The following is a 72,089-nucleotide window of genomic DNA, read 5'->3' on the forward strand; positions in this document are numbered from 1 at the left end:
GAGTACAATGGGTATGTTTCAAATGCAGATCCTTAAACTGCCAGAAACAACAATTCATCACATGGACAGCATCCAAAGGCGTTACTGGTGGAATAATTTTACCAACGATCATCCACGACATCTTATTGGATGGAAAAAGGTATGTGTACCTAAAAGATTTGGAGGTCTATGTCTTAAAAATTTAACCAATTACAATTCAGCTCTTCTTGCGAAATTGGCCTGGCAATTATTACATAATCAAGATGCTATTTGGGAAAAATTGTTGAAAGGTAAATACCTTCCTCATAATGATCTGCAATTCTTCCCCACACCGGAAACTAACAATTCAAGTTGGGTATGGCAGAGTATATGTGTTGGCCTTGAAATTGTTCTTAGAAATGCAAAATGGCAAGTAGGTAATGGTACTCGCATCAATATCTGGACTGCCAATTGGATTCCTTCCATGCAGACTGCAATTCAAGATTGGAGTGATCTGAATACAAGTAATATTCAATGGGTTTCGGAACTATTGGATCCTCTCGCTCAGCAATGGAATATTCCGCTTCTTCGCCATTTATTTTCTGCAGACCAGGTGAATTCTATTCTCACTATTCCTTTACAATTAGATCAGGAAGATAAATTGGTCTGGCCTTTTACTAGTACTGGCATGTTTACAACTGCTTCAGCGTAAAAGATGCTTTGTGAAAAGGAATTGCATATGGATATTTCAATGGGTTTATCTCAGCAATTTTGGTTGGCATTCTGGAAATTGAAACTACCGTATAAGTTTCAAATTTTTATGTGGAAAGGAATACATGATGCTATACCCGTGAAAGCTCGCATTTTTAGGCATCTGAATGCTGATGATCAAATATGCGTTCTGTGTAGTATGAATCAAACTGAAGATCTGGACCATTTGCTACTTCATTGCTCCTTCTCTCAAGCTATATGGAAGAATTTTTTTCCAAATCAGTTCGTTTCCATTGTTCAGCATCCCTCGGTTCTCTCTTGGATTCAAGCCTGGCAGCTTAAGGTTTCGAACATAAATATCAAACACACACCTCTAGTTGTGTACTTAGCTCTCTGTATAATGCACTTCATTTGGAAACATAGATGTAGCGTTGTTTTCAGCAATATAACACCCAATCATCGAACTGTCATACATCAGTTAGACACCGCATTTGTTGCTCATAATCATTACCATTTACAGAACTACATCTTACATTTGCCTTGGGTTCCTCCTCCTCTGCAGTTCTTAAAGATAAATATTGATGCTTCATATAATTCTGAATCTTTGTTAGTTGGTATTGGTATTATAACTAGAAATTCTGCAGGGGCCTTTGTCATGGGAAGAGGAACATTGAAAAGAGCTATAAATGTTGAGCAAGCTGAAGCCTGGGCTATGATAGAAGCTATGCAAATAGCAGATTCAAATGGCTGGTCTAATGTCATTTTTGAGACAGACAATCGGAGTATCGGTAACTTTTTACAGCATCAAACTAATCTTTGTCAGTGGCAGTGTTTACCTCTTCTGAGAAATTGTGTTAATATGTGTAATAGCTACCCTATGTGGTCTTGTGAGTTTTTTTATAGGTCTTGTAATAAAGTTGCAGATGCTTTAGCAAAGGCAGCTCGAAAACAGAATTTATGTGGGAATTGGTGGAGTTATCCACCTGACTTAGTAGTTCCTTACATAAATCATGATGTAACTACTATGTTTATGTAATATAAAGTTTGCCTTTGTTAAAAAAAAAAACTACTAATTATAAAGCTCCTAAGGCAGGACTTCAGTGGCGACAGCAGCGCAAACGTCTGCAAGGACAACAATATATTCTTTATTTCCCCATAATTAATAAGAAGGTGTTTCGTCCATAGACTACGTAAACAATGTGCATCTATTAACCCTCTGGGTAAACACCATATATGTTTTCATTTATCAGATTATATATATGCTTCCATGCCTAGTTAGCAATTCGGGATATGGGAAACGTTCGGAACGGGATACATATGAGTATTATACGGATTTTGAAAAAGTGAGGGTCTAACAACCTCACCCAATAATTCGCTTAGCAATCTGTATATGGAATAACTCCAATATAACTTTAAGAGAATCAACTAGACAAACGGACTCAATCTTAATAAAAAGTATATCAATGAGTTATATCTCAATTTCTCGATTCAATACTTACTCAAGCAAAGAGAAATCTGCGAGTCTAATTGAACACAAGAGAAATTAATTTGAACGGTACCAAAGACCAATGTTCAAGTATCAATCAATTTCAATCAACAACCAAAGGTTGGATTTACCAATTGATCGATTCAGCGCACAACCTGTGATATTTTAATTATATAACAAAATATAATGCGGAAAAGAAATAACACAGACACCAGAATTTTGTTAACGAGGAAACCGCAAATGCAGAAAAACCCCGGGACCTAGTCCAGATTGAACACACATTGTATCTACAGACAATAGCCTACTACTAACTAACTTCGGTCTGGACTGTAGTTGAACCCCAATCAATCTCACACCGATCCAAGGTACAGTTGCGCTCCTTACGTCTCTGATCCCAGCAGGATACTACACACTTGATTCCCTTAGATGATCACACCCACAACTAAGAGTTGCTACGACCCAAAGTCGAAGACTTGAATAAACAAATCTATATCAAACAGAAAAGTCTACAAAAATAGATAAATCTGTCTCCCACAGAAATACCTACAAGTTTTGTTCCGTCTTTTGATAAATCAAGGTGAACAGGAACCAATCGATAACCCGGACTTATATTTCCTAAGAATAGCCTAGAATTATCAATCACCTCACAATAATCTTAATCGACTAGCGAAACAACATATTGCGGAATCACAAACGATGAGACGAAGATGTTTGTGACTACTTTTCTATCTTGCCTATCGGAGAAATTAATCTCGATCCAATTTTACAATTGTACTCAATACGATAGAAACAAAAAGATCATATCACGCAACTACAGAGAAAATAGTTGGGTCTGGCTTCACAATCCCAATGAAGTCTTCAAGTCGTTAACCTACAAGGTCTCGATATAAACCTAAGGTTAAAGGAGAATCGACTCTAGCTTATACAACTAGTATCACACAGGAGGTGTAGGGATTAGGTTTCCCAGTTGTTAGAGTTCTCCTTTATATAGTCTTCAAATCAGGGTTTGCAATCAACGCTACCTTGGTAAAAAAGCATTCAATATTCACTGTTAGATGAAAACCTGATTAGATTCAAGCTAATATCTTTCAACCGTTAGATCGAATCTTAGCTTGTTATACACAAATGAAATGCACGTTCATTTAGGTTTGTGTAACCGTACCTAAACGTGTACACCTAGTTGGTTCAGCAGCAGTTAACCAAATTGTTAGCCATATAAGCACTTTCATATCAACCATAATCTTATTTACCACAACTAGTTCAAATGACTCAAAAAAAATAGTTAGAGAGTTGTTCAATTGCTTATATCTTATAGAAGTATACAAGACACAATCGAAGCAAAATCGGTTTTGATTCACTCGAATCGATTCATGAACATTATAGCCACGGTTTGCAAATTGCATTATTTATTATATAAATGTCTTAGTTCATGAACAAACCAATTTTAGAAAGTAACACACTTAAGTATGCGTACGGGTATGCATACTTAAGTAACCGGATTTTAGTTTGTTTTGATTTCCAAACTCAGCAGAAATTCACGGACGTGAACTATCCGCTAGTATCCGTACGTGTACGCATACTTTGATAACCAGATTGAGTTGGTTTTGAATTCCAAACTCAGCAGAAATTCACGGTCGTGAACTTCCGCCAGTATGCGTACGGGTACACATACTGACCCAGTCTCCATCAACCATTTAGCACACACACAAGTATGCATACATTTGGTTCCCGGTTTTGGACTTACACACTAATGTGCGAATACACTATATGCTTATATCCAAAGATGGTTACATATTCTAAACTCTCTATTTCAATCATTGAAACATTCTTAGAGGATGTTATATAGTGGTTATTCACACACTATTTTTCATCAAAGTGACTTTCAAAAGATTGAAACAATCAACATGACTTTCGTCACTTGTAAAGATGAACTTGGCCAAAGAGAAAGCTTACCAACACATATTTCGAGAAATAGATAAGCGAGATAAACTCGGATCGAAATAGCAAATGTGTATAATCGAAGTCTATATAGAAAATACGACTTTTGTCTCGAGATAGGAATAGAGTAGATCGACTTTTGAGTGATAGATAAGTTCAAATCTCCACATACCTTTTGGTCGATGAAGTTCCACCAGTTCCTTGAGTAGTGCTTCATCTTTGTATGATGAACTCGAGGAGTCTATAGCTTAATTATACTTTCTATCCTAGTCCGAGACTTAGATATAAGTAGACTAGAAATCAAGACTTATAGTTTTGGCAACTAAACTTGACAAACAAGCCTGAGATAGCAACGCTTGCGAGTTCGACCGATCAGTGCTCTAACAATCTCCTCATTTATCAATTTTAGTGACAAAACTATCAATACATATGTAATACAAAATAAATAAACTTTGCAGTTTCTCTTCCATATGCATGATCTCCTTGGTTCTTCAACATTACTCGAAATCTTCGTCACTTCCAAGTACTCCAATGATTCCAAAGATATTCAATGCAGCATCATCGTTGTTGAAGATTCGTAGCCATAACAATGAGAAAACAAAATCTCTCAATCATTGTTACACAGTGTCATAGTATCATTACACAACATCAAAGTTCAATTGTACCACAACTTCGATAACAATACTATGGTGATATGTATCACTCCCCTTAGTCAATACTCCATCTCACATTGAAACCACTCCCCCTTACATCATGATCCTAAAACCATATGTATTTGTAGTGTGAACTACACATTAATTCTCCTCCTTTTTGTCAATAAAATTGGCAAAGGTACGAAAACTAATGGGATCTTAATGAAATTTCCATAGAGACATTTCATGACCAAAAGAAAGCACATATCAACTTTTTATATGCAATCATATAGCCGAACCTAAATGCATTCATCAAGGAGTTTATAAAGATACAAGATAACCCCTAAAATATTCCACAGCCACAGTCCCCACAAAGATTTGGAAATTAAGCACAAGTTCAATTAAGAACCCTCCCCCGTAAAATGTCATTCCCGAAAGAACAGCAAGAGTGACCTTACTTTCACAAGAAAAAAAGGATTTCTTTGGAAAATACACTAAGAAACCTGAAAAAAAATCAACTTACTGAAACAAATGCAGACTTGAAGTAAACACTTACTGGAGTTACAAACTCAATTGCCCAAAAGATCGAGATAAGCACATGGGCAAGAGTTTTAGGAATAACTAATGAACCAAAACAACACCAATAGACTGTCGTAAGTGTTGAAATGTAGCAGTGTCTAATGGTTTGGTAAGAATATCAGCCAACTGTTGTTCGGAAGGCACAAATTCCATATTTATGATACCGTTTTTATAGAGATCTCGAATAAAATTGTACCTTATATAAATGTGCTTTGTTCTTGAGTGCTCAACGGGATTCTCAATGATTCAAATCGCGATGGAGTTATCACAAAAGATCTTCATTATTTCAGTATCAATTCCATAATCAGCCAACATTTGTTTCATCCATAGAAGTTGAGTAAAACATGAGCCGGCAGCAATATATTCTGCTTCACATGTGGACAGGGATTGTGAATTTTGTTTCTTACTATGCCAAGCCAAAAGATTTAGTCCTACATAGTATAAACCCCCTGATGTAATTTTTCTGTCTTCTACACATCCTGCCTAATCAGCATCTGAATAATCAGAAAGATCAGTTTTAGTATCAAAAGTGTAAGATAGACCATACCCGACCGTGTGGTTCACATATCATATGATCCTTTTTGCAGATGCAAGATGAGATTCCTTTGGGTTAGCCTGAAATCTAGCACAACAACCAACACTAAAAGAAATATCAGGTCAAGTAGCTGTAAGATATAAAAGGCTACCAATAATAGATCGATACAGTTTTTGATCCACATTTACTCCTTTCTCATCTCTGTGTAGTTTACCAGAAATGGGCATGGGTGTCAGTTTTGGAGTTGACTTATCCATACTGAATCTTGAGACAAGATCCTTAGCATATTTTTCTTGAGATAAGTAAATTCCATCCTTATGTTGTTGAATTTGTAATCCTAAGAAGAACTTTAATTCACCACACTTCTCATTTCAAATTCTTTGCCAAGAGAGACTTGGAAATCTTTTGCAAGTTTCTCAGAAGTTGAACCATAGATGATATCATCTACATATACTTGAGCAATGACAACACCTTTCCCACTCCATTTGGTAAACAAGGTTTTATCAGCTCCACCTCTCGAAAAACCTTTCCTAAGAAGAGAGGTAGTAAGTTTTTCGAACCAGGCACGAGGCGCTTGTTTTAACCCATATAATGCATTTTTAAGCTTAATAACACAATCTGTGAAATCAGGGTTTTCAAAACCCTTAGGTTGAGCGACATAGACCTCTTCCTTTAAATTTCCTTTTAGGAACATAGATTTTATGTCCATTTGAAACAGCTTAACCTTAAGAAAACAAGCATGAGATAATAACAAACGAATGGACTCAAGGCATGCCACATGAGCAAAGGTTTCTTCAAAGTCGATACCTTCAATCTGTGAATATCCATGAGCGACAAGTCTAGCTTTATTTCTGATAATTGTGCTAAATTCATCAGACTTATTCTTGAATATCCATTTGGTACCAATAATATTGTAATTGGAGGGACAAGGTACTAGTTCCCATACGTCTTGTCTTTGAAATTGATTTAACTCTTCATACATTGCATTCACCCAAAAAGGATCCCTAAGAGCTTCATCAATATTTCTCGGTTCTACCTGTGAAAAAGTTGTCCTCTTGTCTTAGCAGTAGAATCTTTACCTCCAATAATACTATTGGGATCATGATTCCTTTGAACTCAGAGGTGTCGAGGAGGGACACGCTCTTGTTCAACAGGTGTAGCCTGATCAGTGCTCTTCTCCTCGTCACTAGAAATATCAGGATCATTAACAGTTGGGATGAGTTCAACTGATTCTGGAATTTCTTTGACTTTCTCAGTCGTATCAGTTTGAGGCAATTCAGCAGGAGGATTATCATGATGGAAATTACTAATATCATCGATAATAGCATTATCAGACTCCATCATAACTTGGTTTATGAGATTAAACACCATAAAACCACGATTATCAGAGGCATGGCCAAGGAAGATACCTTCATCACTTTTAGTATCAAATTTCCCTCTATGTTTTCGATCTTTTAGAATGTAACACTTGCTTCCGAACACTCTGAGATAGTGCAAGTTGGATTTTCTACCGTACCACAACTCATAAGGATATTTAGGCTTCTAAACCGTAGGTAGACACGGTTGATCAAATAACATGCTGTGAAGACAGCTTCTCCCCAAAACCTTAACGGTAAGTTTTTGCTATGGAGCATTACCCTGGTCATTCCTGAATGTTCCTATTTTTTCTTTCTGCAACTCCATTATCTTGAGGAGTACTAGGTGGGTGAGTATTGTTGAATGATCCCTAGTTTGTCACAAAATTCGAACACCTTAGTGTCCTTGAATTCAGTTCCACGGTCGATTCTAATTTTCTTTAGTTTGCGACCTTGTTCATTCTGGATTCTCTTAACAATAATCTTGAATTCATCAAGGGGTTCCATTCTTATGAGATATAAATGCAATCCAGGTGAATCTAGTGTAATCATCTACCATAACTAAAGCATACTTCTTACCAGCAACCGTGGGTTGTTGAATGGGTCCGAAGAGGTCCATATGAATTAAACCAAGTGGAGATTTAGTGAGGATATCTCGAGATGATTTATGGTGAACTTTCGTTTGTTTACCCTTTTGACAGGCACCACATACACCATCAATCTTTGCATTGATTTTGGGAACGCCTTTAACAAGTTATTTATTAATGATCTTAGTTATAAGATGATAATTGATGTGACCAAAACGCTCATGCCAAAGATGTGTAGATTCCACCTTAGTCAAATTGCAACAATTATTGAACTGAGTATCCAGAAGATAACAGTTGTTTTTTACCACGAGTTCTCTGAAATATTACTTTCCCAGTTTTGTCTACAATATCACATCCATTTGCATTGAAGACAATTCCATGGACTTTGTCACAAATTTGACTAACAGAAAGAAGGTTTGCAGTCATACCTTTTACGTATATGACATCATGAATTTCAGGTACGCCGGGAAGTTTGATTGTCCCCTTCTTGCTTATATAATAGAAACTCCCATCTCCAAATGTCACGGGACCTCCTTCACATGAGATCACCTATCATATGTCGAATACATACACTATTAAGAAACCATTGAAAGGGCAATGTTGATCTTAAGGCAAAAGATCCCATACTAACACTACTATCATGTTTAGGATTTCTTGTTAGTTTTGTACATCCTTTTAGGGAAGCAAACAATTGTTCAGCTTTCTTATGAAGATTACTTGCAACGTTTAGGATTTTCCGGAAGTACATACAAGTATGTTGAAAGTGATTGTAAGAGTCCCAGAACATACATGGACCAACATCTTTAATCTTGTTTGAGTAGTTCTGAGTCCTATCAGGTTTCACAAAGCCTAGACCTTGTTTATCATCTGACTTATGACCATTCTTCAGAGAAGAAAAATAAACAGAGTTATTCACATCCATTGAAGGAGTTTTGAAAGATTTCAAATCCTTATACAGTGCAATTTTTGCAACTAGATCAGAGTTGATCCGGATTTGTTCATCCAACTTTTTCTGGAGAATAACTAGTTTTTCAGAATTTTCTCTATGATCAGAATTTATCCCTGGTGAAGCGTTTATAGAGACTTTACTGTCCATAGAGTCAGATCGTGTTTGCATGCTCTGATACCAATTGAAAAAGTGGGGGTCTAACAACCTCACCCAATAATTCGCTTAGAAATCTGTATGGACTAACTCCAATATACTTTTAAGAGAATCAACTAGACAGTCAGACTCAATCTTAATAAAAAGTATATCAAGGAGTTATATCTCAATTTTTCGGTTCAATACTTACTCAAGAAAATAGAAATCTACGAGTCTAATTGAACATAAGAGAAATTAACTTGAACGGTACCAAAGACAAATGTTCAAGTATCAATCAATTTCAATCAACAACCAAAGGTTGGATTTACCAATTGACCGATTCAGCGCACAACCTGTGGTATTTCAATTATATAACAAAATATAATGCGAAAAAGAAATAACACAGACACCAGAAGTTTTGTTAACGAGGAAACCGCAAATGCAGAAAAAACCCGGGACCCAGTCCAAATTGAACACACACTGTATTAAGCCGCTACAGACACTAACCTACTACAAACTAACTTCGGGATGGACTATAGTTGAACCCCAATCAATCTCACACTGATCTAAGGTACAGTTACTGATGTAATTTTCAATTGAGTTGTAGTAAAAAGTTCGTTGAGACTTCTGAAAGCAAAAGATTTTATATTTAATGAAATTTAAAGACAAACAAAACTTAATTCAAGATTATTAGGAATAACCAAGACACTGATTCCACTATCACACATGAATAAATTATGGCAAATAATTCAAAACTCTAATTATCTTTTAAGTCCCTTATTTCTTAATTCAAAAATAATCAAACATATTCTCAAATATTAATTGTATTCCCCAAGCATAGACTATCAATTGATTAAACAAAGTATAATCTATCAAATTGAATCACAAGTAATTAAGAAAATTATGTAAACATTTAAGAACTCTGCAAAAGCAGTGATTCAGTGAATTATAATTAAAAATTAGAGAAAATGAAATAGTTACCCATTATTCATGCGTGAATAGTTTCCCCATTGCCTTGGCTGTAGGAGAATTCATCATCATGTTGGAAACACACTCAAAATTCATTTTTATTGCTCAAAGGGTGTTTACAAATATGAAATGGAGAAAAACTATTAAACCGGGTTTTGTAACAGTTATATTTGTTACAAACTGAAAAGAACGATAGAAAAGTATTGTCGCTCATTCTGTAGCTCTCGACCCACGCACGTGTGTCGTTTCCACTGTTGAGAAACGACTGCTGTTGCGCGCCATATGTTCTTGGTGTTCTTCACAGCAGCAGAAATGGTGATTCTTCTGCAACTCGACTTTCACAGCTCTGTAATCTCCCCAAACTCTCCGTAAACCTTCTATTATATCCCAGCACCTATTTATAACCCAGCAACAACAAAATCTCACGTAATAACTTCATATAATTTTTCATTATTCTTCACGGCCAGTTTAGGAAATAATTCAGATTTTTGATCTCTACACGCGTTCCGAAGCTTCCAAATTGCCATATTTAACTCCTTCACACTCCAAATAGTTGTTAGGGTCTTCCAAACGCGTGCAAACTCCTCTGCTGCTCGCGCAAATCCCGTGATAACCTCTTCCGAGAATAAACTCCCATGTTTTCTTCTCGCGAGTTATCTAGCCAAATTTAGACGATTCCAAAGCCCATGCCAATCCTGTCTCGACCAAAGGAACATTCCCTAACAGTTCTAGCCATTGAATCTCAAGAAATCACGCCCAAACCACTAACCCTAATTTTGTTCTTCCGCTGCAAAACTTTCCCGCCAAAACTTGGAATTTGAATGAATAAGATGACCTGCCCCTTATCCACGACAGGGATGCGAATAGCAGGTGGTGCCCTGGGATGCCCCTTAGTAACTGAGTGCCCCTAATCCAATCTGAGAGTCTGCATAGCAAATATCCTCCGGGAGGTGTTCCGCATAATTTTTCGAGCCGATTTTTCCAAAAATGTTTATTGGCCAAAAATACCTACAAACACATAAAACACCATAATTAGTAGAAAAATCGAGCACTAACAATAGAGACACTGAGGACATTTCAGACACAAAAATGTGTCTATCAGTTAGGCTCCTTACGTCTCTGATCCCAGCAGTATACTACGCACTTGATTCCCTTAGCTGATATCAAGCACAACTAAGAGTTGCTACGATCCAATGTCGAAGACTTTAATAAACAAATCAGTATCACACAGAGAAGTCCACAAAAATAGATAAATTTGTTTCCCACAGAAATACCTACAAGTTTTGTTCCGTATTTTGATAAATCAAGGTGAACAGGAACCAATTGATAACCCTGACTTATATTCCCTAAGAACATCCTAGAATTATCAAACACCTCACAATAATCTTAATCGACTAGCGAAACAAGATATTGGGGAATCACAAACGATGAGACGAAGATGTTTGTGACTACTTTTCTATATTTTCTATCAGATAAATTAATCTCGAGCAAATTTTACAATTGTACTCAATACAATAGAAACAACAAGATCAGATCACGCAACTACAGTGAAAATAGTTGGGTCTGGCTGCATAATCCCTATGAAGTCTTCAAGTCGTTAACCTACAGGGTCTCGATAGAAACCTAAGGTTAGACGAGAATCGACTCTAGCTTATGCAACTAGTATCACGCAGGAGGTGTGGGGATTAGGTTTCCAAGTTGATAGAGTTCTCCTTTATATAGTCTTCAAATCAGGGTTTGCAATCAATGCTACCTTGGTAACAAAGCATTCAATATTCACCGTAGATGAAAACCTGATTATATTCAAGATAATATCTTCCAACCGTTCGATCGAATCTTAGCTTGTTATACACAAATGAAATGCACGTTCATTTAGGTTTATGTAATCGAACCTAAATGTGTATACTAGTTGGTTCAACAATAGTTAAACAAATGGTTAGCCGTATGAGCACTTTCATATCAACCATATTCATCTTCACCATAACTAGTTCAAATGACTCAAAAGAAATAGTTAGAGAGTTGTTTCTTAGATCTTATAGAAGTATACAAGACACAATCGAAGCAAAATCGGTTTTGATTCACTCGCATCGATTCATGAACATTATAGCCACGGTTTGCAAATTGCATTCCTTATTATATAAATATTTTAGTTCATGAACAAACCAATTTTAGAAAGTAACACACTTAAGTATGCGTACGGGTATGCGTACTTAAGTAACCGGATTTGAGTTTGTTTTATTTTTCAAACTCAGCAGAAATTCACGGACGTGAACTTTCCTCTAGTATGCGTATGTGTATGCATACTTTGATAACTGGATTGAGTTGTATTTGAATTCCAAACTCAGCAGAAATTCACGGTCGTGAACTTCTGCCAGTATGCATACGGGTACGCATACTGACCCAGTCTCCATCAACCATTTAGTAAACACACAAGTATGCATACATTTGGTTCCCGGTTTTGGACTTATACACTAACGTGCGAACACACTATATCCTTCTCTTTCTTTTCTTCTTCTTCTTCTTCTACTCTTCTTCGTTTGAGACGATTAATCGTCGGTTCAAAAAAAAATTCATCGGCGATTAAATTGATTATATAAAACCATGGGAACAAAAAGGAAAGGGCAGGGAACATCGAATCCACCTCCTCCTGAATTGGAGTTTGTTGGATCGAACCAGGTAAAAATATTTATGGCAAGTAAGCCGGTGGTAAACTATTTTTCGGGCTTATAACAACTCGTACTATATGTGACTATCCTTTTTTTGGGCATGCAAATAGAAGACTAGTGGGGCCCATAAAAACTAAATATATATGTCAGACTTATTTTGTTATATAATGGTTCGTTATTAAATGACTAACCTAGTAAATTATCACGTTTCAGAACGACGGTTTTTCTGTGTTAAATGATGGACCCCACCAGTATGACAGAATTTAATTGTGAAACCCTATTAACATAATTAATCTGTCATTTAAAAACGTGATTAATATCCCTTTCTGGACTAGTGGAACCTGATAAATCAAGTTCTGAAAGTGAAGATGAAACTGGAAATCAACAAGAAGTGAACCAAGGAGATGAACCAGCCGCCGAATCTCCCGATATAACTGCAATAAGGTATGAATCGAAAAACCCACTCTTTATTTAAGTGTTTGGTTGATTATTCAGTTAGTTTCGAAAAAAAATAGGTTTGAAAAAACAGTTTCTGAAACTGCTTACGGCCGGGAGATCTTTGTTTCACAGCCGTAACCACTGTATACAGTTGGGAATACTAAGAACTCCTAGCCGTAACATGGGTGATACAGACGATAACTTAGAAAACCTAACTGCAACCTATAGTTTACGGCTAGGTTATTCCTAGTCGTATATTACACCGCGTTTCAAATTCAACTTAGTGGTACTTTTTACGGCTGGTTTATTCCTATCCGTAATAGGAAAAACCAAGACATAAGTTTTGTTTCCTAGACGTTTTATGTGTCACGAATAGGTCGATTGGTCATCGTACCATCCGTAAAATGGAAACTGTTGGGATGTCAACCGTTCCTGGCAGTTATTGTTTTCCACGGATAGGAACTTAGAAAACCTAACCACAACCTATTGTTTAGGCTAGGAATAACCTAGCCGTAAATTACACTGTGTTCACAGTAAACTCAGCGATACTATTTACAGCTGAGTTTTTCCTATCCGTAATATGAAAACCCAAGACGTAATCAATGTTTCCTGAACGTTTGATGTGTCACAGTTAGGCCGATTAGTCACCTTTCCATCTGTAATCTATTTATGGCTGGGTCTTTCCTGACCGTTTAGTTCTCGACGGCTGGGATTGTGTTCAGTACCTAACCGTATTTACTTTTAATCAACTTTAGTTAGTGATAAATTTTGAACATTGTTGTTTATAAATTGTTTTTAATCAACTTTGAACATAGAAAATGAGAAGATGAAGAAAAGAACACAAGAAGTAACACCTTATAATGTCCCGACTCCGCAACCTCATCACACTAAACCATTGGGGGCAAACACAAGGAATGCCACTTTTGGAGGAAATGGAGGTGGAGAAACGGAAAGTGGAGGAAATGAAGGTGGAGTAAATGAAAGTGGAGGAATTGAAAGTGGAGTTGCCACTGATGGTGGAAAAGAATTTGGAGGAACTGAAGTTGCCACTGATGGTGGAAAAGAAGGTGGAGGAATTGAAAGTGGAGTTTCCACTGAAGCTAGAGGAATTGCAAATGTGGTTGTTGAAAAACCAAATGAAGAGATTGAAGAAGCAAACTTGGATGAAACAAGTAGTGCTGATAAAGGTAAAGCCGTAGTGGGGGAATAAAAAAGGATACGAAGAAGTATCCACCAAAAGAAACGACAAGACAAATCATTGATGCTATGGTGCCTTGACCTACCAATAAGAATGGGGGACCTTGGGGTGAGCCAAGAGATCGTTCCGTCTTGTTTGGTTACCCGTCTTCACGGGCTTCTAGGGTTTGTGGCACAAAGGTAATAAATCAAATTACATGTATGTTATTTTCATTTTATTATGGATTATTAATTATAATAACCATTTTTTATATTTTCTTTTTGTAGTTTCCGGATAAAGCGGTCCCTAAACTAAAGCACCAATAAGGAAAATTTTGGCCGTTGGATAGAGAGCATCCAGATGTGCAAGCTTTGGTAAAAGCTTCGAGGTTATGGTCTGGAATCGAGGATTTGCACAAGACCTATGATGTTGTCATTGTTTGTGGGTTTAGAGAAAGATTCTGTCCCGAAACCATGACTTTTCTACTCCCCTTCGGCGAGATGTCTATGACTCTGGATGATGCAAAGAAAATTACCGGTCTGGCTTTGGAAGGAAAAGATGTGTTCGATGGTTTCAACAATTCTATTCCTTTTGACGAGCCTTTAATCTTGGTGAAAGACTGTCTTGGGTAGAGAAAATTAAAGATGAAGCTGAAGAAGAGTTTGAGATAGGTGGCGGAGCTTCGCCTAGAGTTAAAAGGGAATTTAGTCTACCGGGTGAACGTCGTGAAACAGTTAATATGACAAGGAAGATTAGAGGGAGAAGTTTGAGGATTCTCAAAGGATGGTTGCTAGTGGATAAGTGGTGATGAACGGAGCAAGAGCTAGACAGATAGATATAGCTTACTTGTTGCACTCTCTTGAGACCGTCGTTTTTCCTGATTTCTCAAGAAATAAGGTAAATGCTTATTACTCGCGGTGGTTGAATACTCCCACTCTCGATCCGCAAACAAACGGGTACCTAGGTACTCGTGGGGCACCGCCCTCCTTGCTAGTGTGATGGAAAATCTTTGCAAATATTCTAGGTGAAAAGAAACACAAATTACGGGATATGTTGCTCTTATCCAGGTATTTTATTTGTTTTAATAGGACAAATGTTTCCATTAGGATATATAAATGAATGTAAGTAAGTTTCGATTGGTTTGTGTGTTGTATCTTATTCATAATTCTTTTTTTTTTCCATAATGTTGGTATGACGACCATTTTAAATGTTTGAGGCCTTCTCAAGATAAGAATTGGGCTCTTGAGGAACCTATAGGAGGACGATACTCCTTTTGAGGCACCCAACACAAGTCAAAAGAGACAGAAATGGTCGAAATGAGGAAAAAGTTGGATGCTTTGACAATCGAGGATGTTATTTTTAATCCATATTTGAAACTTTATGAGGATTGAGAAGATGAAGTTGGTGAAAGAGTATTTTCTGATGTGGCGACCTGCGTGGGACCTTTTTTTTCATCCAATTGGGTTCGTCAGAACGCCCCGTCAAATTGGTATTGTTCATAAAAGAGTACTTGATGCCCCTCGCTATAAACTGAGCATATCCAACTCCCATTTTAAATAAAAAGATGTCAAATTGACCTATGAACCAGCACCGTCGATCCATCATTGGAATGATCGTTCCGAGCAACAAAAACAAATGAGCAGAAGAGGGCTTGAAGCTTCTCATGGAACTTCCGATGCGGATCCGGGGTTCATGGAATGGTATTATGATTGGTCTCATCTTTATGTTGAAAATTTGGATCCGGAAGCGAGGAAATTCTTCAAGAAGGGAGAGAGTTCAACATCTAGGAAATCAAGGGATGATGAAAGTGATTGGAGGGAGATGGTGCTACGTATATATTACTAATCTTATGTTTCTATATGTTTTTTTTTTTAATTATTTACGAATAATTGTAGTTTCTATATTTGATACTCCCTCCGTTCCACTTTAGATGATGTTTTTGGAGTTTTCACCCAGATTAAGAAATGGAGAGAGATATAAAAAAGTTCTAATTATGCCATTGAAAAAAGTCTTCAAACATTAATTGCTATTTGTGTGTTTAAAAATAAACTTATGGTTCCAAGACAAAATGTGAGGGTATTGATGGTACTTTTTTGGGAAAAATATGAAAACTATCAAGTAATGTGGAACAAAAAATAACCCTAAACGCTCATCTAAAATGGAACGGAGGGAGTATGAAAAAATAGATTGAACGAGTTAATTGGGTGGCCGATGACATGTCCAGTAAGATTACTGCGGGTTACAAGGTTCAACTCAGGTTATCAGGGTCAACTCTACTCAGTCAGCTAAACAATACTGAATCAGACTGAATAAGCTCAGTCAGACAGGCCAAGGGTCTTTCTCACACATCTGTAACTCTCTAACTCTCTAACTCTACAACTCTAACTTTACAATTCTAACTCAAGAACAACTTCAATCTACTCAAAGCATCGATTCAAATCATTTAAATTATAACTCAAAATTGATTTACAAGATAACAAGGTCTACCTGCAAATGCAGTTTCCAAGCCTCAACCACACACACCACTACTACTAGCTTTTCCTCCATATTTCCAACTCAAACATGTGTACGAAACCCTTAGCATTAAAATACATCTTACTTCACCTGCATTACGCAACACATACATTCAAGTAACTCTGTCTCACAGCTCAACACACCACCACTAAAACACTAACCATGTCATCTTAGACTCGAGCCACTTTTGCCAAACAAACTCCAAAGAAACTCACTTCCTGGATATAGTATTTCAGAGTCACAACACTTCACCTCCAAACTCATCTTCACCAATTCAACATCCACTTGCACATTCATCACTGCATGACAGATATACAAGAACATCACCACAACAACATCAGTACCAGTTGTGACTCAATTCCAATCCCATAGCACTATCTAGCAACTCTGTCCGAACTGAACTTTGAATCCCAACTACAACACCCACAGTATTAACACCATCACCATTACCCATTTACTCCAACATAGTTAACCTTGCATATTCAAACTGAATCCCTATCAACACCTTTAACAGAAACACACATTCTCCACCATACTTTCCATACTCAATTACAACCAGAACATCACCAACTCATTATCCATATTTGAAATTCCCCCATCCCTGTAATATTCGTTCTTATTTACCACAACTTTATAACCATATATACATTCATTTGAAAGTCTACAATCAATCTTATGAATATCCTTCTCAATCTTAATTCATTAACAACTTCCTAAACTCACGGTGAAAATGAATAACTCAACTAAGATTATATAGAAAGATAATTACCTCAAACACAACCCAACAATAGTCTTCCCTGAATTGATGTTCCACCACCCACTGATGCTGAAAACAAATTCCCATCTCCCCTAAATTTGAAACAACCTTTGAATCAACACATCATCATCAATTATACTCTGATATTAGTCTTCTCTTCTCAGTTTGATATAAAAACCCTAAGTTTCCATCATCACCATCAACCCTCAGATGAACCCTAGATCGATTCTTACTCCACAATTCGAGTTCATAACATCTATTCAACCCCTCAACTCAACCCGAATCACTTATCAATTCCAACATGCACTCAACATAAATCTCCAAAACCCTAAGTTCTTCAATTCATCATCAGAACCACTTCAAAACATCAATTAAACTGCAACCCGTTCGTCCGTCATCTACTAGAAACTCTTCAACCCAACTAATTTACTTCGAACTCAAAGTATAACTACAAACCCTAGTTCTGCTTCTCTTTGATTCATCTTTCTTTTAATCTTCTTCAAGATCTAATCGAATAACACCACCATCAACCACTACATGATATTCTCACACTTCCTAACGATCACACAACCTCCTCTTGATCTCAGAATCTCTCGCAGAACAGAATTAACAGAAGAAAGATAGAGAAGAAGAGATAATAACGAAGAAGAAAGAAAGAAGAAGAAGGATGGAGAGAAAAGAAATAGAAAAGAGAGTTATCTTCTCGATCGGGTCAGGACAATACCAAGGATAACACTGTTTCACCCATTTGATTTTCTAAGGGGAATCCCAGGGGGGTATAATTGTGAAAAGACTATTTTTCCCTTCAAATCAATCGGATGATAACCTCTTCGTCCGATGTCCGAATGACATGTTCGAGTAGTCCATTTCTCCTAAATTTTCGAGATCTATCTAATGATACTAGTTTCCTATCTAAAAATCTTTGTTAGATTAATTCCTATTAATTAACGTTCGTATTAAACTAATCGAGTTATTATCGACTAACTCGTCTCTTGACTAGTCTAATAGCGTTGACGAGCTTAAGGGTCTTTACATTCTCCCCACCTTATACATTTTCGTCCTCGAAAATCAAATCATCCTTCTGGTCTTCAAAACTACCCACCTTATAGAATAATTTCATCTTTTGTCTAAGCGCAAACATAAAACAAAGCACAAACTTATATGGCTTTCTACAACTAAAATTTGTGGCTCTAGGTTCAACCATACTAATTTTAGTAACTATAAAATTAGGAAGTCTATTTTTTTTCCTTAAACTAATTTCTATTTTATAAGATATATGTCTCTAACTTCAAGGAAGAATCCTACGAATCTTTCTAAGCGAACTTACATCTATTGGTTTTCTAAATTAATTTACAGTATTTTCTATGATCGGTCATCTCTGAATGCAGTTGCCCTGTCAAGGTTGGCAAATCCCTACAATGCCTTCCTACGAACAGAGAAAACACAACCTTCACTATTCCCCGGTGCTGGATTAAATAAGTGTTAACTTAGTATGACTAAGTAATTTCTAAATTATATTATAACTGATTTGACTTAAATTTTTTACTTCATAAAATATATACATAATTCACATCATTTTAAACAATTTAATCATCTAAATATTTATTTCTTTTACCAATATATGTAATCCCAATTCGATTTTATGTCAACTTATAATATTTGATAATTTTAACTTTAGTGTGATATTATATATATAAATTTTTTAAATATTATCTATTATAAATTTCTACCAGCTTAATTACTCAAATACTATCATCAATTGTGTTATTGTTCTCATTATTCTTAAGTTGCTAGTCCAGTTGGTACACTTAGCCTTAATCTTCTAAATACAATTCCACATTCACATAAAGATTGATATAATATATTTTCTTTAATCAAATTGAATCCTATACTATATCTGGTTTATATATTGGCGTTGGTAATCTAATATGATTTAAATTTGAGTCTCATAAAATTATAATATATCCTAACAGTCTTTAGATTTTTCTATTAACGTAGAGTATCCTATTCATATACAAATTTATTTTCTTTTAATTCTACTATTACACAAAACATTCAAATACTACTATTACTATTCCATGTATATTTACTTCATTTTAGAGACTTACTGAATCATTGGTTAGACTAAGATAATTTAGGTATAAGATTACTAAGAAATTTAGTCTTTTTATTTTATACAATTTATCTGCACGTTCTTAGGTCTAATTTAATAAATCTTATATTATATATCTGATTTCATTGCAAAAGAGAATATTTCTAATTCTATTAAATTTAAAAATCTAGCCATAGACAATTACTAATAATCTTCGCGTAGTTACTTAATCTAATTATTACTTTTTCCGTTATACATTTCCTAATAAGATTTTTAATTAGCTAAAGTTCAATACAATATTATTTAATAAATGTTATAAAATTACTTTTATCATGATTATTTGTGATCTTGTTATCATTTAATATGTGTAACATTAATGGTCGAACTATTATTTTACCTACTCTTAAAAAATGTTATTAAGTCCCAAAAAAATTATCAATATTTATGTGATTATAAATTGTTGGCCCTACTTATAAGTCAAGGTCCTCGATAAATTTCTATGTGACATTGAAAACCCATCAATGATACTAATCTCACTATTTTTAGTATTGAATTATGTACATGTTCATACTTTTTAGACTAATTACTCTCTAATCTTTATTAGCTAAATTTATTGGTGTACCCTACAATTTTTACTTCATTACCTATACAAACAAACAACCAAACAAACAAAACAAATCAATCACTCAAATAAATCTTTTAATTATTGATAGCTTTTACTGATTAAGATTTATCTCACAACCCAACCCAGTTCTAAACTAATCTAGTTCACTAACTGGCACTGGATATTTCTATTGTTTCCCATATAAGATCTAATAATGAGCTCTGATACCAACACTGTAACGCCCCCTAAGCTAGCAGCTAAGTAAACCAACAGATTAAACTAAATAAAGAGGCACTATGAATCTAAATCATTTACTTAAACATTCAATTAAGAAATTTGTTACAAAACTTAACCCAAAACTAACGCCGCTCAGAAATATATATATACAAGAACTCCTTTCAAATGATACACATACAATAGTCATTTGGTTTGCAAATAAAATTCACAACATAATAAACATAGCAATATTTAACTAATTAACAGAGTCAACTCCTTGAAGCTTTCGCTGTGCAACTCTGATCTGTCTTTGAAACTGAAAGTGGAAAAGGGTGAGCACAGAGTGCCCAGTAGGAATAACATTTAACTTTAAAGAAATCATGAGCAAGATTTGAAAAACAATTAATGTTTTTCCAAACATCAGTGACTAAGTCACTGGAATGTACAAACATGTATATGGACAAACTCCTTCGTCAAACAATGTACAATATGGTTGTGTGATAGACGCATTTATGTGTCTAATATAGCTCATTTGTATATATTGTTAGTACTCGATATTGTACTTATTTGGTTATTTTATGTATTTGTAGGTGTTTTTGGAAAATAATCTCTTGCGGCGAATTTGGCTAAAAATGTGGCATTTGGACCTCCGTTGATAACGTACCGGAAGCGCCTCAGAAGTGTACCGGAAGTATCCCAGAAATACCCCGGAGGAACCCCGAAAAAAGTGCGGAAAATGCCCCAGAGGACACTTGCTATACGGACCCTTGATTTTGGATAAGGGGTAACCTAATTACTAAGGGGTGACCCATTTCCAGACATCTGCTAAAGGGAGACCAGCCACAGATAAGGGGAGGTCAACTTCTCAAATTTAAAAGCAAATTTTGGCGGGAAAATGCATGCAGCGTCTGGCAGATTTGAAGATCGAATTTTGGACGTGATTTTAAGAGATTCAATTGCTGTATTTGGTACGTATGGACTCTGCATGACTAAACAGGCCTGATACAATCAATTGGACCCAACCAATTGGGCTGGAATGGCCGAGAGAGAGTTTCAAAGTCTCAACAGAGAGACGTGTTCTGTTTCGAGTTCAGGAGATTTTTGAGAGATTTCTGGAGGACTTTGACGCTGGATTAACATGTACATGGTCTTATTCAAGTCTAGGAAAGAGTTTGGTAGCTATTTTAGCTAACAGCACGTGAAAAAGCTCAACAGAAGCGATTATTCTCTCAACAGCGCAGAGAAGAAAAAGAAAGAAAAAGTCGGAATTTATACGAGATATTTGGGGTCTGTGGAATATAAGAGTTGTTTCAAGTCATTAAAGGGGTGAGAAACCCTTAGGAGAGAGTTAGGAGGAGTTTAGAGACGAGTAGAGGAAGTTACAGAGAATTGGTGCTGCTGCTGCTGCTGCCATTGAAGAACCTGAAGAACACGAAGAACAGACTCGCAGAGTCCGTCGTTCTTCAGCAGTCTTATTTCAAAACCAACTGTCGTTGTTTTACAGCAGTTGGTGCTACTATCGTTGTTTTTAAGACCCTTCCACTTTGTAACAGTGACGCTGTAACATTTATACAGCGTTGCAAACTTCTTTTTACACCATTTTCATCAATAAAAACACATATTAAGCCATGAATACATCTTATGATCATGTTTTTGGGATGAGGAGCTAAACCCAATCCAAGGGGTGACAGAGGAAGCCATTCTCACAATAATTATGTGGTAATCTCTATTTTATTAATTTATGCAATATTTTTTATGATTAATTGCATTGATAAAAATGATTTAAATGGTTTTTATTAATCAACTGTGTTTTCCCTTGATAATGCATGCTTAGTTTTAGACTCTTGATGCATTATACTTGTGATTAACATTTGATATTTTGGAAAATCTGCTCTTGGCAATTTTTAGAATCAACCCAATTATTTAAATTGCATAGTAAAAAAATATTAGATCACATAAGTATTGTTGATTGGTGGAATCTTAACCCCTATTTCTCCATAAATTTTACTTCAGTTTGCTATTTTTCCTAAATTTTATTTAAATCTAGAAATTTTGTTACCTTCACAAGTCTGAAAAGACCCCTTTTTACCACTATTACTACAATCACTATTTGAAAAACCATCAAATTTTTGGCGCCGCCGACGCGGACCTGTGTTTAGTTAGCATTTTTTTTAGATTTTTATTATTTTTATTATTTTTGTTCTTCTTTACGTTTTTGGTTTTTTTTGTTTGTTTCCTTGCAGATTTTTGAAAGTTGGAGCGAAAGACAATTTTGCCAAAGCTTGTGGTGATTTACTTAAAGTTTGGGAGCGAAAAGCAAAGCTAAAGGAGCGAAAAGAAGAATTTTATTTATTTATTTTGATAAAAAGAGAAAAAAAAAGAGAGACATTTTTTTTTGTAATTTTTTTTTTTAGACTTTCTTTTCTTTTTTTTTTTTTGGACTTTGGACATTAATTTTGGGACATTTTTATTTTTATTTTTAAACCCTACGGAAGGGTACCCTTAAATATAAACTGTTTGCAGGGAAGGACGACGATTACGATATCGTCTCGGCCCCTCGGGTTCGCACACGGCATAGGAGTCGTGGCCCGAGTCGACTTCAGCGGTTCTTCGCCCGTCTGGTACGGGAGGTAAAATTCTAAACACCCGCGAATCTCCTGCAAGCGGGTTACTGGACTCCTTAAGGTGAATATATGTTGAGGACTTGAATATGGACTGTTTTTAAATTCCTAGTAAAGGGCAAGGACTGGACCATATAAGATAAGGGTTCGGATTTCATCACCGCTCCCTTCTTGCCCGCCTTAGGAAAACGAAACCTAAAGCGAACCTAAGCCTAAAATTTGGACTAGAAAGAGACCTATAGGGTATCGAGCTTAACAGGACAATCATTCGAAAAATATTGGTTACTCTTTTAAGCACACCTTGAAGTTCTTGACGGTTACTGCGAGTTGAATGCGTGACTGCGCCGCATTGGATCGGTGAGGTTTTGGGTATCAAAGCTCCACTGAGCTTCCCTCGCCTCGATTCAACTTGCTTTAACTCGGATTGATTCCAGAGGGGTTTGCTCAAATTGTAACGAATTCCGTTTCGAAGGATTAGAAGCTGGTCTAGAAACAATCTAAGTGGAGCCATCATGCTTGTTGTTTGCTAGAAATCTTTAGGTTTGCTGTGGTAAATCGAGTCATCCTGCTGTGTGATTGCTAGAACCTTCCTGTTAGGATTTTTTTTTTTTTTTTTTTGAATTCTTTTTAGTGTATGCCCGATTTTGTTAGGGCTTGGAAAAGAGATACTCTAGGTCGATTGATTAGCGAAAAACCTAGTAGTTCTTCTGATTTAAGCAGGGAGCTCGAAGATTCTTCTTTTGAGAGCCCTGTTTTTGGAAACTTCAGTTTTGAGAATCTGTCTCTTTGTGAGGAAAGTACCCCCTAGTACTCCAGTTGTGCCAGCGATGGCAACTTTGAAAGATTACATGTTCCCAACTAGGACCAACCGAGCTTCATGCATTAAATTGCCAGCCACTACGGCTAATTTCGAGATAAAACCTAGTATTCTTCAAATGATCCCTATATTCTTAGGAAAATGATGAGAACCCTTATTTTCATATTAGGGACTTTGAGGAAATCTGTGGGACAATTAGGATAAAGGACCTTACTGATGAAGTCTTGAAACTTAAAATGTTTCCCTTTTCCTTGAGAGATAAAGCCAAGACCTGGCTTAATAACCTACCGTCTGAATCCATAGAAACATGGCAGGAACTTATCGCTGCCTTCTATATGAAATTCTACCCTAAGCATAAAACTGCAGCTGTTAGGCAGAAAATTAGTGCTAGTGTGCAACAAGAGGGAGAGTCTCTGTATAGGTTTTTAGAGCGATTCAATGATCTCCTATCTCAGTGTCCTCACCATGGATTTGATAATATGAAACTTGTACAGATTATTTATGATGGTTTAGACTATTCGACCAAAGCCATGGTTGAGTCTATGTGCGCTGGTGAGTTCACTAGTAAAAATGCTGATGATGCTTTTGCCTTCTTAGGAGCTATCGCTGAAAAATCCCAACAGTGGGAATCTTGTGTTGAACCCCCTAAAAGACTCTTGGTCAATAGAAGTAGCACCAATATGGTAGATACGAGTTTTGCGTCAGATGCTAAGTTTGCTGCTTTATCCAGAAGGTTAGAAGCTTTAGAAATGGGTCAGACTAAAAATAGGTCCCTTGTTGAACCTAATAGAGCCTCTCAAGTCTCTAGTTGTGGAATAGAGCCAGATAATTCGTTTTGGGAAGGTCAGGTTAGTGAAGAGCAAGCCCATGCTGTCTATAACAACTCTAGGTTTGAGAACCGTCAGAAGTTTGACCCATACTCAGAAACCTACAACCCTGGTTGGAGAAACCACCTAATTTCTCTTGGTCTAAGGGCCAGAGTCAAGGCCAGTCTAGCAATTCTCAGCCTCCCCCAGGTTTTGGTTTTAAGAACTCTTCAGGTCAAACCCAGTTTCAGAACACTTCCGAGAAAAAGATCTCTACCTTAGAGGATACTCTCACTATGTTAGCAAATAACCATGAAATGCTAACAAAGAACCACATGAGCTTTCAACAAGAAACTAGGCAAGAATTGAAGAATACTTCCCAGAGTCTTGCCAAGTTAGAACTTCAAGTAGGACAAATAGCTAAGTTCATAAGTGAGAGAGAAGATGGAAGGTTCCCTAGTCGTACTGATCCCAACCCAAAAGGAGAGAAATCGTACAATCATGTGAATGCTGTCACAACCCTAAGGAGTGGAAAGAAAGTTGACAACAAGGTCGCCATGCCTGATAGTGAACATGCTGTAGTTCACCCTGCTGAGCCAGAAAATGAGGAGACTGATAGAGTCTCCAAAGAGACCAATGAGGGTCCTGTTGAGCCTCACTTTGTTCCCAGAGCCCCGTTTCCCCAGCTGCTAGTTCCGACTAAGAGGGAGTCCAACTTTAATGATATTGGAGGTTTTTAAGCAGGTTAATATCAACCTTCCATTATTAGATGCAATTAGGCAGATTCCCTCTTATGCCAAGTTCCTTAAGGACTTGTGTACGCGAAAGCGTAAGCTCAGTGTCCAGAAGAAAGCCTTCATAGCTAGTCATGTGAGTTCTATTATTCAGAATACCACTACTCCTAAGTATAAAGACCCAGGGTCCCCTACCATTGCTTGTACAATAGGTAAGTACCGTGTTGAGAAAGCGTTGCTTGACTTAGGAGCCAGTGTGAACTTACTGCCATACCATGTGTACCTTAAGCTAGGACTTGGTGAGATGAAACCTACCCAGATAACACTCCAGTTAGCTGATAGGTCCGTTAAAATCCCTCGTGGTGTGATCGAGGATGTTCTTATTGAGGTCGACAAGTTTATTTATCCAGTGGATTTCGTGGTCCTAGATACCCAACCTGTCCCCGACCCAGAGAACCAAATACCTGTGATTTTAGGTCGCCCATTCTTAGCTACGTCTAATGCGATCATAAACTGTCGAAATGGTATTATGAATCTGTCTTTTGGTAATATGACTATTGAGCTGAATATTTTTAATGTAAACAAGCTACATTCTGAGCTAGATAACACATGTATTGAAGAGGTGAACATGATAGGAACCTTAGTTCAGGAGTCATTACCAAACATCGTATCGGAAAATACATTGGAGAGTTGTTTATCCCATTTTAGCCTGGATTTCGATGATAATAGTAACATTGAACAAGTTAATGCTTTGTTGGATTCTGTTCCTATGTTAGATATTGATATATGGAAAACTAGGTTCGAACCATTACTAGCTTCTGAGTCTATCTTAATACCGTATTTAAAAGAGCCTCCTGAGTTGGAGTCTAATTATACATTTTTAGGCCCACCCGAGTCTTTCCCTGTGATTATAGCTTCCGATTTGGATAGTGTTCAGGAAAGTAGGCCAGAGACCGTGCTTCAAGAAAATAAGGAAGCCTTAGAGTGGACCATAGAAGATATGAAGCAAGCTGAGGATGAACCACCTGATTATGACTTAGAGAAAGCAATTGACCTTTTTCAAGAACCCGATGGTCTAGAAATTAGGAACATTGTGACTAGTCATTGTAGAGGCACACAAAATTCTAAGTTTGGGGGTAGAGAACTAGAAGAATCTCTTGAGTATTTTAAGGACTGGGAAGATCCGGAAATTCAAGCAATAATGAGAGGTTTGTGTGAGAGTAGTGAAAACCCTAAGTTTGGGGCTAGTAATGATTCTTGTGACCGTCAATTATCCCTATTAGAAGTCCCTAACTTGGGACTCGAGCCTAGTGAGGTATTCCATGAGTCTATTCAGACTCCACAACCCGATCCTCCTGATAATGTCCAGGAAAAAATCCATATATTAGAGACCCGTTTTTCGGATGAAGCTGTTTACACTCATATGAAGCCCAAGTGGTCACCCGAGATAAATCCAGTTGTCTTGCGAGAAACTTTAGATCAGGTTGTGTTCTATCTGCTCATTTTTCTAATCTTGAGCATTTGTCTCCTATTCGTGGCAGTTCTATTTGGTCTTATGGACCAACAATTGTTTCGACTATTGGTATACGACTTTGGAAGGTGACAATTCTTTTTGAGGTATTTGATGTCTAGCTAATGACTATAAATTTAGCATTTACTGGGAGGCTCCCGCGTTCATGTGATACGGTAATATCCTTCCTTATTTCTTTTTCCTCCAGTGGTAATAGTTTCTCCTTGTTCATGCTTTTAATTTCATCTTTAGAACATTGAGGACAATGTTAGATTTAAGTTTGGGGGTGGGGAAGAAACACTTTTTGTCACATTTTTGCAATAAATAAACTCCAGAGCCTAGAAATTTATGCCTATTGAGGATTGCACTAACTAATCTAAGTGGATGGAAGCATTTTGATTGTAGGAGTTTGAGGAACCAATCTGATTAGATGGAAACATCTAAAGAGTCTATTCATAAAAGCACAGAGCTCAGGTGTTAGAAATAACATGATAGTTTCACCATATCTCGTTGAGTCCTTTTCACTTCTATTTTTATTTTATTTTGTTTTTAAACTATGTTTCTCTAAGTGATAGGTGGGGCCCACGATTCAAGTTGTTACCAATGCTAGGGTGAATTAGAGTGATTGAGATACCATGAAAAAAAAAAAAAAAAGAAAAAAGAAAAGAGATGAAAAAAAAAAAAAGATGAAAAAAAATGGTAGTTACCAAAAAAAAAAAAAAAAAAAAAAAAAAAAAAAAAAAAAAGTAAAAAAAAAAAGAGAAGAAAGAAATTGAGACCAGACCATTTGACCAAAAGGAATAAATTCAATAAAGTCGACCACTGGTACCCTTGTATATGCCAGTTGTGTTGACCTAGAGTTAGGTTATCGACCACTGGTACCTTTGTATATGCCAATGTGTTGATATTAGTCAGACTAGTATCTCAATCCATTAGGATAGGTTCATTTTGGCGGAGGCCTTCAGACAGATATGGGAAACGCCGTTCACTTAGTAAACATCAAAACCATCTATGTTTTTCTATATCCATCTTCTTGATCTATCCATGTGATTAGTTTTGACTCCGAATATGATGTCCATAGTGCAACTATCTGAGTAGAGCTCTGTCACTTTATATGAATTTTAGTATGCTTGAGTGCAAACTCGTGTACAGCAATTGGAATTTCGCATCAGGGTACTTCTTCCTTTAGTCAATAAGTATGCCAACCAAGGAGATTCTTTAGTGCCTTCCAAGGTTCTGCGTAGATAGCTAAGGTCTGGAGTACAGGTTTTGTGGGTATATCTCTGGTAAGCCCTCCCGAGACTATAACTCGGCCACTAGGGCCACCTAGGGGTTTAAAGGCTTATTGCATACGCTAAATGCAATCGACGATGCCTGCGACAGTGAGTTAGGATTTTATTTTGTAGTTTTGATTTGCTCGGGACTAGCAAATAATAAGTTTGGGGGTATTTGATAGACGCATTTATGTGTCTAATATAGCTCATTTGTATATATTGTTAGTACTCGATATTGTACTTATTTGGTTATTTTATGTATTTGTACGTGTTTTTGGAAAATAATCTCTTGCGGCGAATTTGGCTAAAAATGTGGCATTTGGACCTCCGTTGATAACGTACCGGAAGCGCCTCAGAAGTGTACCGGAAGTATCCCAGAAATACCCCGGAGGAACCCCGAAAAAAGTGCGGAAAATGCCCCAGATGACACTTGCTATACGGACCCTTGATTTTGGATAAGGGGTAACCTAATTACTAAGGGGTGACCCATTTCCAGGCATCTGCTAAAGGGAGACCAGCCACAGATAAGGGGAGGTCAACTTCTCAAATTTAAAAGCAAATTTTGGCGGGAAAATGCATGCAGCGTCTGGCAGATTTGAAGATCGAATTTTGGACGTGATTTTAAGAGATTCAATTGCTGTATTTGGTACGTATGGACTCTGCATGACTAAACAGGCCTGATACAATCAATTGGACCCAACCAATTGGGCTGGAATGGCCGAGAGAGAGTTTCAAAGTCTCAACAGAGAGACGTGTTCTGTTTCGAGTTCAGGAGATTTTTGAGAGATTTCTGGAGGACTTTGACGCTGGATTAACATGTACATGGTCTTATTCAAGTCTAGGAAAGAGTTTGGTAGCTATTTTATAGCTAACAGCACGTGAAAAAGCTCAACAGAAGCGATTATTCTCTCAACAGCGCAGAGAAGAAAAAGAAAGAAAAAGTCGGAATTTATACGAGATATTTGGGGTCTGTGGGATATATAAGAGTTGTTTCAAGTCATTAAAGGGGTTAGAAACCCTTAGGAGAGAGTTAGGAGGAGTTTAGAGACGAGTAGAGGAAGTTACAGAGAATTGGTGCTGCTGCTGCCATTGAAGAACCTGAAGAACACGAAGAACAGACTCGCAGAGTCCGTCGTTCTTCAGCAGTCTTATTTCAAAACCAACTGTCGTTGTTTTACAGCAGTTGGTGCTACTATCGTTGTTTTTAAGACCCTTCCACTTTGTAACAGTGACGCTGTAACATTTATACAGCGTTGCAAACTTCTTTTTACACCATTTTCATCAATAAAAACACATTATTAAGCCATGAATACATCTTATGATCATGTTTTTGGGATGAGGAGCTAAACCCAATCCAAGGGGTGACAGAGGAAGCCATTCTCACAATAATTATGTGGTAATCTCTATTTTATTAATTTATGCAATATTTTTATATGATTAATTGCATTGATAAAAATGATTTAAATGGTTTTTATTAATCAACTGTGTTTTCCCTTGATAATGCATGCTTAGTTTTAGACTCTTGATGCATTATACTTGTGATTAACATTTGATATTTTGGAAAATCTGCTCTTGGCAATTTTTAGAATCAACCCAATTATTTAAATTGCATAGTAAAAAAATATTAGATCACATAAGTATTGTTGATTGGTGGAATCTTAACCCCTATTTCTCCATAAATTTTTACTTCAGTTTGCTATTTTTCCTAAATTTTATTTAAATCTAGAAATTTTGTTACCTTCACAAGTCTGAAAAGACCCCTTTTTACCACTATTACTACAATCACTATTTGAAAAACCATCATTGTGCAATTCCGAACTCGCAAATCCACACCTAATCGTACATATGGATATCGAAAATTCCGAACTCACAAACCGTCGACCGATATAATCATAAAAGCTGAATTCATGTAGCTATAAATGTGAAGGAGCGTACTCCATATACCACATGAGGAAATTCTCATTTCCCATAACAATTCATAATGACATACCTTACAAGTCCTTTCCATTTCATGGAAAGTTCAAAGAATTGACAGAATTATCATGATGCAGTTTATATAAAGTATGGAATGCATGACAGACAACAACAACGGTTTCCAAAGAGTTAGAGTATTCCCGCCTCTTTTGATGACAAGTCACGCCTACCTCGAGATCCACGATCCACTGGTTCATCCTTTGAATCGGTCGTTGTTAATAGACTGACTGTTAATCATATAAGAACTCTAAGAGTTTAGCCAAAAAGCTCACACAAGGAACATACAATTCTATCTGATGGTTCTAAGCCCGTTATGGTATCTTATTCTCTATCTTTAACATATCTAAGATTTACTAATTGAATTAGTCTGGTTCTATAGTCTATTAGGTAAGTCTTATAAACATCTACAACTTTGTAGAAGAAATCAAAGGCTAATTCAGACCATGAAGGTCCAATACATCAAAATAGAAACTAACTATAAGCCCAAGCCCAACAAACCATTTCCTTAAACTAAGGCCTGGTCCAAATGAGTCTATTAACGGTCACTGACGGTCAAACGGGTCAATAAACAGTCCAGTCAGTCCAAGCCTAAGGTCAAGGTCCAACTCGGTCCACCGAGTCAACTCGGGTCAAGACAGGGAACTCGCTGAGTCAACAAGGTTCAACTCAGGTTATCAGGGTCAACTCTACTCAGTCAGCTAAACAATACTGAATCAGACTGAATAAGCTCAGTCAGACAGGCCAAGGGTCTTTCTCACACATCTGTAACTCTCTAACTCTCTAACTCTACAACTCTAACTTTACAATTCTAACTCAAGTACAACTTCAATCTACTCAAAGCATCGATTCAAATCATTTAAATTATAACTCAAAATTGATTTACAAGATAACAAGGTCTACCTGCAAATGCAGTTTCCAAGCCTCAACCACACACACCACTACTACTAGCTTTTCCTCCATCTTTCCAACTCAAACATGTGTAAGAAACCCTTAGCATTACAATACATCTTACTTTACTTGCATTACACAACACATACATTCAAGTAACTCTGTCTCACAGCTCAACACACCACCACTAAAACACTAACCATGTCATCTCAGACTCGAACCACTTTTGCTAAACAAACTCCAAAGAAACTCACTTCCTAGCCATAGTATTTCAGAGTCACAACACTTCACCTCCAAACTCATCTTCACCAATTCAACATCCACTTGCACATTCATTACTGCATGACAGATATACAAGAACATCACCACAACAACATCAGTACCAGTTGTGACTCAATTCCAACTTCATAGCACTATCTAGCAACTCTGTCCAAACTGAACTTTGAAGCCAACTACAACACCCACGGTATTAACACCATCACCATTACCCATTTACTCCAACATAGTTAACCCTGCATATTCAAACTGAATCCCTATCAACACCTTTAACAGAAACACGCATTCTCCACCATACTGTCCATACTCAATCACAACCAGAACATCACCAACTCATTATCCATATTTGAAATTCCCCCATCCCTGTAATATTCGTTCTTATTTACCATTACAGTTCAGCATAATACAATATATGAACAACACCATCAACTACCACAACTTTGTAACCATATATACACTCATTTGAAAGTCTACAATCAATCTTATGAATATCCTTCTCAATATTAATTCATTAACAACTTCCTAAACTCATAATGAAAATGAATAACTCAACTAAGATTATAGAGAAAGATAATTACCTCAAACACAACCCAACAATAGTCTTCCCTGAATTGATGTTCCACCACCCACTGATGCCGAAAACTAATTCCCATCTCCCCTGAGTTTGAAACAACCTTTGAAGCAACACACCATCATCAATTATACTCTGATATTAGTCTTCTCTTCTCAGTTTCATATAAAAACCCTAAGTTTCCATCATCACCATCAACCCTCAGATGAACCCTAGATTGATTCTTACTCCACAATTCGAGTTCATAACATCTATTCAACCCCTCAACTCAACCCGAATCACTTATCAATTCCAACATGCACTCAACATCAATCTCCAAAACCCTAAATTCTTCAATTCATCATCAGAACCACTTCAAAACATCAATTAAACTGCAACCCGTTCGTCCGTCATCTACTAGAAACTCTTCAACCCAACTAATTTACTTCGAACTCAAAGTATAACTACAAACCCTAGTTCTGCTTCTCTCTGATTCATCTTTCTTTTAATCTTCTTCAAGATCTAATCGAACACCACCACCATCAACCACTACATGATATTCTCACACTTCCTAACGATCACACAACCTCCTCTTGATCGCAGAATCTCTCGCAGAACAGAATTAACAGAAGAAAGAAAGAAGAAGAAGGATGGAGAGAAAAGAAAGAGAAAAGAGAGTTATCTTCTCGATCGGGTCAGGATAATACCAAGGATAACACTGTTTCACCCATTTGATTTGCTAAGGGGAAGCCCAGGAGGTATAATTGTGAAAAGACTATTTTCCCCTTCAAATCAATCTGATGATAACCTCTTCGTCCGATGTCCGAATGACACGTTCGAGTAGTCCATTTTGCCTAACTTTTCGAGAACTATCTAATGATACTAGTTTCGTATCTAAATCGCAGTTATATTAATTCCTATTCATTAACGTTCGTATTAAACTAATCGAGTTATTATCGACTAATTCGTCTCTTGACTAGTCTAATAGCGTTGACGAGCTTAAGGGTTTTTACAATAACAGTGGTCGTGGTGGTCCAAGTGGTGGAGGTGGACGTGGTGGAGGTAAAAAGACTCCAGTTCGATGTGGAAGTGGAAGAGGTAAAAAAGCTAGACTTGTAGAAGAGGAGAAAGAGGACAAGGATTTGGATGCATTTTTGCACTCGGATTCAGACGAAGAATCCAGTGAATGACTAGTGGATTTTTAGTATTTTGTTTAGGTATTTTTAAGTATATAAGATTTTTTCTATTTAGTATTTTCGTTGTTTGGTTATGGATTTGGACAGATGAACTTTTTGTAGATTTGCATGTATATGAATGTTAGTCTTTCCATTTGTATAATTTAAGAACAACGATGAAGAAATCAATATTTTCAAAAAAATTTAGCACTTTCGGCTAGATCGATGCTTCACATAACCTAGCCATAAGTGACAATAATTGATGCTTGCATATGTTTTCGGTTAGAAAGTCCCGACCATTACCAAAAAGGCGGTTATGGAAACCATCTGTTTCATAGTTACGGTTGAGAAGGACCTAGCTGTATGTTACTCTGATAACTAAAAAAACAAACTGACTCCTGGTTACAGCTAGATATCCAGGTCGTTAATATGTTTCACGGTTAGGACTCCGAACAGTAATTCTTACAAAAAGTAACAACTCTGTTTTACGGCTTGGAATCCTAGCCGTAAGTATGACACTCCAAAGCCTGCAGGTTCTGTTTGTTACGGCTTGGTCTACTTATCGATTTCCGGGCCGTAACGGGAAAGCGGTAAGGAAAGCCATATGTAACTTATTTACGGATGAGAATTACCTAGCCGTATATTACTCTGAGAACCAAAAAACAAATTTGATCCAATTTATGGATGGTATCCAGGCCGTTAACCTCTTTCACGGTTGGGAATCCAGGCCGTAATGCCGACACGCCACAAAATCTATAGGTATTTACTTAATTACAGCTTGGTTGACCTAGCGATTTCCAAGCCGTAAACACCTATAGTTTTCTATTGTACCTAGATCATATCGGCTAGTTTTTTGAACCCTTAATTATACTTGAAATAACTCCATCTCCACATAAACACGCAATCCAAACCAAGATCACACTTTCCACATCAATAACCTCTACCAAAACCCCTACAAACTCAATGCAATGCACTCAAAGGATAAACCCAACTTTACTTTGGATGAAGACTTATCTCTTTGCGAAAATTTTGTACTATGTTATCCAAAGAGGGGATAAGAATGAAGGAAAGGTGGTTTAGCCAGTCAATCGTATTGGAGTAAGGTTTTTGAAATTTTTTGTAGTGAAACATGTAACACTAATAACCGCGATGGAGTTGAATTGTATCATCGATTTTCATACATACGCAAAAAAGTGGAAAAATATATGGCTTTACTTCGTATCTACTTAGAGGTGAAACTGATGAAGAAGTCGTGGCTCAAGCTAAGAAGGAATGAAGAAAATGGAAATGTTATAATTTCAACTACGAAGATCAAATGGACATTATCAAAGACTTCTTGATACATCGTAAGAGATGTTATTAAAACCAACTTTGTAATGCATATTTAGTGAGTATGTAATGGGTTTTATTGTGGTCTAAAATGAATGTAAGTATTACTAATTTTCATTCGTAGTATGTATTCATGTTGAAACTCAAAGTTTCTTAACTTACATATTAATTTACGGACGGGAAACTTGCCTTCTAAACATGTTAACCCAGCCGACATATAGACTCAGGTGATTCTGGAAAAAATGACGTCCAGAAATTCTTCACTTCCCATTCGTTGTTTGTGTTCACGACTGGGAGTTCATTAGTTCTCAACCGTGATTTCGTTGTTACGGCTGGTTCGGTACATTTTCCCAGCCGTAATAGGTAAAATACTCATATTTTCTCTGATTTTTGACGGATTTGAATTGATAAAATTGCTTTTGGGAGTTGATTATAAAGTTATCCCGAGTTTTGTGACGAAGGGTTTCATCATTTTTCTTCAATTATTTTTAAAAATATTCACCAAGATCACCATTTTTCCTTCAAATCAAAATCAAAATCAAGTTTTGATTTCCAAAACATTAATCATTTAATTAGTCTAATCCATTCATTAATACTGTTTAGTTAGCTTAATTAATTTAATTAGCACTAATCAAACTGTGGATAAATTAGGTATAACATAAAATATCATGATAAGGAGTTTCTATGGTTATTGTTTCATGACCCTATCCAGCCCCCAAATTCCCAGATGTTTAAAGCCTCAGTAATAATAGGATTCTAAATTTTGGACAACTTTGTATCGCGCCACACGAAGGAATATTTTTACTGTGCAGACTTTACATTAACACGGTGAATTTTGGTTTAGAGGGACAAAATTACTGAAAAGTCAATGCATCTACACAACCAATATTTTTGTTGACCCATATAACCAAGTAAGTGAACAAAATCGCACACCCACTTCTTCCCAAAGTCTCATCCAAAGACACCCCCAAAATCAATTCTTTTTCTGTGAAAGCAGAACTAGCAAAACCCTCTTCAATGGCGACAATGTCCGTAATGTCAGCTTCAAAATCATTCCTTTACAATCAAAACAAACTCATACTCTTCTCAATCTTCAAACATCCAAAACCCACCTTTTCAATCCCCTCAAAACCCTCTAAAAATCTCACCCTTTTCACTCCCACCACAAGATGCATTCATTCATCTAAACAATCACTTGAAACCAAAAATCAAGACATGGGTTTGGCTCAAAAACCTAATATCGTCAACATACTGGAAGAAAGAGGGCTGCTTGAATCAGTTACTAGTGAGAATTTAAGGTTAGTTTGTTCTTCAAATTCATCAAACCCTATGAAAGCTTATTGTGGTTTTGATCCAACTGCTGATAGTTTACATTTAGGTAATTTGATTGGTATAATTGTGTTATCATGGTTTCAAAGATGTGGTCATAATGCTGTTGCTGTTATTGGTGGTGCTACTGCTAGAGTTGGTGACCCTTCTGGTAAAAATATTGAAAGACCTGAATTAGATGTTGAAACCCTAGAGAGCAACACATTAGGGATTGTCCAAACAATTCGTACTATTCTAGGTAGATATGATCAGAACAGGAATGGTAACCCCAATTTGATGATTTTGAATAATTTTGATTGGTGGAAAGAGGTTAAATTGTTGGATTTTTTGCGCGATGTTGGGCGGTATGCGAGAGTCGGTACAATGATGGCGAAGGATAGTGTGAAAACCAGGTTAGAATCAGAGCAAGGGTTGAGTTATACTGAGTTTACTTATCAGTTATTGCAGGGTTATGATTTTTTGCATTTGTTTCGTAATGAAGGGATTAATGTTCAAATAGGAGGAAGTGATCAATGGGGGAACATAACTGCGGGTACAGAATTGATAAGGAAGATTCTTCAAGTAGAGGGTGCGTATGGTTTAACGTTTCCGCTCTTGTTGAAGAGTGATGGGACTAAGTTTGGGAAGTCTGAAGATGGTGCAATTTGGTTGTCACCATCAGTTTTGTCGCCTTATAAGTTTTATCAGTATTTTTTTACTGTTCCGGATGTGGATGTTGTGAGGTTTCTTAAGATTCTTACATTTTTGAGTTTGGAGGAGATTAAAGAGGTGGAAGAAGGAATGAGAAAACCTGGGTATGTTCCGAATTCTGCTCAGAGAAGACTCGCGGAAGAGGTTACTCGTTTTGTTCATGGTGAAGAGGGTTTGCAGGAGGCTTTGAAAGCAACTGAAGCATTGAAACCTGGAGCGGAGACTAAGCTAGATTGGAAGACTATTGAGGGGATTGCTAAAGATGTACCGTCATGTTATTTGAGTTATGATCAAGTCTTGAATGCGTCTGTGATTAATCTTTCAGTTACTACTGGTTTGTTTGAGAGTAAATCTTCAGTGCGCCGTATGTTAAAGTCTGGTGGGCTTTACTTGAACAATGCCAGAGTTAGTGAGGATAAGTGTATTGAAGCCGGAGATATTATTGATGGTAAAATCCTTCTGTTATCTTCTGGGAAGAAGAACAAGATGGTCGTAAGGATATCTTAATCTTACTATTGTTTATTTTTGTCCATTTGATTTATAGAATTTAACTTACTCATTTTTTGCGGTTTCGTATAGTCCTTGTTTTTACGCAATTCTTCAATTTGTCGAGTAGGAAAACTGTCAATCTACTATGTTTTCTGTTGCATTTGGAACCAAGTCTTAACATGAGCACAGTTCAAACCAAAATGCTGTTGTGAGATTATATAACGAACACAAACTTTTCTCTGTATTATTCGATTTTACTGCACTATTTTGAAAACAACTAGAGCTTATCAAATGACACCAAAGGGGTTCAACAGTCATCATTCCCTAGGAACTTCACAGCTCTGCCAGGATAAACAGTTCGGATTTTGGGTCTGAAATGCAACTTACAGCATGTTCAGTGTGAAATGAGCTCATACGTTAAGGTACATTGGGGAAGATAACCAGGTGAATTAAGTAAACCATGTCGCAATCCTGCATTTACTAATTGCAGACTTGCAGGGAAGCAACATTTTGATGTTCCTCATATTAAGCTTATAAGTCAATTTTTTCATCTTTAAGTACAATATTTAGGCAATATCAGCTTACAGCTCACTATAAACTCAAAATGATTAATGTTTCATGCAACCTTCTTTCTGGAATACTTTCATCTTTGTTGCATTTGTTTGAACTTGAAGAACCAATGCTTAGTGATAACAATATACCAGGGTCGATTGCTGTCTCCAATTGAATGCTGTTAATCAATCTGTTGCACCGACGCCTGGCACTTACCTAAGTAATTTCTGGTTCGATACCACCTGAACTTGGAATGTTAAAGCAGCTTAATGTTTTAGTTGCATGTCAGAATCAGTTAGCAGGAAGTAGGCAAGAAGAGTTCCTTAGTTCAACCTTGAGCTGGAAATCCAAGTAGAGATCTTTAGTAAAGTTGGTCTGTCAATCGTGTGGTTGGTTCTGTTCCTAATGAGATTCTGAACTGTACAGGATTCCGGATGGTGGATCTTAGTAACAACTCACTTGGTCAATTCTGCCTTTTTCTTTATCATCTGTTACTGGTTGATATAGATAGATGTTTGCAAATTCAACTGTTTTACTGATGAACTTCACACTAGATTTTCTATGAACCTCTCTTGATCTCTTTTCTTCCTTTACTCTTTGAAACTGTCTTCTCCAACTTTCCTTCTACGAAAAATGGAGAAAGATTAGAGTCTGGAAGCTTTAAAACCAAGAACATACCATATTCCTGGACTCTTAACCTGGTAGGAAAATGTTTAACTTGTACATCTGACAGCAGCAATTGTTCTGCAACAAAGGCTCTGCTTGGTGTGCGGTGAATTTTGGCAGTAACTTGGACTTCCTAACCAGCTATGAATTTAGTGGGCCTGTAAATTTTAGCATTTCCAATCCGTAGGATACCTAGCAGTCTAGCACTAGCAGGGCCGTATTTCCATCCTCTGATAGATGAATTCTGCTAAAATTTTTGGATACTTCATCTTGACATTAACCGGAAACTTTTTATTTGGGTCGTCCAGAAATTCATTAAAAATGCAACTATTTGAACTTTTGAACACGAACACCAATTGCTAGACTACAGCCACTCTTTGGACATAATAGTATCAGCAGCAAAATTAACCTCTCGCTTAGAATATTCAAAACGCAAGGAAGAATACTGAGCTCTTGCTGCAGTCCATCTCTGACGAAAGGACCTGTGGAACTGAATCATTGACAGAAGCCTGAATAGCACTCTGAGAATCTGATCAAGAGACAGTCTCACTTTGAACAACTCTGCAGTCTGCATCTCTCGCCACATTACCGACACCTGCTGCTCCAGGATATCCAATTGACGCTCCATCACAGCATACTAAAAGTTCATCCATTTCAGGGGGACACTGCAGCCTCAAGTAATCATATTCCTTGCAAATGATACAAGTCGAAGCCAAAGGTATCTTCATTCTACTCTTCAACCTGTCTTGTGTTGCACAGCAATTTTCATGAATGATCTTCCAAGCCTGAGCAGCAAAGGAAGGGTGAACTGCACGTCTCCAAATTAGTTTAGCAACAGCTACAGCAGCATGTTTAACTCTCAACAAGTGCCTGGTGGACTTTACTGAGAGTAAACCCTTGCAAATCTCCAATTTTGGTTACCCGAAAACTGTTGCACATGAAAACAGGTTATGTTGTTCAAGACCTGCAAAGAGAGTTTGTTTTATTGTCTTTTAAAAAGTAAATTTAAACACAAGCAAATATATATGAACACAACTAACTAACCCTTTCTGCAGCCCAACTTCGACCAACCAAACAGGCAAATATCCAACGAGGAAATGCATCCTTGTCGCTAAGCTACTCTTACGACTACAATGTCTCTGAAATAATCCAAGTTTCATAGATGTTCCCTGCAGAGAGTCATAAAGAAAAGTTTTTCAGACAGTGCTCCAAACCTGATGTTTTTCAGCCAGTGCTACAAACCCAAACTTTCCACCCATTTTTAACGAAGATGGATGAACTTAAATTCTAAACAACATCAAGCTAGATAACTTTCAGGGTACATTTAGTGGAATACCTGCAGAGACCTGTCCAACTTAAAAAGTTTCCTAAATGAAGATTCACTTGTACATTTGCAAGATACTAATGGTCCCTGAACTTGTAGCTTAATCCAACAACGGGGGAAAGGTGATAGCGAGAATGAAGCTGTAATGCTGACAAAAACTCATAAGATGTGCCAGAATCCTACTGGACGAAAGAGTACTTCATCCTTCAGAATTTGAGATACCAAGCCTTAATGTCACTAAGCACTGGCGAAACCTATACCTTGAACAAGCATGTAAATCCATCACCAGTAATCCTTACATGAGCATTGACCGTCAACAAAATGATGGAACAGGTTTGAATCTCTCAAAATGATGCGTCGTTCTAAAAGTTTTGATACGAACTTCATAAACATATGACAGTCCTTACAAACACGCAAGTTCTTTAAGATCCGAATAGGCATCCGATCATGAGGCTTGCTAATCAACCCATATGCAAGAGCAAGCTTTTCACTGTGATAACTGATAGATTCAACTTTCTCGTCCTCCCCAACATCATGCAAAGCCAAATGCCGGTCAGGAACATAACCAGCTTTCTGTATCTCCTTCATCAAACTATCCAGCTTTCGGTAGATTTCCTCATTTTGCAAATGACTTCGATCGTCAGACACAAACTTGTGAACCTTATAATCGATCTCAATCCAACTATAAGCTGGAGCCTTTCGAATCTTCTTGTCTTTCATAAGAGACCTCACCAATGCTACTTTTCCCCATCTTCCAGCAGAAGCATACATGTTGGACAATATTATATAAGGTCCTGTTTCGAGCGGGTCTAATTCAGAAAGATGCTTTGCTGCCATTTCTGCACGTTCGATGTCACCATTTACTCTTGCAACAGACAAAAGCGTAGACCAGATTAAGTAATTGGGTTCTTCAGGCAAGCTATTGATTAAATCTACCGCCTCATCCATTCTTCCCGGACGTCCCAGGAGATTAATCATACATGAATAGTGGTCTAAAGTCGGTTTCATTCCATGTGATTCACTTATGGAACTGAAATATTCCTTTCCCAGTTCTACTGATCCACTGCGGCTACAAGCATAAAGAACCCCGACCAAGGTAATATTGTCTGGTTTCAGCTTTTCTTGTAACATGTTTTGATAAAGTTCTAAAGCCTCTTGATCCTGCCCATTTTGTGCATATCCCGTCATCATGGCATTCCAGGATACCACATTTCGGATTGGCATCAGTCGGAACACCTTCCGAGCATCCAAAGTTTCTCCACATTTCGAGTACATATCGATGAGGGCACTTGATACAAGCAAATCACTCTCGATTCCGTAATGAATTGCTTTACTGTGAATTACCTTACCATGAACCAAAGAAGCTAATCTAGCACAAACACTAACCACACTTGAGATTGTATACTGGTCTGGTTTCACATTTTCTGATAACATCTCACTGAACAGCATCCAAGCGTCTTCTTCTTTGTTGTTCTGCGCATAGCCAACTATCATTGTCGTCCAACACACCCCATCTTTCTCTTTTATCTCCTTAAAAATCCTAGTAGCCTCATCTATGAACCCGCTCTTAAAATTAGCTCCAAGAACACTAGAAACTGTAACCAAATCCGGCTTCACTCCTGCCACTTTCATTTCAAGAAACAAATCCAGACATTTCTCAGGACACCCATTTTTCAAGTACCCCGATATCATCGAATTCCACAATACAACATTTTTTTCACTCAACTGATCAAACAACCACCTTGCTTGGTCGACTTGACCACACTTGGCATACATATCCATCAATGCACTCGACACAAAAACATTCCCTTTACAACTACTACTAGTGACAGTCCTTCCATGAATTTGCTTCCCACGCCTCAAATCCAGTAATTTTGAACAAGCATTCAAAGCACTCACATACGTATACTCCGACGGCTCAAATCCATCTCTCTGCATTCTAACAAAGAAACCCAAACCATCAACACAACACCCACTTCCAACCAAACCCGCAATCGTCGTATTATACGAAATACAATCACGAGCCGGCATTTTATCAAAAGTAGCCTGTAATTTCTCAGTCTCACCCATTTTCGAGTATGCTGAAAGCATTACATTCCATGAGAACACATCTTTAGAAGGCATTTTATCAAACAATGTAAGTGCATCATTGGTTTTGCCAGATTTCACATAAAGGTGAAGCAGTCGATTCTGAAGGTAAGTATTATTGGGTTCAACTGATTGCATTTCTACATGAGACTGCAATCTTTTCACTTGATCTAAGTCATTAGCTCGAATGCATTCGAGTAACAGACGAGTGTATAGTTCTGTTGCAGTGCAACCACGAACGAAGAATGCGTCAATGGCTTCTTTGAGCTTTTGGGTTGCCTTCATTTTGTCTAAATTTTTTTGGTTTCTAGTTTTTAAGGTGGTAGGGATCAGATTGGTAACAAATGGGAGTGCTCATATTGTCGTAACCAGGCTTAGGCTGGACACCCAATTCTCACATAGAATTTGGTGAGTTTTGACCACTCATCATTTCCCATTATCTGCCTGAAGGATCATGCTTTGTTGGAGCATTTTCGGTCCCTATTTATAACCTTCATTTTGGTACTCATGGCTCTGTATGGTCGATGTGGGACAACTCCTGGCCAAAATGCACCTTGTGCCTTTGTGCATGTGGGCAGGAACCTTGCGAACTTTGTGCTAGCTATGATCCCAAATCAATTCCGCCATGTTCTAATTTCGAGTCATAATGCAAAATTTCAGACAAATATCGTTTCATGACCCAAAATTACATTCTTAGAACTTAGAAATGTTAAAAATGTAAACTTGATTATACCTAATTAATAATAATTAGAAGAACCTAGAAAATTGAAGAGTATCCCTGGTGGTGAGAGAACTCTCTAGAGTACTCTAGGCTAGTCCGGTGTATTGACTAGAAAAGAAATGTAAAGTATCTTCTAGAGTAGGTGCTATACTAGATAATTAGAGAAAGTTCTAGAGCTATAGGAGGTCGGTCAATCAAGGATCAAGGCCTATAAATAGGCATCAGTTGTAAAGTTTAGACTTGTAATTCAGCGGCTAACCAAAGTGAGGTATAGGTAGCAGAGTGTAAGGATTAGAAGTCTTTTGTAAAGGTCTGTGTACGACCAAGTTTTAATGCAATAAAATTCAGTTTTAGTTAAACACCAACTTGAGTGATTGTGGGCTTGTTTAGTCATTCCAATACCCATTTTCAAAACATTTTCAATACCCATTTAGTCTTTAACCCCAAAATCATTTCCAACAAAGTGGTATTAGAGCCATAAGATTCTAATGGCAGTGAAATGTTTCCGTTTCATGTACCTAAACTCACCAAAGATAAATATGAAAATTGGAGTATCCAAATGAAGGCGTTATTAGGCTCGCAAGATGCATGGGAGATTGTAGAGAAAGGTTATGTTGAACCGGATGATGAAGCGGCGCTTCCGCAAAATGAAAAAGATGCGCTACGCATTTCAAGAAAAAGAGACAAGAAGGCTCTCTACCTCATCTATCAAGGAATGGATGAGTCGTCGTTCGAGAAGATATCGAGAGCTATTAATGCAAAGAAAGCATGAGAGATTTTGCAAAACTCATTCAAAGGCGTGGACAAAGTAAAGAAGGTGCGGTTGAAAACTCTAAGAGGTGAGTTCGAATCTCTCTCCATGAAAGAGTCCGAATTAATATCGGATTATTTTTCAAGAGTTTTAGTTGTTGTTAATCAACTAAGAAGAAATGGCGAGGTCACGGGTGATAGTCGTGTGATCGAAAAAATACTACGGTCACTTGTTCCAAAATTCGATTATATCGTCGTTGCAATTGAGGAGTCGAAAGACGTCGAATCCATGACCGTGGATGAGCTCATGGGATCTCTTCAAGCCCATGAAGAAATAATGAGAAAGAGAAATAAAGAGGGAGCGGTAGAACAAGTTCTACAAGCTAAGCTTACTTTAAAAGACAATGGAGAGAGCTCTAGTAGTAATGCTAGAGGAAGAGGACGCGGCTACTACGGCGGGAGAGGAAGAGACAAGCAAAATAACGATGATCAGAGGGTCCAGAGGTCGAGATCCACAAGAGGTCGTGGCAGAGGAAATAATTCATGGCGCAACAATAATAGGCCAAGGTATGACAAATCTCAAATCGAATGCTATAACTTTCATAAGCTTGGTCATTATGCTTCGGACTGTCGATCTTCTTCAAATAATGTCGAGGAGAGAGCAAACTACGCTAGTAAAGAAAATCAAGAAGATCAGACCTTGTTGGTGGCATGCAAAGGAGGTGACTATGATGAAAACTGTACATGGGTGCTTGATACGGGAGCAAGCAACCATATGTGCGGCACGAAGGAGAAATTCGTGGAGCTTGATGAATCAGTTTCTGGAAATGTGACGTTCGGAAATGGAGCGAAAACTCCGGTGAGTGGTCTTGGAAAAATTTTGATTCGATTAAAAAATGGAAGCCATCAATTTATTTCTAATGTTTATTATGTCCCTAACGTAAAAATGAATATATTAAGTTTGGGACAACTCTTAGAAAAGGGCTATAGGATGAACATGGAAAAACTTAGTCTTTTCATAAGAGATAGGAGAGGAAAACTAATTGTCAAAGTGCCAATGACGGGAAATAGGATGTTCTATCTGAACATTCAAAATGACGTCGCGAGATGTCTGACTGCTTGTGTGAAAGACTCGTCATGGCTCTGGCATCTTAGATACGGACATCTAAATTTTGGAGGATTAAAGTTACTGTCCAAACAAAATATGGTTAGAGTTTTGCCAAGAATAGACCACCCGGATCAATTGTGCGAAGGATGTTTACTTGGAAAACATTTCAGAAAAATTTTTCCTAAGGAAACACTGACGAGAGCCACAAAGCCACTGGAGTTAGTTCACACGGACATTTGTGGACCAATAAAGCCAAGCTCGTATGGTGGAAATAACTATTTCCTCATATTTGTCGACGATTTTAGTCGAAAAACATGGGTTTATTTCTTGAAACAAAAATCGGAGGTTTTCTCCAATTTCAAGAAATTTAAATCCATTGTGGAGAAAGAAAGCGGCTTCGAAATTGTGGCTATGAGATCAGACAGAGTAGGTGAATTTACCTCGAAGGAGTTCGAGTCTTACTGTGAAGACAATGGAATCCGTCGGCCTCTTACGGTTCCATATACACCTCAACAAAATGGAGTTGCCGAAAGGAGAAACAGGACAATTCTCAATATGGCCCGGAGTATGTTGAAGACAAAGAGAGTGCCCAGGGAATTTTGGGCTGAAGCGGTTGATTTGATAAACCGATGTCCCACAAAAAGCGTGTGGAACATGAATCCTTTAGAAGCATGGAGCGGAATGAAACCTGACGTCTCACACATACGAATATTCGGAAGTATCGCATATGCTCATGTGCCGAGTCAGCTGAGAACGAAGCTGGATGACAGGAGTGCCAAGTACATATTTATCGGTTATGACTCTCGATCCAAGGGATACAAGTTGTACAATCCAATCAATAGAAAGGTCATCACAAGCAGAGATGTGGAGTTCGATGAAGAAGGCGTCTGGGATTTCGGTGTTCAAGAAAAGGATTAAAATTTTCTCCCTATCGTAGAAGAAGAATAAGAAGAACAACCACCAGTACCAGAATCTCCAGCTACTTCACCACCACCATCACCTCCAGCAGTACATCATGGTGATCCATTATCAGCAGATGAAAGTTCTAAATGACATCTATGGAGACAATATATCTCTTTTTTGTCTATTTGCAGAAAGTGAACCAATAAATTTCGAAGAGGCAGTCAAAAGCGAGAAATGGAGAAAGGCGATGGATGAAGAAATCCAGGCTATTGAGAAAAATAACACCTGGGAGCTTGTAACACTTCCGAAAAGAGAAAGAGCAATTGGAGTGAAATGGGTGTACAAAGCCAAGAAAAACGCTAAAGGGGAGGTTGAAAGATACAAGGCAAGATTGGTAGTAAAAGGCTACAAACAAAGAGAGGGCATCGACTATGATGAGGTATTTGCTCCTGTTGCTCGTCTTGAAACTATAAGATTAATTATCTCTCTAGCAGCTCAAAATAAATGGAAAGTCCATCAAATGGACGTCAAGTCTGCCTTTCTAAATGGGCATCTTGAAGAAGTGGTATATATCGAGCAACCACCTGGGTACGAAGTAAAAGGACAAGAAAATAAAGTCCTGAAGTTGAAAAAGGCTTTATACGGCCTAAAACAAGCGCCGAGAGCATGGTATAGAAGAATCGACAAGTATTTCCAAGAAAATAATTTTAAGAAATGCCCGCATGAACATGCTCTCTATGTGAAGGTGGATGAAAAGGGAGATATGTTGCTCGTCTGCCTATATGTGGATGATTTGATCTTTACCGGCAATAATCCGACAATGTTCGAGGAGTTCAAGAAAACAATGACGAGAGAATTTTAGATGACGGACATTGGTCTTATGTCATACTATCTCGGGCTTGAAGTAAAACAACAAGAAAATGGAATATTTATATCTCAAGAAGGATATGCGAAGGAAATCCTTAAGAGATTTAAAATGGAGGAGTGTAATCCGGCAATTACTCCCGTGGAATGCGGAATCAAGCTATCAAAGATCGATGAAGGCGAGAAGGTCAATCCGACTCTTTACAAGAGCCTTGTTGGAAGCTTGAGATACTTAACTTGTACAAGGACAGATATTCTCTACGGAGTAGGACTGATTACTCGCTACATGGAAGCACCTACGGTTACCCATATGAAGACTGCCAAGAGAATTCTGCGCTACTTAAAAGGTACGCTTGATTTCGGTTTATTTTACTCGTCATCAGACAAGTACAAACTCGTTGGATATAGTGATAGTGATTGGGCCGGAGACTTAGATGAAAGGAAAAGTACTACTGGTTTTGTATTTTTCCTCGGAGATACGGGCTTCACTTGGAGTTCGAAAAAGCAACCGATCGTCACACTTTCCACTTGTGAAGCTGAGTACGTCGCAGCAGCATCGTGTGTTTGTCACGCAATATGGCTAAGGAGTTTAATGAAGGAACTTAAAATGGAGCAGGAAGAACCGACTACAATATTTGTGGACAACAAGTCAGCAATGGCTTTAGCAAAGAATCCAGTGTTCCACGACCGCAACAAACACATCGATACACGGTACCATTTTATCCGAGAGTGCATATCGGAGAGTAAGGTACAACTGAAATACACAAAGTCTCAAGACCAAGTTGCGGATATATTCACGAAACCTCTAAAGCACGAGGTTTTTGTCAAATTACGAGAGATTCTCGGAGTTACCACAAATCAAGTTTAAGGGCGGCTGTTAAAAATGTAAACTTGATTATACCTAATTAATAATAATTAGAAGAACCTAGAAAATTGAAGAGTATCCCTGGTGGTGAGAGAACTCTCTAGAGTACTCTAGGCTAGTCCGGTGTATTGACTAGAAAAGAAATGTAAAGTATCTTCTAGAGTAGGTGCTATACTAGATAATTAGAGAAAGTTCTAGAGCTATAGGAGGTCGGTCAATCAAGGCCTATAAATAGGCATCAGTTGTAAAGTTTAGACTTGTAATTGAGCGGCTAACCAAAGTGAGGTATAGGTAGCAGAGTGTAAGGATTAGAAGTCTTTTGTAAAGGTCTGTGTACGACCAAGTTTTAATGCAATAAAATTCAGTTTTAGTTAAACACCAACGTGAGTGATTGTGGGCTTGTTTAGTCATTCCAATACCCATTTTCAAAACATTTTCAATACCCATTTAGTCTTTAACCCCAAAATCATTTCCAACAAGAAAGCGGTAGCCAGGCTCGGAAACTAAAAAAATAGATAAACAAACAGAGACAAGAGCAGAAGAAAAAAAAATCAAAAAAATTTGGACCATTTCTCGATTTGTGCACGTCATCCTTGTACAGGGGCCATGCTAATCTTCTCTGTATTGTTCCAATTTTATTGGATGTCCCCAAAGGGATGAGCTGATTATGAAGCTCGCGCTATTTAAACCTACGTTCCTTTTGTAAACTGACAGATATGGGACTAATAAACTAAGACCATCCTTATATGTCAAAAGCCCAATTCTTATATGTCCTTATGTATGAAACGTAAGGGTTGGAAGCCTGTAGTTGCTGAAATCCACTCCAATTTAAGGAGTTTGAATGTAGTCTAAGATATCAAAAAAAGAAAAGAAAAAGGTTCGGTTCTCGGTAGTCACAACTTATATTTCTTTTATATTTTGCTAAGATCAAAATTCGCTAACCACAAGCCCGCGGAATGTGTCAAAAAAAAAAAAAAAAAAAAAATTCGCTAGCCACAACTGACATTCATTCCAATCCTTTTGTTACCTCATCATAATCTCTTCTACGAATCCCATCGTGGAGTTAAATTTGGAGGTATATCTTACAACAATCAAAAGAAGGTGGGATACATCAAAAAAAAAAGGCCCTTGACTAATTGATATCACCAAATCTCTGTGCACACTTGACACTGTCATCTAATGTCCTTTTGACATTGCATTTATAAACAAAACCTAAATCATTCAGCTTTGTAGAGCCCCAATGGATTTTTCTTTCCAACTTTTCATCCCCCTCAGACCTGCAATGCAATTTCAACACAACAAGTCAGTTTGAAAAGAGTTCGAATCAAAATGTACACAGAATTTGGAAGTTCATAATTCATATGCAGAAAGTTTCCTTACTCTTGTTCTCGTGCTATAGTGAGGTCTGGATGGTACTGCCGGAAATATTCCCTGATTTCATTTACCGTCACGTATCCGTTTGCACATAAATATCTGCCATTCACAGAAGCTTGTTCCATGCAAAAGACATGTGCGTCCACAATGTCCTCAATGTGTACAATTGGAACCTTGCCTACTACTGCATCCAAAAACTTGAGAGTTTGATGCTTTGGATCATGGTTTGGAATTACCGTAGGATGCGACGCAAGTATACCTGTGCTATCAGGTAAGTAGGAAAGAATGGTATCTCCTCCTACGAGTCCACAAGTTAGAGATACCGCCTCAAATTCTACTCCTCCATTGACGTTTTTGTCACCAAATTTCAAGATCTCTTTCTCCGATAATGACTTTGAATCTATGTAGGCCTACAAAAGTATGCTAGTACTGTCAGAAGTTCATTTTAGCCCACACGTAGAGTTCAATTTTCTGGATAAGTAAAACAAAACAAAACCAAAAAATCTTCGAAATCTAATAATAATATAGTTTAGTAGTACAATTATATAATTTGTGATCACCTCCACAAAATCATTAGCATATGGGAAACGATGACCAAGGGGAGTCCAACAAGATTCATCTATCACATCTTTATATCCGGACCCGTCTTCTTTTAACGGCGACGCAGAAACCACAGAAGCAGTATAGATGAGTCTCCTCACTGTGCCTGATTGTATACAAGACTCTCCAATACTTTTGGCTCCTTCTATTGCTGCCTCTGTCGTGTTCTTATACTGCAACAAATATTAAGCATTTTAGATTGAAAATATTTACAGATCTATACCAAGTGGAGCCGCGAATTACCTGATGTGAGTTTTCAGTGGAGTGCAGCAAAGGTGTTGCAACATGAAAAACGAAATGACAACCTTTGATTACAACATCGAATTCATCCGGTTTATAAATGTCTGCTTGAAATAACTCCAATCTCGTTTCTGCTCCTTCTAGTTTCTTTAACAAGCCAACCTTGTTTTCATCACCTTGTACAAGAAATTATAGTTCAGAAATCAAGCTTATTATTACTTGAGGAAAAAAAATTATTCAGAGAGAGGAAATGTGATGCATACTTAGGTTTCTTAATGTAGTGCGAACGTTATGACCCTTGTCTAGAAGCTTTTTAACAATAGAAGAACCGATAAAACCCGCACCTCCTGTTACACAAACAGTGTAATTTCCTAGGTCGGCCATGATGTTCTTTTTAGCTACAAGTAGTGAGCACGTGCGTTGCACGTCGGCGAACCTCAGTTTCCACTGGAATATGTGATTTTCACAATACCAATTCTACCGATTCAGTTATAATTCACCAAGCTAGGCCTAAAAGATAAATAATATGCAGGTGCAAAAAATCAGCAAGGTGTATCTTCAATAGCACTGATTTTCAGCAATGCCATATGGCAAAACTCATCCCAAATGAGTCTCATGCTTTCCGACATGACACTGCAGCATATGTAACCTTAACAAATCCTCCACGCAATACAAAAAAGGGATATATAAAGAAGTTTCGATACCTTTTTTATCAACAGAATAATAATTCTGTGTTGAGGATTAACTAATAAACCAACTAAAATGTTGTAAGCTTCTCCAGCATTTCCTATTGTTTTATAGGAATTAATCATGAAAATGGAATTTAAAACCAAAAAATGCTAAAATGATTTTAAGTAGAAATGACCCAGTCGTCACCTGTAAAGAGCAATAAGAAATCAAATTAGAGATTCCGTTTCAAACAACCTTGCTTTAAGAACCCAAAATCATCCAAGGAAAAATGCTAGTGGGTTTTGCTCGTATAGTATGTGAGACATCCAAACGCAAGTGGGAATTCCACTGATTAAAATTTCAAAATAATGAAAACAATTCCACAATCCCCCCAACGATTCCCATATCATCAGGAATCACAAAATTTAAACCTAATAATGAATCTATGAGAGACCTAAACCGTATTTTGATTTCCTCAAACAATTTTTTAAAACAACGAAAACCCTATTTTGATTCGTTCAACAACATCAGCAATTGAAGCTAAATTTCGTCGTTATAAGTGGGAAGCAAAGTATCAATCTCACTGACCTCAATTTTCTATACATAACATAATTAACAAAATCTCTTGTTTCATTAACTTAAAAAATGAAGCACTGCAATTTTTCCACAGGGAACACTAACCTGATGATAATGGTGATGAATCAATGAACTGAAAATTGGAACTCGATTTGGGTGGTAATCAAAAATATCAATTGGTTTGTTGCTGCCCTAGAAAAAGTTTGAGAGAGAAAATAAAAATCAATCGAAACTCGATTTGGGGGAGAAGATGAGATCAAAATCAAGTTGAATTAATTATTCGATACTGCCGGGAGAAGATCGATGAAAAAAAAAGTAGATGGAAGAGAAAGAAAGCATCAAAGAAAACGATTGTTTCCTATGCCAATGGCCAAACCTAAAGAAGAAAGGAGATCGAAAAAATGAAGCGATGCCGTTGCCTCACACAGATGTAGATTTTTCTCAAAATCGAGAAGAAGATTTTCCTAACCCAAATATATTTGCTGCTCCATTATTAGTTACAGGTCATGTGTCTGGTCATCGTGAACGATCCGAGAGTTATCATGTCATGAGAGGTGGATTTTCAGAATTAAATTTTGTTTATGTTCGTCTACCGCCTGCAGTCCGAGATAGGGTTGACAGATATCCTTGGCGTGTGCTTTATCAAATTATAAGCCTATAAAACATAACAAAAAAATTCTGAAAACAGTGGTAGAAAGGTGGTGGATGACGACGCACACATTCCACTTTATGGATTTCGAAATTGGTAAGTTTTTTTAACTTAACTTAAATTAAAGTTTTAAATAATTACTAAATAACCAAAAGAATTAATCATAGTTGATATTATACTTGTAATAGGAATTATTCTCCTTGATTTGTATTTCATTTGTGGGATCTCAAGTGGAATTGGAGACCCGCCACCATACAACCAAGACGAATGGTTTTCAAATGGTAAATGGGAGATGCTTTGTCCCTCGTTTGTGGAATCATATATCCCTCGTAAAGATTTGAAAGGAGGTGGGATTAGATGTTCGGCCTTGAAGATTTTCCTAACCAAAGCCAGAAACCCAGAACATGTAGATGACTATGATGAACTCGAAAGATTGTTTATCTTATGGGTATTGGGTCAGACATTGTTTCCAAACTCAACTTGTGTTGCTCATGTTGGTTGGCTTTAAACGTTAGACGATCTCGACAAAGCACCAGATTATGACATGGTATCTGCAATTTTAGCTGAATTGTATCGCGCATTGGATAACGCGTCCATGGGCGAATCAAACTTCACTGGTTTCTGGAGCATCATGGAGGTAAATATCAAAATTATTATTTTTAAATTTATTGTTATTACTAAATACTAAAATTATGGAGTAATTTGCAGTATTGGTGGTATACCTACTTCCGTCTTGGTAAACCAATCCTAAAAGACGCGACAGTTAGATTTTCAATGTTGGACATGTATATGAAGACCAACATACAGAAGAACACTGGCAGCGACGTCTTTGGTTCCAGTTTTGTGCATAGGTTACAACAGATGACTCGGAGACACAACACCGTAGTTTTTCACCCTTACTCTGGTTTACCTTAGTATAATGAAGCGCTTGGAGTAGGTATTCTTGATTATTTTTCTCGTAGAGTTGTTTTTTACAGTCCGGTATCACAAAGAGGGGTTTGGTATCTGGGAGAAAGAGTGCAGTATCAAATACAAGGAATATTTGCAATTGCAATTAACCCGCTATAACATATGCAAACCTCTACATCAGATTTTTATCGGCTGAGAATAACCGGTTGTGAGAGGTATGAACTAAATACAAGGTTGGTTTTAGATGAAGCTCAGTATGTCAGCTGGTACCAGTCAATTACAAAGCCTGTGATTGGGACACATAACATGCACGTCTATGGGGTTGATTTCCCAGGGTTATCAAATATGCCCCATAATCCAAATATCGTTCCTAGCCAACGACCTCCAGAAGATCCAAGCTTTTTGACTTATCCCAGGACGGGTGCAAGTTCTTCATCATCCTCGTCAAATATGCTCGAAATTCGTTGGGAGCTGCAAAGTATTACTTCACAACGTGAGCAAATCATGATCCCCATTGTCTCCCAAGGTATGGTCCGTGATTATCCTTACGACGATGTCACTTCCAGCGAGGAAGAGTTGCGGATTCGGCTCACCGATTTTCATTGGCGGAATCGGCAAGTAGAGGGGATGCACTTCCAACAACTAAGAAAATTACAGACATACACAATGTTTGGATTGACTCCAACTCCAACTCCAACCGCAAATGATGATGGGCGGCGGTCACATTCTTCCAATTCCACCAGGAGCAACAGACCGTTGCACGAAAGTGAAGAAACCGACAGATCATGGCAAGAAAGTGAAGAAACAGTGGTGCAAGAAACACATCACGATACTACTTCACCATAAATTGTGCCAGTATCTCTACCTCAGGCACTTCGGCTTGAACCTAGGCGCATTTCATCATCGTTCTCACCCTACAACCCAAATGTGCCTACAACCCAAATGAATGCTACACACCAACACCACCACAACAACAAACCTTTTATATGTTTGGAGGACCGAGTACACTTAGTGCTTACCAATCACCTAATTTTATTCAGCCCGGTCAGCCAGGTCTATCCCCACTTGGAAATTTACAAACTATGTTGGCTTCGGGTGATTACCCAGGTCTATCTGAATTTTTGGCTCCAGAAAATAACAATGAGGGAGCTAGAGATGAGCGACGTTAGAGAGATTATTGTTTTAATTCTGCTTAGTTTTAGTTTGTAGTTTTAATTTTAAAAGCACGACAGTCTTTAATTAAATAAAATTACAATGTTTAAAAGTAAGCGTTTTACATTGGTTTCATTAAATTACGATGGACAACATTACATTCCTCGCGTTTTTAGGGGTCACCCGAAAGGATTTAGGGGCCATCAATTTATACCCAGCCAAAGACTCTAGTTAAGGGTACCCTACATGATATTGAGGTTACATAAATGCCCTTCTGGTAAAACTGTATAAAAACTAAATCAAAAAAAATTCTACTCATTTCAACTCTTCTTCTTCCAGTTTCATATTATCTTCCGATTGTGGAAGAAAAAAAAACTTTCCCTCATTCTTGTGTTCAACCGAAACATCGCCGCGAATCGTAAAATCAAAACATCGTCGGTTCGTTTATAAAACAATGGATAAGGGAAATGAAACCCACAGACCTAGAACCAAAAACGTTGCTCGAGGTATCGATCCAAAGATTGGGATTTTAGCAAGAAATAAAGAAATTGTTGCTGCAAATGAAGAAGAACGCGAAGAAGAAGTACATGTCGATGTAGTCGGTGGTCGCGATTCCGATAGTCAAACACTTCGTCAACTTCAAATGGACCCAATTAGGAAAGAATCTATCATTTTTGGGGTTTATTTCGCTTTAATTCGACGAATCGAAAAAAAAAATTCTAGGGTTTTCGGTTATTTATCCAGATTCGGGCGATATTCATGCTTATTTACTTCCGAATGCAGTCGTGTTCTTCATTTCTCAAGAACATCGACAGTATTCGGGAGAAATATTTGATGGTTATCGGCCGAATATTGTTGGCCATATCTTCATGGATACAAACTGGTAATAATCGATAGTTTAATGAATTTGTCGTCTCCCGAATATATTTAAGTAGACACACAGTATTCGGAAGTACACTCACTCCCGAATATCTTCCTAGCATTCTTGATGGAAGAGTTGAGAAAGGCTTCGAGGCTAGGAACCTGCCAAGTTGCCGGGAACGTGGCTCTATTGCAGGTTTTTTCTTTAACTCTATAACTCACTCTATAGTTATTCGGTAGACAATACATATGATGTATATTCATAACTCCAAATCATGCATATCCGGTAGGAAATGATCCATCTCTTTTTCCGAATGTTGGTTATTCGGTGGCTAGGTACTTATTTTGTTTTCCGATTATATATAATCGGAAATATTCTTTTGATATTAGAACCTAATATACAGGACAGAAAAACTATAGGTTACTGAACTCCAAATGACGCATATTCGGTAGGAAATGATCCATCTCTTTTTCCGAATGTTGGTTATTCGGTGGCTAGGTACTTATTTTATTTTCCGATTATGTATAATCGGAAATATTCTTTTGATATTACTACCGAATATACAGGCCAGAAAAACTATAGGTTACTGAACTGCAAATGACGCATATTCGTTAGGAAATGATCCATATCTATTTCCGAATGTTGGGTATTCGGTGGATAGGTACTCAGTTTTATTTCCGATTAAATATAATCGGAATTAATGTTTGGAAATTACTACCGAATATACACAATCTATTTACTAAAACTTGGTTTCTTATGTATATAGGCATGGATCTATGACCACTTCCCTATCCTGAAGTTGTCCTGAGAGAACCCGGGGTGGTGCAAAGGTACTCCTAGAGGAACAAAGTATATATTTGAAGACAACCGTTCTAGGACAAAAGAGCAGTAGTTGATTCGTATGAGGGAGATTCTTGACCAATTGAAGGCCTCGGACGTATGCTTTGATCCATACAAGGAAGATCGAGCCAGTGGGAATATAAATGTTCGGTCGGACTTGTCCCTTTATTTTGGACCATTGTGGCACCTCACAGGATATGTGATGTATAACCCCTCTAGAGTGATGCGACAACACGGGTATATACTACATCAACCTGTGGAGAAAATGGGGGATTACTACAAATTGGAGTTGGAGTTGTGCTCTTCTAGTGGTGACAATCTCACGATTGTTCACACAGGCCCACCTACTGTTCTTGATAACTGGGATAAGAGGAATGACTTCATTATCGACACTGGTAGACGAACCACCCGAGGTGATGAAAATTCTCCAGACTATATGAGTTGGTATAACAACGTATCACACCCTTTGGTTATCCGTGAAATAAAATCCAACACTACTGCGGCGGGTTCAAGTTATAATTGTATCATCAAAGACAAACCAGCTGGTTATGATAGACTGGTGCGTGTTCTTATATTTTTGTTCATTTTATATTATTCCTATAAATCTTAGGTAATTACCGTTTGATGTTATGTTATTACGTATAAAAAACAGGTGAATAGGTTCAAGCGTGTTTCCAAAATGTTAACTGCATGCCTGAAGACCGGAGATCCCATGCCAGCTGAGAAGATCAAAGAGGCTAGAGACCTAGTTGATAATATGGATAACGAAGATTATGCTGCCAAGTTTGGGGAGAAAGTCACGAAGAGGCATCCTCCCAAGGTGGCAGTATCAAAGACGGGTAAAAGAACTCGACCTTCATCGAGCGCTGAAGGTGCTCCAACTGAAGGTGCTCAAACCCGTGGTCGTGCAGTACTGGGAGGTAGTCACGGTCGTAAAGTAAAGAAGAGAAGATAAATGACAATGATTTGTGTTGTACATTCGGAAGTTTGTGTAACTCAGTTTACTTCCGATTATTTCAAGTTCAAAATTTAAAAAGTGTCAGTTTTTCCCAAATTCTGATTTTTGGGCCATCGTACATTTGGGACTTTACAAAAAAAAATTATCCTCCAAATATTACAAGTTCAAAACAAACCATGCCATGGCTCTAGGTGGTTCCAAGGGCCAATATAGAAGGTTAGAAAACCCATATTGGGAAGTTTGTGTAACTAAGTTTACTTCCGATTATTGCAAGTTCAAAATTTGAAAAGTATCAGTTTTTCCCAAATTCTGATTTTTGGGCCATCGTACATTCGGTACTTTACAAAAAAAAATTATCCTCCGAATATTACAAGTTCAAAACAAACCATGCCATGGCTCTAGGTGGTTCCAAGGGCCAATATAGAAGGTTAGACAACCCATATTCGGAAGTTTGTGTAAATAAGTTTACTTCCGATCATTGCAAGTTCAAAATTTGAAAAGTATCAGTTTTTCCCAAATTCTGATTTTTGGGCCATCGTACATTCGGGACTTTACAAAAAAAATTTATCCTCCGAATATTATAAGTTCAAAACAAACCATGCCATGGCTCTAGGTGGTTCCAAGGGCCAATATAAAAGGTTAGACAACCCATATTCGGAAGTTTGTGTAACTAAGTTTACTTCCGATTATTGCAAGTTCAAAATTTGAAAAGTATCAGTTTTTACCAAATTCTGATTTTTGGACCATCGTACATTCGGGACTTTACAAAAAAAAATTATCCTCCGAATATTACAAGTTCAAAACAAACCATGCCATGGCTCTAGGTGGTTCCAAGGGACAATATAGAAGGTTAGACAACCCATATTCAGAAGTTTGTGTAACTAAGTTTACTTCCGATTACTGCAAGTTCAAAATTTGAAAAGTATCAGTTTTTTCCAAGTTCTGATTTTTGGGCCATCGTACATTCGGGACTTTACAAAAAAAAATTATCCTCTGAATATTACAAGTTCAAAACAAACCATGCCATGGCTCTAGGTGGTTCCAAGGGCCAATATAGAAGTTTAGACAACCCATATTCGGAAGCTTGTGTAACTAAGTTTACTTCCGATTATTGCAAGTTCAAAATTTGAAAAGCATCAGTTTTTCCCAAATTCTGATTTTTGGGACATCGTACATTCGGGACTTTACAAAAAACAATTATCCTCCGAATATTACAAGTTCAAAACAAACCATGACATGGCTCTAGGTGGCTCCAAGGGCCAATATAGAAGGTTAGACAACCCATATTCGAAAGTTTGTGTAACTAAGTTTACTTCCGATTATTGCAAGTTCAAAATTTGAAAAGTATCAGTTTTTCCCAAATTCTGATTTTTGGACCATCGTACATTCGGGACTTTACAAAAAAAAATTATCCTCCGAATATTACAAGTTCAAAACAAACCATGCCATGGCTCTAGGTGGTTCTAAGGGCCAATATAGAAGGTTAGACAACCCATATTCGGAAGTTTGGGTAACTAAGTTTACTTCCGATTATTGCAAGTTCAAAATTTGAAAAGTATCATTTTTTCCCAAATTCTGATTTTTGGGCCATCGTACATTCGGGACTTTACAAAACAGCCAAATATAAATTACCGGGAGATAACTTTAATCGATAAACATCCGATTTTCAAGTTTTCGGAAATTTTATTTTGAGGCCACTGTTATATTCGACAGTCAAATAATGTTAAACTATTACCGATTGTAAAGGATAAGAATACTGAGTTTTGAAATTTTTTGAGGAATTCGTTTTTGGGGCCATTCAGAGGTAAATAACTCTACATAACTATCGAATGTAGATTTTTTTAGAAAACCAGTTTGGGGTTTTTTCTCATATTCGGCAGTAAACTACTATCTTGGAACTACCTAATATACATATTTGGTACTCAGTGTGTTATATTCGTAAGTTTATTCTAGAAATTATCTACCGAATATGGGTAGTTCATGGCATTCAATGCATGCAATAATCAGTTTTTCTTGTTTACAAAAGCACACAAACGCATGCAAATCGAGTATTTGAGTTTCTTAACACAATACCTGTGTTTTACATGCATCGTTAGCTTCAATATCAGGCGATTCTCCATTTTCTTCCATGAAAGGGTCGTCTAGGTTTTCCTCTCCACAAAAGTTTGGATCATTCAACATATACCCTAAATCGTCTTCGCCATGATTCTCACCTTCTTCTTCATATCCATCCATTTTTGTAGTGATAAAATGGGTTTTCCCTTTTTTCCTTCACCTTCTTCTCTATAACTCTAACAACTCAAAAATGAAAAAGAAATGGAAAAAATGAAACAGAAATCATTCTAATACTGCACCGACTACAATCGGAAGTCTGGGTAAATTTTTGTCTTCCGATTGAAATCGTAGGATAAAAATATTATCATATCCTCCGAATACATAAGGGTAATTTTGCCATTACGAATTACGCGAGATAAGGGCTGGCTACATTTTCCCTTTGGGTGACCTTTTTTGTTTTATTGTTGGCCCCTAAATCCTTTTGAGTGGCCCCTAAAAACGCGAGTAAGATGGAAAAATGTGGTTTTTTCTTTCGAAAAATGTTTTGAAATCCTTAAGATGTTGAACAGTTTCAACCCCTTCTTTGTAGTACCTAGTACTTCTTCTCATTAGTGAAGTTAACTTAGTTACCCACATTTTTCCATCTTCGCAAATAAGATTCATCTTCTTCTTTAGCATGGAACTCGCCGAACTAACCGGGACATAGACATGTTCAATCAAGAATTGAGAGTGAAATGAGGAGTATTTATAGAATTCAAAAAATGTAGCCGTTGGATCAACAAATTTTTCAGCCGTTCAGATGGAGCCGTTGGCGCCTTTGGATCAGACGTTGGCGTTTCTATTGATGACTCTGACGTTTTAAGTAAAAACTCGCGTTTGTACTGAGAACGCGACGTTATTGGTGTTGACGCCAACGTTAGTAGGGATGGCGCGCGCCATTACAACAGACGCGCGCCTGATGTTCCGACTCAATGTTCAAATGAACTTATCAGTTCATTTGAACATCCATTTTCTTGGTTTGTTCATTCCATAGTGGGAGCAAAATGAACAAACTCTGAGTTTGTTCATTCCATAGAAACTGCTCTAAAAAACTAAACTATGTTTGTGAAAAATACGTTTGGTTTACGAAAAGTACGGCGGTACACGAAAAATACGTGCTGGAGGTGAAAAAAACTTAGCGTTACACAACAGTTTCACAATCAACATCTGGTCTTCTTTTGTTTTTGTTCTTTTAAATATTTCTCTCTCCACGTGGCGATATGGCGTGCATAACAATAATTCCGCCCTTATAATGCGTACTTTTTGAGGAGATATGAAATCTCAGCTGTAAACGATGCCTCTGATTCCGATCAGATTGCTCAGCCAACGGTTACGCGTCGTTTTACGTGGCAGATTCACAACACAACTAGTGTCGTGATGCATGTATACCTCACATGCAAGCCAAACATTAGTCCGATGCATGGCATTAATTTTCCAACTAATATGGTTTTTGGAAGTTGTAAAATTTCTTTGTTGGACCTTCCAAGGTCCCCATGTCACGAAAGGAGGTCGATGATCTATCTCCTTGCATGTTCCACTAACCTTGCTCGAAGACCACTCTTGAAGGTGACATTAAGATCACAAGACATAATTGAGTCGATGAATTTCGACAAGATATCATTCTTCTGTACATGCTCAAAACTCAGGTCACGTCAGTGATCTCTCCAGAATGTCCTCGTGGCTTTACCCAAGATTCCCAACATGTGGTGCACTATGATCGACTCGGTTATAAAATTTCTACCAACCTTTTTGACTATATAGAAATGAAACCTACGAAAAAATCAATGGTGGAAGATAGGATGTGATTTGGGGTTTTTGAGGAGATATCCACCACTCGTGGATATTGGGCTGAGCAGCATATTTAGCGAGATTATGAGCGGCATCATTTGCTCTTTTCTATCTTTTCTATTCACCGAACTGAAATTGACCACTTTAAGATGTTTTCCTGAACCCAGTATGTCTTCAACGATTCTGCAAATTTTCCAAGGGATTTTAGTTGTTAGGACTATTTGATCCGACTATTTGTTTACAAATACAACACATCACACATGCATATGTCATGTGTAGTCATTAGTACACATCCATCTAAACCTGTATATTTGACATGCGTAACTTTTTGTTATAAGGTTTGATTGGCTTGTGTAACTAGGAATTACACGTGTACCTATCTTTTGTAATGGAAGGTTACGGATGCATATATAATATGTAGTTAAGAGTTACACATAGTTGTCGACTGCGGATGATATATACACAAATTCATGTGTAGTATTTATAAAAATTCATGATACATGATAATGGTCATGAGTCTGTCTTGGGGGCTATAAGGCGACCATTAATTGTGGAATATTGTTGGTCAAGTGAATTATCTAAAACGCAAAGAGATACTTCCATTAAATTTCCACATTATATTCGAAAAATGGATATATTACAGCTAACATATCATATGTCCATTCTTGTAATTAAAATCATAGTTGCAGAATTTTTAAAGTCGTTTTCTACGTTTTTTTAATTTGGAATCGATAAATTGAAACTTCGAACCGAACTAAAATGATAAAGTTAGATGAAACTTACCTGTTGAATGGATTTCATGGATGAACATCAACCTAATTGTTGAAGATGGTATTCTTCGACTCTTTTTCGAATTGAAAGTTCTCTTACATAACATATTTTATATTCATCGATTTTGATATTAAATCCAATGATGTTTGAATCTCGAAGCTAGATTTGTAGAATGAATCAACCATTTCTAAGATTAGATACCAGAGAAATCTCACAGGTTCATCCATAGATCTGAATAAGATGGTTTTCGTTTTCATTTTATAGGTTTAGTTTCTCCGGAGTGAGAAAGAGAAATAAGAATTGAAAATGAAAATATCTCCACTGGCTTTTATATATAAATGGATACTTTAGGTAATATAAAAATTTCAGAACTAAAAGTTTTATTGATAAGCCCGATATTTAAAAGTTTTAGGCCTAGATATAACAAAATTTTAAAAAGAGGAGTTAGGAGTCAAGGATCCACTTAGGCCAAGCATTATGATGGGTGTTATCCCTTAAGTGTAACGAAATCCAACCACTATGGTCTTCCATGTAGCTTAAGCATAGTGATATCTCTTAGCTACGCTTAAAAGTGGATCACACCTGATCCTGCTACTTTACAGAAAATAAGTTTTTGGGTAATTTTCAACGGATATTTAGTTTCTGTTTGAGAATTTTTAGTTTTACTCTTTGTTTTTCACTTTTAACTCTATTATTTCTACTAAAACTCTTTATGTCTTATTATATCTCCATTTTTTTTCTTTTCAAAATTTTCTACCAATAAATAATAATTATCTAAACCCGTAAAAATAAAATTTGGAATAAAAAAGAAAAAACAATAAATGAGTTTCCGTTGGACGCTATTTACAGAGCTAAGGGATGTCACAATACCATAGAACGTGAGGTTGCCTTGAGACCGTTATCTCTTAACTCTAAATAAACTATAGCTAAAGGATAACACCCATCGTAGCACTTGACCTTTGCTTCAAAAATAAATAAATAGTACTTGGCCTTAGTAAGGTTTTAGAGTGTAGAACCGGGGTTTATGATAGTTTTCACATTTCTAAACTCAGTGCCTTGGTCTTGGTGGTCCAAAAAGAAATAAGTAGTTCCTTAGTCGGGTCCCCACAGAGCCGTGCCTGCCGCTATTATTGGCTCTTAAGAGAAGTTCCTATGGACTCAACAAACTTGAAGTTTATTGATTTTGCTTCCACTATAGACTTAACAAACATGAAAAATGGATGTACGATTGTTGGTTTGTTGAGTGAGATGTATCATGTAGCGTGCGCTTAATGGAAGGCCGGGCGACCTTGGCACCAACGCTAGCGCTTGTCATGGTGACGCCATTTTTTACCTCACTCGCCAGAGCCGTTCCTTAAAGCGCCGTGTTTTTCATAGAAGCGCCAACGACTCCTTCCATCCAACGGCTGTTGTTCCTTTTTGTTTCTCTATAAATTCAGTTCATCTCCAGACTTAAAACGCACACCTTTCTTTTTCAAACAAAACTATTCATATCAACTCAATTTACCAGAAAAAATTTCATCGCTATAAATTTCATTTCTAACAAATATGGCATCCTCGCAACAACGATCACACTAACAAACACCACAAAAAACACCACAACAAACACACCAACAATCACAACAAGAAACACAACAAGAAACACCACGAAACACAAGAATTCGTGGTGTCAAGTATACGATGGATGAAGACGAGTCACTTTGCATAAATTAAGTATTATATACATTAGATGAAATCAATGGTATTTATCAAGAAAAAAAAAACTTTTTATTATAAGAGTTTACAAAAAATTTGTGAAGAAACAGGTAAACCCAATAGACGTGATGCCGATGGGTTGTCTCATCATTTTCACATAATTTCAGCAGCCGTTAGTGAATTTGTAGCTTTGATCACTCAAATATGGCACAACAGAAGAAGTGGTGAAGGTGAACTGGATGTGGAACGAAGAAGTCGGGAAGACTGACAAAGATCTCATAAACATGGCTTCCAACATGAAACTTGTTTCACCATTTTGAGGGTTCTTAAAAAGTTTAATACACACTTACTGGAAGATAATCAAGTGCTTACAAGATCATCACATGGTCCAATCTCGCAGGATTTTCAGAATGGAGGGTCTGCTTCCTCACTTGATGGAACTCCAAGTAGTCAGGAACAACACAACACTAATTTAGTCGTTAACACCAACGTCAAGAGAAGAAGAGGAGGGGGTCAGAAAGCTGCAAAAGCAGCGAGAGACGTATCCCAACGAACATTAGAAGGAGGTTCAAGCGAGTTCAACTATGTTGATCACAAGGAATTCGAGATGCAGATAGAAGAAGATAGAGCCAGGGATCGTGGCATTGCTATAAATAATCAACAAAAAAGTCGTCTTTCGCAAGAACAATTCTACATGGATTGTAAGCTAAACAAGTTACGCTCCTTGAACACTTCAATAGTGAATGAACGACAACTTGCTGCATGGACTAAGGGAATGGATGCGGCCGAAGCTCAACAAGCCGCCGCCGAATAACAACAAGTCGCGGACGAACAACAACAAGTCCCTGAACAAGCCACCCCTCAACAAACTGGCCAGTATGTGAATGTGGACGAAGATGATGCCTCAGAAGAAAAAGAAGATGAGTACAGTCTTGATAACTGATTTTAATTCTTGTTTAGTTAAGTTTAATTTAATATTTTTGTTAAGTTAAGTTTAATTTAATTGTACTCGTTTATTTAAATTACTTCTAATATAATTGCCTCAATTTTAATTTTAAAGTGTAGTCGTTTAAAAAACAACTTTAAAATAAAAAAAACATATTAATTAAAATAAATAACACTAAATTGAAAATATTCGTTTAAAAAAACAACTTTAAATTAAAAAACATATTAATTAAGATAAACAACGTTGAATTGAAAATAACATTTATCTGCCTCTCCCTTGTCCCCGCGCATCGTCTCTTGCTCCTTTTAAAGACCAAATGTGCTTAGTTAGATCTTGTCTTAGTTGTCCATATATCCCCCGGTTTTGGAGTCTATCAGTGATAAGTCTATATTCTCTTGCCGGACGCCCATGCTCCACTACAAGATTCGGTGCCAAATCTTCATATGGAAAACTAGTTCAGGTTGGGTCATGCCTGGTTTCTTCAATGACCATGTTATGCAGAATGCTACAAGTAAGCATAATTTTGTTTATTTCTTGAAGATCAAAGAAGCATTCCGACCCAGCTATGATGGAAAACTTCCTTTTCAGTATGCCAAAAGTGCGTTCAATATCCTTTCTGCATTTCATTTGTTGGGTGTTAATGTACTTCATATCCTTCGAAGTCATCGCTCCAAAACCCATTTGTTTATAAGCTTGAACTATATTTGACCATTCTGGATAGATTCTGTCTGCTAGATAATAACACTGAGTGTAGTGATGACCGTTGATGCTGAAATTACAGTGCGACGCGATCCCATTCTTAAGATCTTCAAACAATGGTGACTTATACAAAACGTTGAGATCGTTATTTGAATCCGGGAGTCCAAAAAAGGCATGCCAAAACCAACAATCATAGCTAGCTGAAGCTTCCAAAATTACAGCTGGTTTTGGATAATGACCCTTATATTGGCCTGCCATTCAACCGGACACACATGCCACGTCCATTGCATGCAGTCTAGACTACCTAGCATTCCTGGAAATCCCCTCGCGGTGCTTTCTTCAGTTATTCTTTGAACATCTTCCTGAGTAGGCTTTCTTAAAAAGGTTGGACCAAAATGCTCGAGTATTGTTTCACAAAAAAATTTGGGATACCTAAAGGCATATGTTTTCCAAATACGGATATAATCATCCGTGGAATCCGCTGGTACCCCGTAACATAGCATACGGAGGGCCGCAATGACCTTTTGTTCGGGACTAAAGGCTCGCACAAATCGTGCATCATACTGATAATTAAGTAAAGGTGTACCTGACGAAGCTCGGCAATAATCCTTTGCGTCAAGTTGCGGCCCATGCGGAATCGTCGTTGAAAATCCTCATCGGAATAGACACAATCATGATTAAAATAATCAAGCATCATCTTTTCGTGATAAAAATGTTGATCTCGCCACGTCCATCTTCTAGTCGCAACTTCATATGGCTCTAAAGGCTTTGGTATGATCCCGGATTGTAATTGCAACATAAAATTTCGCCTTCTTCTATCTTGATTTGCATCTTCATCCATTTGATGCAAAAGATCCATACACATTTCTTCCCCTTCTTCATACAACATTTCATCTATCTCCATATCTTCCTCGGAAGAATCAAAATCAGAATTCATGGTGAAAGTTGAAAGAAATTGAAATTAAGAAAAGATTGATCAGATGAAAGATTGTTGTGACTTTGTGATATCAAACTCGAGCCGTTCTATGGAGGTAGAAACTAGCCGGTAAAAACTAGCTGTTCCGGTGACCGTCTAAAAATAGCCATTGGCGACCTTGGTTCAAACGCCGACGTGTCTCTTACAAACGTCAGCGTTTCTCCAACGAGCGTCATCGTTTGTACCACAAACGCCAGCGTCTGCACTTCCTTCTCGTGCTTGACGGTCAGCCGCCTAATGCTTTACCATAGTGGAAAACTCAGTTTGGCCATCCACCTGACTAAACAAAAAAATGGATTTGAATATTGCCATAGGAATTGTCTTAAGTACTCCCTCCGTCCCTATTATAAATGCGGAGTTGTAAAAATTTGTAGTCCCATCAGATAGGCAGACTTTCAATTCCAAGATGGGTTTTTCCATATATTGCCTTTATTTATTATAAGTAGTTATCACCACAATTAAGTTAATGTTCCTAGTGTTGGAAATTGTACAAAGGATAAAATAGGAAAGAGGATGGAAATGTAGAAAATCAAAAAAATTTCTTATTCTAAGAGAAACTCACTTCTCCACATATATAATGGGGACGGAGGTTGTATTTTTTTTTTCTCGAGTGATTCTAAACAGATGGTGGGGTATAACCACACAGAAACCGAATTTGGAAACAGCTCTCAGAGAATTTTTCCGGTGGATCCCATGAAGGACATTAGAGGATGGGTTTAATGGGCCAGCGAATTAGGGAGTGAGAGTGTCCGTTTTCATGGTGTCCGTTTTACGGTTCACCAAGAATTTTTGTTGTTTTTCTTTCTTGATGTTTTCTCGGTAACTTCCCACGGTCCCACTACTACGACCTTTACGACTTGTTGCACAGTTTACAAGATATAATTCTTTTAAAAACATTTAAATGTACTGTCCCATGAGGCCATTACTAGTGATTCGCATGCTATAAGTTTATATATTCATGAATCAGGCAAGAGCAACTTGAAAGCTTAATTGCTAAATATACCATTTTCTACCAATCCAGTTCTTCTATTGTTATCAAAGATTTTCTTTTTTTGATGAATGACCAATTTTCTCTTACAAATCTCTTCAGCACCACTTGTTCACTGAATACAGATGATGATGGTGATGATAATAACACAACAACTTTCGACTCTTCATCGTCCGCAGTGGCTAGCAATATCGACATCTTAACACAAATTTTATTATGTCTACCAGTGAAATCTCTTCTTCAGTTCAAATTAGTGTCTAAACAATGGTTTTCTGTCATTTCCAAATCGTACTTTATTCGCAAGCATACCATGTTGGAAAAAAATACAGTTTTATGTGAATAAAAATTACTAATAAAAAGGTTTTTCCAAAAATAAAAAAACACCTTCCAAATTTATCTCTTAGTTTTTTACGGGATAAGTTTACCATATATTTTTTGGATTTGGGTTAGGGTTCTATATAAGAAGAACCTCTTTTTATTGCCGATATATATAGAAAAACCTCTCTTATATCCCCGTGAACTGAGTACTTCTTCTTCGTTTTTTCGATGTTTGATTCGAGGGTTTAAGTGCTAACGATTTCATGAGTTTTTCCGCTGCCAAGTTCTAGTAGGACAAATTTGAATATGCTATTCAAACTTTGTTAAGATTGTTGTATCTTGGAGGCAGATGTACCCGTAGGGCTATAGCATCATCTTTTCAGAGTGTAGCCGGGCATTCTTGTCTTAAGGACAGTATGTTGAACATGCGCCTCAATCTACCATTCGAGTTTCTTCTATGTTGTTTAACAGGATGTTCAAGACATCAACAGTTGGTTAACGAGAAGACACGAAAATCAGATAAGTGCCTCTTTTATTATTTATTTGTTTGATCAATTTTAATTGTTATTTACCAACAATCTTAAGACAAGAATAATCTTAGAATAACAATTAAGAAATAATATATTGGGTTTAATACGTAGCTCACGGAAAATTGGTGTTGTATACAGTTTATCACCTTAGTGTTGTTTGACCGTGATGAATCCATAATTGATTAGTTTGTATCAGGAGAACATGTAATCAAGCTAGAGTTGAAAATTTATGTATCTAGTCTACTCGACAAAAGATTAATTCACAAACATTATTGATATACTCAAGTATGTGATGTAAAGTGCGTCGTAGAGATTGTTCATCTCTTTATTCCTTGTAAGACTAATAATAACACGTGATATCATGAGATAAAGTGGAAGTCAAAATCTATGTCACGTAATTGTTTGGTACATGGCTTTTGAGAAATCGTTCTCATACCGATTTTGGAAATTGAAACCATAAATTTAACTTGTATTGGTTGATTGGTGTTTCATAAATCCAGTTTCTGATCAGTCTCATCATGATCTAATCAGGTGTTCGATTTTTGATCAGCAGAAAGCTGCCACGTATGGTACCTTAATAAGTGTATCAAATTTCGACTTCATACTAGGGAATAAAGATGACAGCAGCAAGCTATGATCTGGAACAGTACCTACACCAGGGTTCCGAATTGATACGACGAACACTTAAGCACTGACAAGTGAATACCGGAAGTTGACAATTGAATACTTGGAATCTCTTCTTCTCAAACGGACACAACTGATGATAACTTTTGTCACTGCCCATTCAAACATCTTCATGGCTGTCAGGATGGATTAATGGCAGAGGTCTTCCCAAGGGTTCTTTAGCGAAACATTGATGTATGCATCTACATGGATGGAAGAAGGCGTGTAGAGGCCGTGAAGGAGTTGTTCATGGTGATGTCGTGGAAGGACCTTGCAACAGTGCAGGGGTTGAATTTATTTTGCATGGTTTAGATAAACCTGCTGGAGATGTTGTTGAGTGCTCGGATTTTGTGGACGTTGTTGCTGTTGATTCTGCTTCAGAGAATGGGGCTGTGATTGTTTCGGAAGATGCTGCTTCAGATTCGGAAGATGATGCTGTTATGGATCTTTCTACATACCTTCTCAACGTTGTTCTTCAACGACAATTCACGACTGTTACCAGCATCCCCCATAATGCAGGCGAAAGTCAGAGCTGTCATCTGGTCTGCTTCTTTGATTTGTCAGTGGATATCCTCAAGAGCGAGCTACGACCCAGTCGGTTACATGAAGGAAGCTAGCTCTCTCTCTTTCACTTTACTCAAGTATTAAGGGAATGGTCGAACTACTTTCGCGAAATATCATTAAGAATTCTACATGGAGACATGCTCTTGAGTAATTGAAAATGGGAGGTCATGAAATTTGCCGCGTAGTGTTTTTTAACTGGATTAGTAACCTTGATGCTAATGGTATTTAAATTGAATACCTTGCGTTTTTTACTTCAAAGGAAAACTTAGAGCATTGCAGATTCTAGTATGTCACGGAAATGAGTGAAGTGTTTCCAAAATACATTGAAACTAGTACTCTCAGTTTGGCAGGGTAGGAGGAAAGACGATGTGCAGAGAAGGATCAGAATTATCGTTATCAGTCTGTTGTTTGTTTTCAGCGTAATTGATAAGTCATGCCCAAGTTATGCCCCTGACTAGTGCTTGAAGAGTTGTACTAGGTGGCACACTGGAATGCATATAAGAGCCGAGTAAAATCTAGGTGATATTCAAGGTATTCATAAAGAAAAAGAACGCATCAGTATTAACGCTTCTTTTTATTTACCTCCGAATAAAGTACCTAGTGTTCTGTCATTCAAAATGTACTTAGAAGACAGTGAGATCGCTACTGTTTGCAAGAGTCTGTGCTAGGTGACACACTGGACTTGTGCTTGTATACCTGTGCTTGGTGACACAAAGGAAAGAAAATACGATCCTGGATATATCTGAATCTATACAGTGGATGATGACCAGCAGTTTGTAGAATAAGAGGTGTCGCGAACAAAATGTGGCTTGAACGAAGTAGAAGTTAGTCAGGGTTCTCTTGGGGCTAGAGAGAAGTCAAGCCGTGTTTTGGCAGTGACGGGAAGCTGAGATATGAATAGATTTAGAGACAGAGAAAGAAAATGCAGAGATTGACAGAGTTTGAAACTCAAAAGAAATTAGTTCTCACGGTAATCAGACTGTCCGCGGAAGTTGTTGAGCAACACAGAGAGAAGTAATGATACTCCTTAGAACAATAGCATTCTAAATTGTGCTGAGATTTTCATCTGGACAAGGGATGAGCGTTATCTTGCCATGATTAGGTGTAGTTACTGAAATCGTTTATGTTCCAGGACGTGGTGCACCATTAGCTAGAGTTACCTTCCGTCATCCATTCAGGTACAAACATCAGAAGGAGTTGTACCTTGCGGCTGAGGGGATGTACATTGGTCAGTTTTTGTACTGTGGGAAGAAAGCTAGTTTGATGTTTGGTAATTTTTTGCCATTGAGATCAATTGAATATCAAAATATTCAACCATATTTTGATGAGCTTCAAAGATTTAGCGAGTCTGCAATGTCCTCCTGGAAGAGTGCCAGACAGATTTTGAATCAGCAAACATGAAGGCACGAGAGACAAGCCAGCAGACTATGACTGGCGTGTCTAATCAAAAATTATGAGAACGAATACAAAGAGAGAGGTCGAAATTGTACCACATTCTTGAATAACTAATTTTTATCACTAACCTTGGTTGTGATTGTATATAAGTTAATCAGGTGAATGACTAGGTGCAAAGATGAGGCGATGGATGTGGAATTGGAACACTAGATTTTGCGAATCAAAGTGTGTTCTCCATCAATAAAATCATGCGAAGGTACAATGGTGTTGTGGGAAAAGACACACAAAACTCGCAAGTATACAAGGCCAAGCTTTATAGTATAGGGTTAAGAAAGGGATCAGTCCACAGGGAGTGGGAGCATACAAGAAATTTTCCTAAGCTATCAATGGGTGCAAAGCACTATGGCAGTGAGAAAAGCAAGGTAATGTGGCAGATGCAAAGAACTAAAACAGTTAACAAAGCAAAGCAGTTAACACAAGATGGCAGCACAGCAAAGATTAAATGGCAGTGGATATAAAATAACAAAAGCAGGGAACCAAGGCTGTAAGCCAAGGGCAGGGGGAGTTTGTGCACTGATTTCAGTGCACAACAACTTCAAAATGCAAGAAAAACAGTGAAGGAAGGTAAATTTAGCATGGAACAAAATAGAACTGAAATTATAAGTGATTGCAAAGGATTTGTGGTTAAGCCAAGGCTTAGGATCCACCTTGTGTCCTAATCAAACAACATATTTCTAGGTTGAGTAGAAAATCCTATGCATACATCTAGAATGGGAGGAAAACTAATTTGCTCACTAGTTTGCCCCTAGCATTGACTGTCTTTTGACAGAACAATCAATCACAGGCACTATAAGCATTAATCTCTTCCCAATGCTCAAGCAAAACAGGGCAAGGAGTTAACTATCCTAGCAACTTGTCATTTGACAGTGCATAAGGCTTCAACTGAGCCTTAGCTTAATGCTACTTAGCTCATGCTCAACATATTACAAACACAAGCATTCATCATATAAGCTAAATTAAGATACAACATGAACACAGGTTGCACACAATCAACTGTAGCTAAAATGGAATTTGGAAAATGAAAATTGATTGCAAATATTGTTCACTGGCTAGCCCAGAGATCCTCCTAACATTCACCCTTCATCTCTATTTATACCCAAAACATTCAATTAGGGTTTACAAGCATTTTCCCCAAATTTGATAAAATAAGGGTTCTTGGGAAATTGGGGAAAACTCACCATACCCTCTGAATTTGCTGTCCCCTCTGCAATTGAGCGCTGACTCATGCTTCAACTTGCTTCTGCTACTCGAACGCTGCTCCAATTTCCTTCTTCTCTCCACTGTGAAACCCTAGTTCCATCTCTGTCTTGGATGTAGCACCTAAGAGTGGTGGGTGCTAAGAACAAGAAGGAGAGTAACTAGGGTATGGCTGTTCTGATGATGGTCGGCTGGGGAGGTGATGGTGGCGATGGGTGAGGTGATGTCTGCAACTGTCGGGGGAGGAAGAGGTTTTTGGGAGAATGGAGTTTTGGGGAAGAAGAAGGTGGGTGTTTGTTTTGGGTCGATGGGTTTGATGTTTAGGTGTTGGTCAGGTGCAGCGGAGTTTGATGAACAACGAGAAGGAGCGATGGATGGGAAGATGGTAGGTGGATCCAACGGCGATACGGAGGTAAGCGTGGAGCGACCGTCGGATGAAGGGATGTAGCAAAACGGACGACCCAAGATGGAGATGGGCGTTGCGATGTAAAGCGGGGGCTTCGGAGTTTGATGTGCTATGATGGAGCGACCGTAGGATGCTGAAATGCTTCGATCTGACGGCTGAAATCCGAGACGGGCTTGGATAGTGGAAATGTGTTTGAGTAAGGGTTTTGGGCCTTGGGTATGCCAAGCCCATATCTTCTTTAAGGACAATTCTTCTTCTTCAAGACCATTCCTAGCCTCTTGGTTTTGTGCACAACGTTCTTCGCGGCTTCCTTGCGTAATTTCTTCCGGCTTTTCACCACTCTTCAGCTCTTTTCCGCTCCGCAAGTCATCCAGACTTTATTTATTACCTAAAAAATGCAAAATTAAGTAAGAAAAATATTTATTCTTGAAAACAATGAAAATACAGAATATGGGATAAAATGTAGAATTAATGCACAAAAGATGAGTTAAATGCCAAGAAAAATATATAGAAATATGCACTTTTTAGCACTCATCAAATACCCCCAAACCTGAATTTTACTTGTCCTCATGTAAAACAAAACTAAGGAAATCCTACCTATACCACTGTCGCTGGTCTCTCGAATCCATTTAGCGCATGCACTAAGCCTTTTAAACCACTAAGTGTCCCTAGTGGACGAGTGAAGTCTCGTGAAGGTCTGCTTAGAACGTACCTACAAAGTTCTAGGTCAAAATATAAGCTCAGATTCCATCAAATGTGACATGTGCAAGTCAGTTTAAGCTCACAGCAAAATGGAGATGTCAATCTAGCTATCAAAGGCACAATCCTAGCACTGATAACAAATAAAGACATGTGATAAGAGTGTAAAGTGTATCTACACATGTGTAAAGAAAGATCGGATGTTATGACTACTAATCACCAAGAGATAGTTTCTCAGGCTAAGAACCAAGGTCGAAATCTAGCTAGCTGTCCGGACTTTACGAGAATTGTGAATGAGTTGGAGGTATTTCACAATTACTCACGTTGTACATCAATGGCTTGCACCCTTCCTTGCTTATTACAATGAAACGACAAAATGACTCTTTACATGACTCTTATTTACATTGACTACTCTCTTTTATTTTTGGAACAAGAGATGATGGAATTGATAAATACTTGATTGATTTTTTTTTTTTTTCTGAATATATACATCTTTTTTTTTTTTTTTGAGGAAACACTTTTGATACATATACAAAAGGAAACAAAAAATTACATGACACTTTGCAAGAGGTAGCCCTTTTTGATGCACCCAGTTAAATTCGATGGTTGTCTTTCTTAATGTAACCTCCACCTTCTATCCCAACCAACCAAAGAACAAGCTAGTCAAGTTTCGTTCAGTATTCTAAAGTGATTGGCAACTAAAACTTCCGATAGAACACCTCAAGGATGAGGCCATACATGTATTGGTAGATCGTGCGCGTGCAAATTTCTTATCACTATGTGAATTGTGCTAGAATCAGGGTGCCTAAATATCTAGACTAAGACTCCTAATAATTACATATTTGCACAAGAGTCAACATTTCAAGGTAAATG

At 37.5% G+C, this 72,089-nt stretch overlaps 4 protein-coding genes and 2 non-coding genes across 16 annotated transcripts in view; 2 read left to right on the forward strand and 4 right to left on the reverse strand.

Annotated features, from left to right (window-relative positions):
* LOC113341341 (uncharacterized mitochondrial protein AtMg00310-like) overlaps nt 1-670 on the forward strand; it is a 714-nt gene extending 44 nt beyond the window's left edge. The window contains exon 1 of the mRNA XM_026586251.1: nt 1-670. This exon is cut by the window's left edge and continues 44 nt beyond it. Within this exon, the coding sequence (XP_026442036.1) occupies nt 1-670 (670 nt within the window).
* Nucleotides 671-35,199: 34,529 nt separating this feature from the next.
* On the forward strand, nt 35,200-36,820 carry LOC113341289 (tyrosine--tRNA ligase, chloroplastic/mitochondrial-like). The gene has a single exon (XM_026586219.1). The coding sequence runs from the start codon at nt 35,267-35,269 to the stop codon at nt 36,773-36,775; it is 1,509 nt and encodes a 502-aa protein (XP_026442004.1). The 5' UTR covers nt 35,200-35,266; the 3' UTR covers nt 36,776-36,820.
* Nucleotides 36,821-38,138: 1,318 nt separating this feature from the next.
* On the reverse strand, nt 38,139-41,816 carry LOC113341393 (pentatricopeptide repeat-containing protein At2g22070-like). Of its 2 annotated transcripts, none has more exons than XM_026586290.1 (3): nt 39,312-41,816; nt 39,020-39,144; nt 38,139-38,903 (listed from the first exon to the last, which is right to left on the reverse strand). In XM_026586290.1, the coding sequence occupies exon 1, from the start codon at nt 41,670-41,672 to the stop codon at nt 39,582-39,584; it is 2,091 nt and encodes a 696-aa protein (XP_026442075.1). In that variant the 5' UTR covers nt 41,673-41,816; the 3' UTR covers nt 38,139-38,903; nt 39,020-39,144; nt 39,312-39,581. The 2 variants fall into 2 exon arrangements, with proteins under 2 accessions (XP_026442075.1, XP_026442074.1); XM_026586289.1 differs by having other exon boundaries at nt 38,139-38,939.
* Nucleotides 41,713-41,822, reverse strand: LOC113341493. The gene has a single exon (XR_003355952.1). It is a non-coding gene; the product is annotated as a small nucleolar RNA Z279/snoR105/snoR108 (small nucleolar RNA).
* A 5,331-nt stretch (nt 41,823-47,153) lies between these two features.
* Nucleotides 47,154-47,256, reverse strand: LOC113341495. Its single transcript, XR_003355954.1, has one exon. It is a non-coding gene; the product is annotated as a U6 spliceosomal RNA (small nuclear RNA).
* A 347-nt stretch (nt 47,257-47,603) lies between these two features.
* On the reverse strand, nt 47,604-50,666 carry LOC113341446 (vestitone reductase-like). 10 transcript variants are annotated; one of them, XM_026586318.1, is made up of 8 exons: nt 50,163-50,666; nt 49,517-49,688; nt 49,076-49,259; nt 48,816-48,988; nt 48,533-48,745; nt 48,232-48,382; nt 47,979-48,156; nt 47,604-47,875 (listed from the first exon to the last, which is right to left on the reverse strand). In XM_026586318.1, exons 2-8 carry the CDS (start codon nt 49,622-49,624, stop codon nt 47,731-47,733), a joined length of 1,152 nt encoding a protein of 383 aa, XP_026442103.1. In that variant the 5' UTR covers nt 49,625-49,688; nt 50,163-50,666; the 3' UTR covers nt 47,604-47,730. The 10 variants fall into 10 exon arrangements, with proteins under 10 accessions (XP_026442103.1, XP_026442102.1, XP_026442101.1 ...); XM_026586317.1 differs by having other exon boundaries at nt 47,979-48,382; nt 50,163-50,249; nt 50,434-50,665; XM_026586316.1 differs by having other exon boundaries at nt 47,979-48,382; nt 50,163-50,665.
* Nucleotides 50,667-72,089: the final 21,423 nt, after the last annotated feature.

The sequence above is a fragment of the Papaver somniferum genome, unplaced genomic scaffold (genome assembly GCF_003573695.1).
Source record: "Papaver somniferum cultivar HN1 unplaced genomic scaffold, ASM357369v1 unplaced-scaffold_29, whole genome shotgun sequence".
NCBI lineage: Eukaryota > Viridiplantae > Streptophyta > Magnoliopsida > Ranunculales > Papaveraceae > Papaver > Papaver somniferum.

What these genes read in the sequence shown, in the direction of transcription:
- LOC113341289 (XM_026586219.1), top strand. Translation starts at nt 35,267, where the DNA reads ATGGCGACAATGTCCGTAATGTCAGCTTCAAAATCATTCCTTTACAAT.
- LOC113341393 (XM_026586290.1), bottom strand. Translation starts at nt 41,672, where the DNA reads ATGAAGGCAACCCAAAAGCTCAAAGAAGCCATTGACGCATTCTTCGTT.
- LOC113341446 (XM_026586317.1), bottom strand. Translation starts at nt 49,624, where the DNA reads ATGATTAATTCCTATAAAACAATAGGAAATGCTGGAGAAGCTTACAAC. An exon ending in CACTACATTAAGAAACCTAA is followed by an intron (nt 48,989 to 49,075) that starts GTATGCATCACA and finishes TTCTTGTACAAG; the next exon opens with GTGATGAAAACAAGGTTGGC. An exon ending in ATGCTAATGATTTTGTGGAG is followed by an intron (nt 48,383 to 48,532) that starts GTGATCACAAAT and finishes ATACTTTTGTAG; the next exon opens with GCCTACATAGATTCAAAGTC.